Source organism: Cetorhinus maximus, chromosome 31 (genome assembly GCF_964194155.1).
Source record: "Cetorhinus maximus chromosome 31, sCetMax3.hap1.1, whole genome shotgun sequence".
Classification (NCBI taxonomy): Eukaryota; Metazoa; Chordata; class Chondrichthyes; order Lamniformes; family Cetorhinidae; genus Cetorhinus; species Cetorhinus maximus.
This window is the reverse complement of record NC_135909.1, coordinates 19,571,552-19,643,640: the sequence shown is the minus strand read 5'-3', so window position 1 is coordinate 19,643,640 and position 72,089 is coordinate 19,571,552. Positions and strand designations below refer to the sequence as shown.

Below are 72,089 nucleotides of genomic sequence, written 5' to 3'. Positions count from 1 at the left end.
TTTATCAGCCAATAAAATATAAACCAATCGGCACTTCCAATTCCTGTTACCTGGCTCTCCGATTGGTAGAAGATTTGGATTAAGAATGGACTGACCAATCAGAGCTTGAGCCTGACTAAAGTTTCTCAAAACATTCGCAATGATTATTTATGGAGGTCAAACTGATGGAATCTGTATCTTCCACCTCACCTGTACTTGAGTCCTAAAATAGACTTTTTTCCAACAGGCAAATAATTGCCGGAACCAGAATAAATATGGTGTTTCCTCCAGCCAAGCTAGAATGAAGATTCCCGCCAGCTCCTCCCACACAGTCCGTACATTATCACTGACAGAGCGCAGAGACACAGACAGGACATCAATTTCACAGTCTCAGACAGCAGAAATAGTTCCAGAGTCACACTTTCCATCCATCAATCAAACAGTGCAGGAGAGATAGACGTTGTTCCCATGTTACCTCGACTCAGTACCATAGACGGGTAGTCCACATTCTCACCCACGATCCAGTTTGCACCAGGCCAATCCCATAATATTACATCCTCAGCTACAAACTAAATGTCCAATAAAACTGATGCATGTTTCCAGTTTCAAGCTTACAGGCTTAACCTTAATAATGTACACTGAGATTCATGTTAAGCACCGGTCCAATATTTGCACACATCATTAGTTTATAAATTGCAGTATTAATTCCCACAGGTTGTCCTGACACATACGTTAGATGCAAATCCAAACCTCAAGTGCATTATCAGTTTGAGATATTCTGAAAGTAAGTATAACCTGAGATCCAAACTCAGATTCTATTTAAAACTCACCCTGATTATGAAACTGAGATACAATATTAATTTGATGAGTATGAATTGCGCTATAAACTACATGCTAATTCTCAATCCTCACACAGTGTCAAATTAAAGATACTTTACCAATTCAGGACTGAGCTCCATTTTGCATTTGTGTGGAAATTCTGACTCAGAATCAGACACAATTGCCACATATCGAATCGTTTCGTACAAACTGGAGTTACATTGGCGGACCACTCCAGGATCAGATTGAAGGATACATTATCTTTCACAATTGTGTTCACAGTGACAAAGATTTAATACTCAGCCAAAGCTGACACACATTGTTTGCTTTAAACCTACCATATCAGTGGCCTTTTTTTCTGCTGGAAATATATGTGGAATGAATCCAAACTTATAATTAGTCCCAGAGACTGAAGGTTATATAATGAATCCCACACTCACACAGAAGCAGAGAATAATTCTCAGGCACATTTTCAGTGCCAGATGCTGAAAGATACAGGCTGTTCACTGCACTCACTCACAATAGCTGAATCTGAGTGATACTAAAGAAATATGACACACCAATTGTACCACTGAGAGATTTAGAAAGAGTCCAAGCATCACATAGAGTAACAGATGCTGACGGATACAAATGGAAGACCACACACTAACACACACACTGTAAATTCTACTTTCACATACACTACCAATGATTGAAAAACACCAACTGAACCACACAATTGTTTATAATACCAAAGTTTGACAGACGTGATACAGAATGAATCTCATGCTCACTAACGGAACCAAGTGATGAAAGAAACATATGATTCCCTCACTTACTTTACAATATCACAGATGCAGAGTGTTATTGACAGATCTGTATTGAATCTGACGCTCAGACGTTACGAGAGTCTGACATGTATGTAACAGATACAGAGTGGATACTACACTCAAAGTCCTGACTTGGAAATATATCGCTGTTCCTTCACTGTCACTGGGTCAAAATCCTGGAACTCCCTTCTGAATACTACTGAGTATGTACCTACACCACATGCACTGCAGTGGTTCAAGAAGGTAGCTCACCACCACCTTCTCAAGGGCAACTAAGGATGGACAATAACTGCTGGCCCAGCCAGCGAACCCAACATCCCACGAATTAATAAAAAAAAGGGCACCAAAGACTTCAGATTCAGAATAATTTCCACGTTCACATACAGAAGTACTGATTGATAGAGTTAAACACACACATACACACACACACCTTTAAGAGATTCAGAATGAGTCCCAAACGCATTTGCATTACCAGAAAGTGACTGAGAACAAAACACTTGCACACCTGCAGTTCTACTGGCCGGCTCAAAAAGTGTCCAGACACTCATACAATACTCAGAAAATGCAATATGCAGTCTGACTATGACACAGGTATATTGTACCAGAGAATGAGAGACACAGAATTACTCCAACACTAACTTTCAGCACCAGATGCTGACTGATAGAGCAAAACCCTTCCACATACAGTTCCACTGACAGTTTCAGAATGTAACCCACCTCTCTCAGTATCAGAAAATACTGATACAGATAGGAATGGAATATAACACAAATATACTGTCCAAGAGAGTGACTGTTACAGAATGAATCCAAACATATTGGTAGTTCCAATGACAATGTCTCCACACTCACATACAGTAACCAAGACTGACAGCTTCAGAATGTCTTTCAGTTTCACACAGTACCAGTGAGTGACATAGACATTGAATCCCACGTTCACAAAATGGGCCACAAAAGGGCAGTGAAGAATGTATCTCACTCTCAAATACAAAACAGCGGTCTGACGGTTTCAGCACAACATTATAACTTCTGCTTGGTAAAACAAAATATTATGAAATGTCATCTCCACCGTTAGTAATTCCAAAACCTCCCTTCGCCGTCCAATAAAATGTGAACGGTTCTTGTCTGTTCTGTCGCTCTCTGAGTGTGCTGACATCTACTGGCCAGAGCTGAGAAGTGCAACAGAGCTGAACTTTTTTTTAAATTCAATGGATATGAGATTCGCTGGCTCGGCCATCATATTTATACAACCGGGAACACGTTTGTACTGCAGGGAAGCATTTTACACAACAACAAAGAACATTTCTCAACACCAGAGAACACAATTCCACAGCAGGAACTATATTCTAAACATGTGAAACACTTTAACACCATAATGGAACAGTTGACATTAAAGACAAAGCAGCAGAGTGGCGCAGCGGAAGCGTGCTGGGCCCATAACCCAGAGGTCGATGGATCGAAACCATCCTCTGCTATTTACATTCTTATTAATGCCCAAAGGGAACATTTTCTGTTGCCCACAATCATGTCTGTTATTTCATCAGTTTCTTCTTTCCAGTGCAAAAATTAATGGATTCAAGCTGTAAATGCTGCAAACACATCCCAGCCAATGCTTTCCCCTTTCCCTCAGCCCATCCCTCCCAAAGAACCTCCTATTCACTATCTCTGTATGATTACCTGAATAGAAAAAAAAATCTTCTTGGATGGAAACAATATCGTCAAGGTCATATTTTTTAAAGTTAATTCACGGGATGTCGGCTTCGCTGGCTGGGCCGGAATTTTTTGCCCATCCCGAGTTGCCCTTGAGAAGGTGGTGGTGGGCTGATTTCTTGAATCTTGCGTTCCGTGTGGTGTAGGTACACCCACAGTGCTGTTAGGAAGGAAGTTCCAGGATTTTGACCCAGCGACAGTGAAGGAACGGCGATATATTTACAAGTCAGGATGATGAGTGACTCGAAGGGGAACTTAGCCGCAGGTTTTCCGAACTATAGGACACCCTGCAGTAATTCGTCATCTTTATTTGAACAGCAGCGTCCTCCCTGTGACATGAACCACCGAGAAGGACAAAACTATCAGTATAGCGGAGACAGCATCGCACCAAATACACAGTTCATCATTATCTGGACAGAAATTGTCATTCCTTCTTAATCACTGGTTTAATTTATGGAATACCGTCCCCATTATTAATAACATTAACCATAAGAATAAGTAACCATAATTATCATAAAAAATTCATTCCTTCGGGTTTGCATTAGGTACAGATTACACTAAATTATTATTATTTGAGTGCCTATGATTGTTTCGTGTCTTGTTTTACCTGTTAATAGCTGATTGGAATTTAACGTGCTCAGATTACCACTCATTCCGTCCTTATTGGCCTTACTTGAGGTGATAACCAGCATGTATGTGACCTTTCTGCTCGAACTGAATGTCTGTCTCTAACATATTGCGGTCCCTCATTGCCAGATGCTCATTCACTACCATATTGTTAAGTCATACTAAATTCCAGTGAGTCTAGATCCAACCTGATCAACCCTTCCTCATTAGAAAACCCCCTCAGTCAAGGGAATATCCCAGTCACCTTTCTCGGGAAATGTCTTCAATGCAAGTATGTCCATCCTTCAGTAATCAGACCAAATCAGCACCCATTATTCTAGGTGTGGTCTCGCCAATGCCCTGAACAGTTGCAGCAAGGCTTCTCCGCTTTTCTATTCCAGTCCCCTTGCAATTAAGAACAACATTCCGCATGCCCTCCTAAGTATTTGATGCACCTGCATGCTAACTTTTTTTCAATGATTCTTTTGCAGCGTCACCCATTTCCATCTGTACTGCAGCATTCTGCAATGTCATCTAAACATTTTTTCTAATTCTTGTACAAGGATCCCTCTGTACCACAGGATTCTGCAGTCTCTCTCCATCTCAGTAATATTCCTCTCTCCTATGCTTCTTGCAGAAGTGGGCAACCTGACATTTTACTACATTGTACTACATCTGCCATTTTATCCCCACTTACTTGAACATCTACATATCTATGCAAACTCTCTGTATCCACCTTACAACTTGCTTTGATTCCTATTTCTGCATCATCAACAATTTTTGCTACCATGCAGTGGGTACCATCATCCAAATTATTAACATCGATCGTAAATGGTAGAGGCCTTAACACTGAACTCTGTATCTGTCCACTAGTTATAGTTTGCCAACCTGAAAATGACCCATTTATCCTGACTCTCTCTTTCCTGTTAGTTAGCCCGTTCTCAATCCATGCTAATATATGAACCCTAACAACATATACTCTTTTCTTGTGTAGTGACATTTTATGTGGCACCTTATAGAATGTCTTTTGGAATACAACTGGCTCCCCGTTATTATCCCTGCTGCTTACATTCTGAAGGAACTCTAAAACAATAATCTAACAAGATTTCCCTGTCTATATCCCCTTCTTAGACTTTTTGAATTACCCTCACCATTTGCCTTCCCACCTAGTTTTGTGTCATCCGCAAACTTGGCCATAGTACATTAATTTCCCTCATCCAAGCCATTATATATATATATATATATGTGTGTGTGTGTGTATGTATATAAATATATTTATATATATATATATATATTATATATATATAATTAATATATTATGTATTGTCTGGAATTCGTGTGGCATGAATGTTTCTTCCACTTGTCTCCTCAGCTTGGCTATTGTCCAGGTCTTTCTGAATTTGGCCATGAACTGCTTCAGTATCCGAGGAGTCGTGAATGGTGTCGAACCTTGTGCAATCATCAGGTTTCTGACCTTATTTTGGAAGGATGGTCATTGATGAAGCAGCTGAAGATTGTTGGCCCGAGGACACTCCCCTGAGGAACTCCTGCAATGATGTCCTGGAGCTGAGATGATTGACCTCCAGCAACCACAAACATCTTCCTCTGTCGTAGGTATGACTCCAAGCAGCAGAGAGTTTTCCCCATGATTCCCATTGACTCCAGTTATTACACTCGCACTTACTGTTATACTTACCCTGATTGATTTTTAAAAATAATTCTCATCTCCTAGTTTCAATCAATGTCCTAATTTAGAAAGAGAAAAACAGAGAAATCGGCACAAACTAACCAGTTACCTCCTTTCCTGTGAGTTAAAGCATTGAATATTTTGAACTTGGCCGGTTTGCTACAGCCCCTTCCTCTCAGCCCTTTATCTCTCGCCACTCTCACTCTTCTCTCCATCTCTCTCCCTCGCAGCTGCTCCCGAGCAGCTCTGCTGCTTTTCTTTCTCCACCCTCCGGTCTCACTCAGCTCTCACTCTCGGCTCCTCCGGCATAGTCCCAAGTTTCTCACTGTTTAGGAAATTCCTGGATCTTCTTTTTGTTCAAGGTAGATGACCTCACTCTTCCCAATGTTGACCACCACCGGCCACAGTTTTATTCACTCACTGAATCTGTCAATGACCCTTTGAAACTTGCTGCTCCCATATACGCTACTAACCATGTCACCTAACCTAGTGTTATCAGCAAACTTGAATATAGGCTGGAAGTTATTAAAATTTACAATAAAACAGAAAATGCTGTAAAAGCTCAGCAGCCCTGGCAGCATCTGTGTAGAGAGAAACAGAGTTAACGTTTGAGTCCGTATGACTCTTCTTCAGAGCTCGCCACTACTTTACCCTTTTTGTCCCTTATTCAAATTTGTATCCATGCTGTCGCTGTCCCTTTAATCCCAGCTGCTGGAATTTTACCAACAGGTTCATTATGTGGGACTCTTTTAATCCCTTTGGAAGTCCAGACACACATCATCATCCTCGCTTCCCTGGGCAATCTTCTCTGACACGTCACCAAAGAGCTTTATTAAGTATTTCAGTGCTGGTTTTCTGTTAACCAATCTGTGCTGGTTATCCTTTATCAACTCATGTTCTACCGAGTGACAATTAATTTTGTTCTGGATTATTGTCTTTAAACGTTTCCCCACCACCAGCATGAGACTAACTGCTCTGTAGTTACTGGGTTTATCCCTCTCCATTTTAAACACGGATGTAACATGAACAATCTGCAGTTGTTTGGCTTCACTCCCATATCCAAGGAGGATTGAAAGATTGTGGCTCGAGTTTCCGCTATTTCCACCCTTCATTCCCTCAGTAATCCAAGGTGTATCCGATGTGGATCGAGCAGCTTTTCTACTGTGAGCGGTGCCAGCCTTGTGATAGCTTCCACTTCATCTATTTTCATCCTATCCAATTTCCCCACCAATGACATTAGCAGCATCCGCTTGTTTTGTGATGACAGGTTTAGTGCAAAGTTTACGAGGCAAATACCAGGGATGGGCCGGTTGTCTTTCAGGTGAGGTTGAACAGTTTAGGCTTGTATCGCCTGGAGTTCAGGAGAGTAAGAGGCAACTAGATTCAAACCTTTAAGATCCTGACGGTCTTGACAGGGTGAAGGTGGAGAGCATGTTTCCTCTTCTAGCAGAATCTGGAACTAGGGGTCACTGTTTAGAAATAAAGGGTCGCTCATTTCAGACAGAGTTAAGGATTTCTTTTCTATCCGAGGGTCGAGCGTCTTTGGAGCTCTCTTCCTCAAAAGCTGGTGGAAGCAAAGTCTTTGAATATTTCAAAGGCAGAGCTAGATAGATTCTTGATTAACAAGGGGGCGGGGGGATGAACGGTTATTGGGGGGAGGCAGGAATGTGAGGTTGAGGTTACAATCAGATCAGGCAGGGTCTTATTGAATGGCGGAGCAGGTTCGAGGGGCTGAGTGGCCTACTCCTGCTGCTAATTAGTTTGTTTGTATGTTCTCACTTAGTACGTCAGCCATGCCCTCTCCCCGCACAGGATCTCCAAATCAGCCCCACTTTCAGTGACTGCCCTTATGCTGGTAAAAAAATCTTCTGTGTTTTCGGTTGTTACCTGCAAATCTTTTCTCATTCGCTCTCTCTTCTGATCTAATTTCTTTTTTCCATTTCCCCTCTGCACTTTCTGTATTCTGCTTGGTTCTGTAATGTATTATGAATCTGACGATTATCATCAATCTTATTTGGAGAACCCACAGAGCACAGGATGTGTAGGCAACAGCTCTCAGCTGTCCCAACATTTCACTGAAATGAGTTGTCTATTTAATTAAAGTTCTGGTTATTTAGAGAGTTCCACTCCTTCCCTCTTGTACTTTTGTTGCAGTATCTCGGTTAAAATTACACAGCAGCTCCTTCCCCCTCTGCACTTAACCCTCATTTGCAAAAAATTGAAATTTTTAAGCCTGCACTCTGAAATTTACTCTCTCTGTGTTTGAGCTCACAGATCTCTTGAGTTCTTGTTTGTAATTTAATTGTTCCACGTAATTTACCTGAAATTTAGGTTTGATTTTGAATATGAATTCATTTGCATTGTAATTCCAGTTTAATTGAATTCAATATATCAACAAACTGGAAGTTTGCTCCTAGGTTCTATGTTTTCAAAGGAAAATCTAGAAGTGACTTATTTGTTCTGCAATAACGTGCCTCGGTTCAATAAATCCTGTTCGAAACAGAATGCTTTATCCAGACAATACATCTACTTGATGAGCTGATGGTGAACGGAGCTCTCAGCTTTTACTCACTGATCTTCACAAGAGTTGATTCAGTTTTGATGCTGACTTGTTCGCTGGTGTCGATTTACTCAGACTCTTCACCTGATTTCTGTGCTGTCCAATGAAGCTTTCTCAGCAGAGTTCTCAATAATAACTTGACTTTTCCTCATAGGATTTCAAACTTGATGGTTTTTGAACTATTTATCAAATGATTTAGTTTTGTAAATGTCACAGTCGCTCTCATCATCAGGCAGAAAGTTTAACTGCTGTGTTTTCAAGCATCCGACAGCTTTATTTGAGATGTCATGGAGACAGGATTTTGGGTTTGGATCCAGTCACAAATCTGGCTGTGATGCCTTGTGGCTCCAGCTGTCATGTGACCTGCCAGGGGATGACATCATAATTGCCCCAGTAATGTAGCTGTGGATCGGGCGGTTTTTTAAACTCTTTCACTGGGATTGACTTGGTCACACTCGCCTTTGAAAAACAAAGGTCTTTCTTCAAATCCCAGAACGGAATTTTCTTGTAACAAGGAAGGCTGACACTCCAGTACTAAGGGAGGAGTTGTCCTTCAGAAGAGACGTTAAAACAAAGCACCGTCCAGCCTCTCATTTTATTGTAAGTGACCGGATGGTGCTACAGCAGCAAACACACGAGCAGTGGAGTTATCCCCGTCCCGAGTACTGGCTGATATCTATCCATCAATCAACAGCCCGAAGTATGATCACATTGATGTTTGTGGGAGTTTCCTCTGTGCAAATTAGCTGCCCCTTTCTGACAGAAAGTGTATGTTCCTTTTCCCTTAACCAGTTTCGGTTTTGCTCAATTAGACATGAAATCTGACTTAAAACTCAACTCGGGTGGCACTCAAAATCACAACAAATGAATCATTAATAAAGGATAGAGGGTCTAATTGATCAGAATGTGTGAGGGGCTAATGTTTTCTGTATGAAGAACTGATTTCATTAAGTCACTAACCTCAGTGTCCCAGCTCAATGTCACCCTGAGCAACAACTGGAAGCAGGTTTTTGAAGAGATGATTAAATTGGGCCCTGATGTTGATGAAGGTTCCCCCGCGCTATTGAAAGGAGCGCGGGTAATTCTCCCACTGTCTTGACCAACTTTCCTGACTCAATAACACCACCAGAAACTGCTGCACACAAAGAACTAACTGAAGGATCAAAGTTTAAAGTGGAAAACCAAACCCCTTCCCGGCTTCACACAGGAACACATCGCCCTTCAAAAAACTTTCTTCATCAGATCCAATATCTGATCATTGCGAGACAGGCACCTCCTCCTGCCTGAATTCATTATGTGCAAGAATTGGATTTATTTTGTTTCATCAGCTCATAAAAGTATGCATGAGCCGGGAAACTTTCATGATTTCCTGTGTTTCAATGAGAAATTATCAGCTGAAATTTTTAAAAAGACACAGAAAATGCTTGTATCATGGAGCAGGTTTGTCCATCACAGGATTAATACAAACTCACTTCCCGTCCAATCAGTGAGGGATGTCGACACTGAGAGAATATGAACAGAGAGGGAAACAACTGGATTCTAATTCCGCCCCGCTGAAAAAAATACGACAGAATTGGGTTAACAGACAGACGTTTCAGGATTTAAATTCCCAAATATTGATCAAAGGATTGGCAGCATGTAAAATCTAGGAAATGCAGGTTGGAGAGGATAATTTAATTATCTGCAGTATTTACTCGGGGTTGAGTTGTGTGCGGAATTCTAGTTCAGGACTGGAGACTGTCAATATTGAGAGAATAATGGCATCAACAAAGGCTAACACCTCGTTTCAGTTCCCTCCAGATTTCGTTTTTTCTTTATGAAGAGGGGGTGGAGGAATTAACTTCATGAGGCAATATGTACACACTGGATCATAATTTGAAAACCTGCTCGGTCCAGGATTATGGAAATCGGAATATACAAACAGAAGTAAAGTATTCTTCCCTCATGCCTGTTCTGCCATTTAATGAACTCATGACTGGTCTGTATTTTAGCTCCGTCTATCCCTCTTTGTTTTGTAATTCTTAAAGTTCTTACCAAACAAAAGCCAACAGTTTCAGTTTGGAAATTGTTGATTGACTCCCAGCTTTAACGCTTGATTGAGGGAGAGAATTAATTATTTCCACCACCCTTTGTGTGAAGAAGTTACCCCTGAAAGGCTTCGATCTAATTTGAAGCTTATGTCCCCTTCTTCTGGTCTTCCCCCACCAGAGGTAATAGTTCCTCCCGATCTACCCTGTTAAATCATTTAATCATCATGTATATCTCAGTTAGGTCGCCCCTTAATCTTCGATATTCAAGGCATTACGAGACCAGTCTTTGAAATCCGTCATCATTTGAGTCTGGTATCACTCTGGTGAAATTCAGCTGCTCCCACTCGAAGGCTATCCTTCCTGAAGTGTGTTGTCCGGAACTGAACACAGTGATGTAAATGGGATCTAAACAGAGTTTTATAAAGCTGTAGCATGAGCTCCAATCCTTTGTATTCTACTAGCATTGTTACAGTATTTTTACCTTCCTGTCCACTAGCTTTTAATGATGTCTGTACATAGCTTCCTGCTCCTCCACATTTTCCCACATCTCACCACAAAAATAAACAATCCGCTCTATCCTTCATAGGATTAATTAGACAGCCCATCACTTTAAAGTTCATTTGCTAAAACTTGCTCACTCATTGAACTCATCAAGCAAATTTCAACATAAATGTGTTCCCCATGGATTATGTTATGTTTCTGCTCCATCGTCATTAACTTTTTCCATTGCCTCCTTTCATGAATCCTGTCTGATAATCATTCGAGTATAATTTGGGTGAGGAACTGTAATTGTCAGTCTCAGTTTTGATGAAGTCTGAACAAATCCGTGATCTCCAGTGAGATATTGACAAACAACGGATTTCAGTTCTATTTCATTCAAAATGTAACAAAACAGGAAGCAACAATTAATTAATAATATCCACAAACTAACAACTAGGATTGGATTGGAACCAAATTTATGCAAAACACAATAGATTAGCAATCCAGCACCTTAAACTCTCAGTCACCTGGTCACCTGTCTGAGTTTTAGAACACAGTCTCACACCATTTTTCCATCCATGAGAAGTTGGTAAGAAGGTTCTGAATGAGCAGCCTGGTGCGCAATGTTGGAAATGCAGTTGAAACTGTAAGTGAAAGGAATTTCTATCACATCAGGTCAGGGACTGTTTGGAATGGACCAATGTGAAACATTTCCTGACAAATTAAATTATGACAATAGAAAAGCTTGCAGAGTGTATGTACTCTTCATTGGTTGTCAAACATTCTGTCAATTGGTAAACCGTATTGTATAAGAAAGAATATATTTGGGATGATTTTAAATACCTAGACTAAATCTCCCCTTAACGTTCCCTGTGATAAGAAGAACACTGGCAGTTTTTTCCCAGTCCATCCACATGTGGTATCCTTCACCGCTCATACCATTCCAGTAAATCTCCACTGTACGCTCTCCAAGGTCTTGCTGTTCTTCCCAAAACTATTCCCTAGCCCTCACCAGGATCTTATAATCATTATTATAATGGCATATGCCTCCAATTCTTAAATCACATCTACCCACATAATTCTTGTTAACTAACATATGATGCATTATAGATGAGGATAGGCTTCCATCAATGTTAATTTCCTTAAAGGCGTCGAAAAATGGATTTTCAATCTCTATTAAAAGAATATTGTGAAATTCAGCAATCAGTCATGGACACCCCGCTTCCTTCATTCCACTTATTGCTATTTTTATTTCTGATGATCCGACTTCTTTATCACAAAGGTTTCCCTCTTCTACTGTAAATCCTCTTCAACAAAAGTGCTCATTTTCTCCATCCACAATTTACAACTGCCTTCTTTTATATTTAACTCTTGTTTAAAAAGAGGTACTGGACGGACTGGCTGAACTTTATGTTGGTAAGTCGCAAGGACTTAATGGGATGCAGCTGACGATGCTGAGAGATGTAATAGTGGAAACTGTGAAGTTCCTGGCCAGACCCTTCAGAATTCTATTTGTTTTTGTAATGGACAGCAACAAACCACTTATTTATCCCAGGACACAATATTGAGTTAACGTGAATCGGTGCTGAGCAGGTTCTAACGTCCCGCGTCTCCAATTCTTTTTTCCTTCAATGACCGGTCCTTGATGTAAGCTTTTTGCTTCACAACTCTTGTTTATTACGGGAAACAAAGATGAAATGAATTTAATCGGTGCAGAGCAGATTCCAACGCCCGACATGTCAGTTTTGATGTAAGTTTTTTCCTCTAAAAATGAGACCCCACCTCCTGGGAACACAGCAGCAATACTTCCAGGATCTGATTTACAACCTTGAAACTCAGTGAAAGGCTTTCACCCTCCCCTCGGGCTCTGACCGCCGCTCTACCCCCAACATTCCGCTTGGATAAGCAGACAAAACAACTTCCTTCCCAGCAGTCCCCCAGCACAGACTGGATAATGTCCCAAGCTCGTATCCCGCTAATCTCACATTGCTCCACCGACTTACAGCAGGTATGATCAGCAAGTTTGCAAATGACAAGCAAATTGGTGGTGTGGTAAACAGCGCGGAGGGAAGCTTTAGACCACAGGATAACACAGGCGGACTGGCCAGATGGGCAGAACACTGGTAAGTGGAACCTAATCCTGAAAAGTGTGATGTGAAGCATTTTTTGAGGACTAACAAGGCAAGGGATCACACGATGTTTGACAGGACTTTATGAAGCACAAAGGATCAGAGGGACATTGTTGTGCATTTCCAATATCTTTGAAGGCAGTAGGACAGGTCGATGAGGTGGTTAAGAGGGCAGATGGGTTACTTGCCTTTATTAGTCGAGGCATTGACGATACGAGCAGAGAGGTTATGTTGGAACTGTATAAAATGCTAGTTAAGCCACAGCTGGAGTACAGTGCGCAGTTCTGCTCGCCATAATATAGGAAGGATGTGATTGCACCAGAAAGGGTGCAGAGGAGACTCACCAGGATGTTGCTTAGGCTGGAGCCTTTCAGCTATGAAGAAAGAGTGGATCGGATAGGGTTGTTTTCCTGAGAGCAGAGGAGGCTGAGGGGGCGACCTGGTTGGGGTGCACAAAGTTATGAGGGGCAAAGATTGGGCAGTTAGGAGGAAGTTCTTCCTTTCTTTGTGAGATCAATGCCAGGGGGCATATATTTAAGGTATGGGACAAGTGGTACAGAGGCGATTTGAGGATTTTTGTTTCATCCAGAGTGTGGAGGGCATCTGGAACTCACTGCCTAAAAGGATGGTAGAGGCGGGAACCCTCACGGCATTTGAGAAGCACTTAGATGAACACTTGAAACGACGTAGCATACAGGACAAAAACAAAATACTGTGGATGCTGGAAATCCGAAAGGAAACCAAAAATACCTGGAAAAACTCAGCAGGTCTGATAGCATCAGCAGAGATGAATAGAGTGGACGTTTCGAGTCCGAATGACTCTTCAACAGAACTAAGTAAATAGAGAAATGAGGTGAAATATCAGCTGGTAGAGGGGGGTGGGACAGGTGGAGTTGGATAGGGGGCCAGTGATAGGTGGAGGCAAAGAAGAGATTGCCAAAGATGCGATAGACAAAAGGACAAAGGGGTGTTGACGGCGGTGATATTATCTAAGGAATGTGCTAATGGGGGCATAAAGGGCAGCAAGCAGGCTAGTGGCAGATGGCCCTAGTAGGGGTGGGGTGGGGGAAGGGATCTAAATGGGCTAAAATATGGAGATAAAACAAAAGATTGAAATAAATTTTAAAATAGGTGGAAAAAGAAAGATTTATAAATTATTAGTAAAAGTGGGATCGGAAACGGGGTGGGGATGGAGGAGAGAGTTCATGATCTGAAATTGTTGAAATCAATATTCAGTCCGGAAGGCTGTAAAGTGCTTAGTCGGAAGATGAGGTGCTGTTCCTCCAGTTTGCGTTGAGCTTCACTGTGGCAGTCCAAGGACGGACATGTGGGCATGAGAACAGGGTGGAGTGTTGAAATGGCAAGCGACAGGGAGGTCTGGGTCATGCTTGCCGGCAGAACGAAGGTGTTCTGCCAAGCGGTGGCCCAGTCTGCGTTTGGTCACTCCAATATACAGGAGACTGTATTAGGAGCAGCGAATGCAGTAGACTAAATTGAGGGAAGTTAAAGTGAAGCGCTGCTTCACTTGAAAGGAGTGTTTGGGCCCTTAGACGGTGAGAAGGGGGGAATTAAAGAGGCAGATGTTGCACCTTCTGTGGTTGCATGGGAAGGTGCCGTGATGTGAGGGTAGAGGTGTCGGGGGTAATGGAGGAGAGGACCAGGGTGTCCCGGAGGGAACAATTCCTACGGAATGCCGCCAGGGGGGTTGAAGGGAAGATGTGTTTGGTGGTGGCATCATGCTGGAGTTGGGGTAAATGACGGAGGATGATCCTTTGAAGGCGGAGGCTGGTGGGGTGATAAGTGTGGACAAGGGGGACCCTATCATGGTTCTGGGAGGGAGTGGAATGTGCAAGGGCGGATGTGTAGGAGATAGGCCGGAGAGGGTTGAGGACCCCGTCAACCACCATGGGTGGAAAACCTCGGTTAACGAAGAAGAAAGACATGTTAGAGGAACTGTTTTTGAAAGTGGCATCATCAGAACAGATGCGACCGAGGCGAAGGAACTGAGAGACTGGGATGGAGTCCTTACAGTAAGCGGGGTGTGAGGAGCTGTAGTCGAGGTAGCTGTGGGAGTCGGTAGGCTTGTAATGAATATTGGTGGACAGTCTATCACCAGAAATTGAAACTGAGGGGTCAAGAAAGGGAAGGAAAGTGTCAGTGATGGACCATGCGAAAATGATGGAGGGGTGGAAATTGGAAGCAAAATTAAAACATTTTTCCAGGTCCAGACGAGGTCATGAAGCGGCACCGACGCAGTCATCGATGTACCGGAGAAAGGGCAAGTGCTGGAGAATGGGATTGTAGTAGATAGGGGATTGATGACCGACACGGACACGATGGGCCGAAGGGCATCTTTCCGTGCTGTTAAACTCTATAACTCCATGACTGTGGTTTAAATGAGAAACTGGTTCGTTAATGCCTGTTGGCGATGGTAACTCAAGTCCCTGTTCGATTTCTCTCCGAACCACTGAGCAGAATCATCAGATTCCCAGGGCAACTCCTCCAAAACACATTGAGAATTGTTCGAACGCAGTCAGTTTGCTCAGCCCTCAGGCAGACTCCAACCTGTCCATAAGCAGCCAGTTGGTAATAGTGACATGCAGCATGACACTGCCTCTCAGAACTGCCCTGTCACCTCTCCAGACTGTTTCTGGGAGACACCTTTAAACAATAACATGATGAGGCCGATGTGACCCTACACCACTGGATGTCAAGACCAACACCATCACCACGCGGCTCTCACAGTTGTAATGATCAGCTCCTGTTGCAGTTTTCGATCAGACAGTGGAGGCTTATCCCGGGTTCCCTGTCAGGTTACATGCTGCTTCAGAATGTTTTCCAACTGGACACATAGGGTGAGCGACAGTGAGAATATTGGAGGGTCGGGGGTAGATTCCTCACTTGTCAGGCTGGAGTTTCGCGTCCAATTCCAGACAATCCCCTTACTCGGTCTGAATCTAATTCCGGTCTCTTGATGATTCGCGCTTTTCCTTGTTCCACTATTGGAGGCCGGGCCTTCAGCTGTCAGAACCATCAGCTCTTCAATTCTTTCCCTAAACCTCCCTGCCCTCCTTTCTCCTTTAACGATCTCTTTAAAATCTACCTCTTTGATGAAGTGTTTGGCCACCTGGTCTAATATATGGCTCGGTATCAAATGCTGCTTGTTACCTCTCCTGGAAAGCTCCTTGGTCGGGTTTACGACTGCACGGTGTTGAAATAGCCTGAATGTGGATAAACACACATTCTACTTCAATCTTAAAGTGTTCCCTGCATTTTCCTGATGTCGCCTATGTCGACAAAACAGTAATGAGTTGCACAAAATGATGAATGATTTTGATAGACTAAATAAGGAGAACATTTTTCTTAACCCAGTGACAGAAGGGTCAGTAACCACAAGACCTAGTTTTAAGGTAAATAGCCACTTGGTGGCACAGAACTTGAATGTTTCTGATAAAAAACAGGAGACATGCTGTCGAAGTTTTTTATCTTGCACTTATCAGGACAGACACACGAACGCCAAATTTCAAAGGGAACAACATTGAAAACTATGTGATAAACAGGGTGCTGATTGGCTGGCATGTGGAATCTGAATGGTTAAGGCGTTGCCATAGACAATGCACCAAGAAACAGTTAATCCAAAGCTTTTGTTTTAATTCCAAAAAAAGGCAAGTCAACTCTGATTGGTCAAACATATCAACATGCGAGTTTACGAAATAGGAGCAGAAGTCGGCCATTCAGCCCCGGAAACCTGCTCCGTCATTCAATAAGATCATGGCTGCTCTGCGTGTGTTTCGATTTTCACATTCCCATCTACCTCCAACAACCTTTGATTCTCTTACCTAACATGAAAATTTGTACCTTTGCCTTAAAAAATTTCAGTGATCCCGCCTCTACCGCTTTCTGAGACAGGGAATTCCAAAGTCACACAACCGTCTTAGAGAAAACAAATTCTCCTAATCTCTGTCCTAAAATGGCGAGCCCTAATTTTAAAACAGTGCCTCCTAGTTCTGGACTCACCCACAAGAGTGAATATCATTTCCACGTCCACCTTTTCAAGACCATCCAGGGTCTTATATGCTTCAACCAAGTCACCCCTCAATCTCCTTAACTCCAGTGGAAACAAGCCCAGTCTGTACAGCATTTCCTCATAAGCAGCCCGCTCATTGCAGTTATGAATCCAGTCAACCTCCTCTGTACCACCTCCAACCCATTTACCTGCTTCCTTAAATAAGACTAAAACTGCACACAGTGTTCGAGATGTGCTCTCATCAATACCATTTATAATTGAAGCATAACATTGTTACTTTTATGTTCAATTCCTCTCGTAACAAAGGGTAGCATTCCACGAGCCTTCACAATTATTTGCTGTACCTGCATTAACTTTCTGTGAATCGATAACTAGAACACCTAGATCCTTCGGCACATCGGCATTCTGCAGGCGTACCCCGTTAAATAATACTCCGCTTTTTTAAATCTTTGTGCCAAACCGAAAAACTTCACCATCTGCCAAATGTTTGCCCATTCATTCAACCTATCTATATCCGTCTACAATCTTCTTATGTCCTCTTCGCAACTTACCTATGTTTGTTTCTTCTGCAATTTTAACTACTATGCCTTGCCTACCCTCATCTAAGTCATTGATATAAATTGTAAAAAGTTGAGACCCCAGCACAAACCCCTGCGCGACCCCATTCGTCACATCCTGCCAAACAGAAAAAAATGTCCCATTTATGTCTACTCTTTGTTTTCTGCCAGCTGCCAATTTTCTACCCGCGCTAATCTGAACAGTGACGGTCGGCTTGAGGTAGACAGTAGCAGAGAACTCATTTAGCGGATTTCTCAAATAGCACATCGAGGAAAGGGAGCTGGTTACACTGATCATTTTCAAATGTGAATATGAGCGCGGGATGGAACACGTTAATGTCTGCAAGGAAATTCTTACTTACAGCTACATGTTGGTTGTTAATTCCCTCTGAACGAGATTGCGGAACCACATAAAGGCCCATTTTCTCCTCAGTGAAACTCTTGGAATACAATGTAAATGCGGTCAAATAAAAACCAAGCTGCGGGGTTACCAGCTCTGTCAGTTCTTTCAGATAATATTACAACAGAACTCATCAGCCTGCAACCTGAACCCACAAGCATGGGGTTGCCTGAATTGCTGTTTTGGGATAATTTCAGAGTCAGATTACATAGGCAAACATTTATAAAGCCTGTGTTTATTTTCCCCACATGTGCAGTGTGGATAAATTCTAAGCAATAACGACCCGGATTCTCAAACCTGCTCCCGATTTCAGTAAATCCCACCTTCTAGAGCACAGCTCTTCATTGTTTTCCTTACACAGCCCACATATTGGACCAAAAGCCACAAACAATGATGTTTGGCTGGGGGTTGAACCCTTCACTTCTCGCAAACCAATTCAACAAAAATCCCTAATTAAGGATCGCACTTCTAGACCAAAGAGCCAGCGGAGATGACCCGCTTCAATGAATATAGATGTTGATTGCCATCAAAGTGCTTCAGTCACCCATTTACATTGTTATAGTGAAAAGACAGCAATGAACAATTCCAGCTCAGCTCCGGCTGTAATACGGGGAGTGAAACACTTTGCTGCTCCACAATTTTAGTCCTGCCCAGATGTCCTGATTGTTAATTTCCCCTGAACCGGATTGCTGAAACACAAATACTAGAAAACAGCTCAAATATCGAAAAAAAAAATCAAACTATGCCATTCTGTATGTTCGTTCAGGCAAAATTGCAAGTGACTGCATTGGGCATCGTGCCTGCCTCCGCAAGGAGGGAGTTGCTGCATTTGGTGCAGTGGGATGAATTCAGGGTCCCATGACACGAGGAGGCTTTGCGTTCATTTTCTTCCCGTCCGCTGAAGTGAAGTATTCTCTGCAATGAACTTCCAGGGTGTTTAAATGTCGATCTGATTTCCGCAATTAGAATTTGAAAAAAGCAGGGCTCGTCCGGGATTTGAACCCGGGACCTCTCGCAAGTTCACACGATGAAGATCCCTAAGCGAGAATCATACCCCTAGACCAACGAGCCAGCCGGTAACGTGCCCCCGATGCAACTAAGGAATCGTTTCAATGCCACCTAGAGTCGACCAAACATCTTTGGACATCGTGATTGGGAAATCAGACATTTTGGCAATTACTCCGCATCTCAGGCAGTAACACGGACAGTGAAACCGATGTTCACGTTTCACATCGATTACTTTTGATCAACAATGGAAAAAGTTACTGTTGTCATTCGTTTTAATCCAGTGAAACGCAGGAAAAAAGCAAAAGCGGTAGCCTATGGTGTATTGGAAATCAGTAAAGATAAAAGGAGAATAAAGTTTGTGCAGTTTGGCCAGAGAGAGGGAAACATAAACTCTTAGATTTACAACAGCGCAGAATGAGGCCCGTCCTGTCCGTGAAAACGGTTCCGACTGTGCAGCCAGATGTGCAATGTTGGAAATGTCGTTTCTGTTTTTGATCTTCACCAGAACAGGCAGTAAGATGTAACATTGATCATCATACAAACCGCGAGAGATTAAATCACAATAAAACACAAAGAGCGATAAATAACCTGAAACAACAAATCTATTGGATTGAAATGTTGAATTTCGATTGATATATCGGAAACAGCCAATTGAATTGGATCTTCGTCGTTTTATAGATCCGGAAGAGAAAAGAGAAACTGATGAAAAATGAAAAAAAAAAATCAAGAAATGAAAAGTAAAACTGCTGCCTTATTATCTGTTTCTTCACTAACCCTTCAATACCGGATAAAACAGAATGGAAATAACTGGATGAATTTAACCAAACGGATCCCGACCTGAAACGTTCACTCTGTTTGTCCCGCCACAAACGCTCCCAGTTCTGCTGTGTGTTTCCAGCTTTTTCTGTGTTTTCTTCAGATTTGCAGCATCTTCATTATTTCGCTTTTGGAATGTATGAGAAACCTCGGTGAACACTCGCCCTTCCCCCTTGCGTCGTGCCCCACTCTCGTTTTAAGTGGCCCAATGCGACCCTAACTCCGTCACCTCCACGCTGACAGATACAAGGTGGTCACGCTCTGGTTCAGTGAGATTAATGCAGAGAGCGGTTTCCAGGTCCAATGCAATCGCAAAAAGAATCGTTGATTGAAGTTGTGGGGGATTGCGGCAACTTTGAATTGTAAATTTGTGCAGCGAATTACTTTATGAGAAGGGACAATTTCAAACAGCCATTCTGAAAACCTTTCTGAAAATAAAATGATTCGGCCCCGTTTTGCTCAACTTCACAAATTAATCCAAATGTTAGTTTCTTCGACAGGGATTTAACCACAGCGCGTTTGTTAGGAGGATATTTTAACTAAATTCTCATGGAATCAGAGCAGAGGAGCTTGATGACTTGATCTGAGGGGCCTTGGAGGTGTATTTGATGTGTTTAGCTCTGAATTTTCCGTCTCTGGGTATGTTACGATTCCGTGAGTTTGCTGTTCTGTGTGGTTGAGAGGGAGGGAAGCAGGAAGATCTGTGAATAAGTTTTCCCTTTAAATATTTCACAGCTCCGCCGTCTACTTTTTTGTATTCGTTCATAGGATGTTGACATCGCTGGATAGGCCAGCATTTTTTGCCCATCCTGAATTGCCCTTGAGAAGATGGGGGTGTGCTGCCTTCTTAATCCGCTACTGTTATGACGCGGCAGATGGTGTGAGCCAAGCGGATCAAATCCACAAAGGAAACTTGATCACTCGGTCACAACGATTTGGCAATTTGTATTTTATTTCAAGGTGCGTGCCCTGAATTCAGTAGTATTATATCTACCAAGACTCTAAAGGTGTTTTCAAAACTAAATTAAACATTTATTAGCAAAATAAAATATTTCAAGTACATACATAGGTCTACAAATTACTGCTACAATAACTTGTAAATCCGCTAATTAACCTGGCTTCCAGATATACCCCCATTAAGGCAGCGTTAAAAAATAGATTTAAACTGATCCAGCCAAGTCAAACATAATACCCTGAACAGTAGAATTCAAAGTGGCTTTTGCAAGCTTAACATTATGAGAATTATTATACTGTTGTGATAGCTACAGTCAGTGTGTTGTAGTTACATCCACAGTGCTGCTTGGGAGGGAATTCCAGGATTTTGACCCAGCAACAGTAAAGGAACCACGGAAAAGTGCTATCTCAGGATAATGTGTGGCTTGGAGGTGAAATTTCAGATGCTGGCCTTCCTATGATTTTGCTGCCCTTGTCCTTCGTGGTGGTCGAGCTGCGCGTTTGGAAGGTGCTGTTGAAGAAGCCTTGGTGAGTTGCTGTAGTGCCTCTTGTACACATTGCTGCCACTGTACGTCAGTGGTGGGAAGAATGCTTGTTTATTGTGGTGAATGAGGTGCCAGTCAAGCGGGTGGCTTTGCCCTGGGTGGTAACTAGCTTCTTGAGTGCTGTTGGAGCTGCACTCATCCAGGCAAGTTGAGAGCATTCCGTCACACTCCCGACTTGTGCCTTCAAGATGGTGGAGCAGCTTTGGGGAGTTAGGAGGTGAGTTACTCAACAGAATTCGCAGCCTCTGACCTCTGATCTTGCAGCCACGGTATTCAAATGGATGGTGCCGTTCGATTCCTGGTCAATGGTAGTCCCCAGTGTATTGATAGTGGGAGATTCTGAGGCAGAACTGCCATTGAATGTCAAGAACTGATGATTAGATTACTTCTTGTCGTGGATGGTCATTTCCTAAAATTAATAGCGCAAATGTTATCTTCCACTTATCAGCCCAAGCCTGAATATTGTCTAGGTATTGCTGTATATGTCCGGACTGCTTCACTATCTGATGAATGAATGGTGCTGAACTTTGCACAACATCCACCAACATCCCCACTTCTAACCTTATGATGGAGGGAAGTTCATTGATGAAGCAACTGAAGATTGTTGGGCCAATGGCATTCCTCTGAAGAACTCCCTCAGTGATGTCCTGCAACTGAGCTGAGTGTCCTACAACAGCCACAACCACCTTCCTTCCTTTTAGGCCTGACTCCCCCTGATGGGGAGTTGTCCAGCTGATTCCCATTGATTTCAGTTTCGCTAGGGCTCCTTGTTGCCACACTGGGTCAAATGCTGCGTTGATGTCAACGGCAGTCACTCTCACCTCACCTCTTGAGTTCAGCTCTTGTGTCCATGTGTGGACAAAGGCTGCAATGATTTCAGTAGCTGAGTGGCCCAGACGGAACCCAAACTGAGAGTCAGTGAGCAGGTTTTTGCTGGGTAAGTGCAGTAAGTGGTGATAGCACGGTCAACGACACTTTTCATCACTTTGTTCATGATGAAGAATAAACTAATGGAGCAGTATTAGGCTGGGTTGGATTTGTCCTGCTTCTTCTGGACAGAACATGCCTCGGAATTTGTGTGCACATTGACGTGTAGATGCCTCTTCTGTCTCTTTACTGAAGCAGCAAGGCTGTAGGGGGAGGGGGGGGGGGGACGGGCGGGATGCGGGGGCAGCTAGTTCTGGAGCTCAAGTCCAGCGATGTCCAACAAATCCAATTGGAGAGTCCAGGCGCAATCGGGCAGCGATTAAAATCACTTTCCGTTAAATTCACCCAGTTTTTTTTACATGTTTTAATTCAGTATTGATTGGCGACCGGATAAACAGAAAACAAGGGAGCAGCTCCATCATTTCTTTTCTTCCTTTCGACATTTTTTCCCTCCGTTCCTCTTTTCTCTCCCGGGTCTATAAAATAACGGGAATTCCAATTTACTTTCCTTTTCCATCGATGGTTCCTCATTTCTAAACGATATTTTACATTCCAATCGAATTGATTTGTTATTTCTCATTGTTTTTCCGCACGTTTTATTTTGTTGAATTCTCTCACGGTCTGGTTGATGATGATGAATGTTCCGTCTAACTGTCTGTTCTGGTGAAGATCAGCAGCACCATCCGCCTCGTCGGCTTGAGGCTGCACCTCGCCAATCATGTGGAATTAAATCAATTCGTACTGTCAGTTGGCATTTTAAAACATATTAAAAGACGCATTACTTCGAAAATGGCTTAATGTTTAAGGCGTCTGTGTGATGGTCATGTTGATGCGATCCAATGATTGGATCTTCCGGTTATTCCGCGATGTTTTATTTACAACGTGACGAAACATGTTGCACATGGACTTGCAGTGTTTCACATCAGCCCATTCATTAAAATCCGTGACCTGATGTGATGGAAATGTAATTTACCGACAGAAACAACATTTTCAACAAGTACCTGGTGATGTAGTTGAAGAGTTGGTGTTAATTTTCCAAAATTCTCTAGATTCGGGGAAGGCTACATTAAGTTGTAAAATACTTAATTTAACACCTGTATTCAAAAAGGCCGGGAGGCAGAAAGCAGGAAACATTTTGCCAGTTCGCTTAACATCCATCGTAGTGAAATTTTTAGAAGCTAATATTAAAAACGTTATAACAGGGCACTTAGATGAATTCAAGGCAATCAGCAGGATCAACATGGTTTTGGGAAAAGGGGAATCATTTTTAACCAGTTTGTTGAATTTCTTTACTGTGAATAAAGGGAAATATTGGATGTACTATATTTAGATTTTCAGATGGCATTTGGGTCATCGGCATTGTGGAGACTAATCGCAGACTGGGTGACCATTTTACGGAACATTGTTGCTCAGTCCGCAAGCATGACCCCGCCTTCCGGTCACTTGCCATTTCAAATCACCATCTTACTCTCAGGCTCACATTTCCGCTGTGGCCTGCTGCAATGCTCCAGTGAAGCCCAATGCAAATGGGAGGAACAGCATCTCATCTACTGGCAAGGCAATTTACAGCCTTCAGGACTTAACATTGAGTTCAAAGACCATGAATTCTAACCACCTCCCCCTACATGGTCATCTGTTACCTGTTCTCATATTTGCCTTCGGAGAGCGCTGACCCTTGTTCTGCTGTTAACACGTTCTGTAATCATACCTTTATGCCCCATATTAGCATTTACTATAGTCTTTAACACTTCCTTTAACACTCCCCTTGTCTTGTGACCATGATATCCTTGTCAAGTCTCTGCTGAGGTCCCCACTATCCCTCACCTTCTGTTTTGCACCATTGCTCCACCCGCTCTCTTCCACAGTATAAAATCCATCACATTTCTACCTCTCTTCAGCTCTGAAGAAGAGTCAAACGGAGCCGAAACTTTTCTCTCTCCACAGATGCTGCCTGGCCTGCTGAGCTTTTGAAGAAGTTTTTATTTCAAGTTTCCAGCACCTGCAGCATTTTAGTTTCATTGTCGTGCACGATTCCTGGATTCCCAGCCATCGGAAATAGTTTCGCTCTCTGATGCTATCGCCTTAACATGACGGAAAATTTGATCAAATTACTCGTTAAATGGACAAAAGGACTTTCTTCAATGAGTGGTTTAAATGTTCCGTGGATTAATTTCTGGAATTTATGGAATAAATACAATCACATATTTATTCATATGGGACCAGTATCGGTTTTACTAGGCCGTGTAATGACCGCGTGGCCTAATGGTTAAGTCTTTTGACTTCGGTGTGCGTAATGCTATCAGAAGATTACAGGTTCGAGTCCTCCTGCGGTCGCTTTATACAGAAATCGATTGGAACTTTCTGAAAACCGTGGTCTTCCTCGTTAGTTGAAGATTCTGCTTCTTTTCCCAAACATTTCAGAGCTCTTTCTCAGAATGCAGTGTCTTGTTATTTTGTACAATCTTTGTATTTTGTTTCCAACTGGAACAAAAGGCTTTGCCTCAACCCATTTCATGGGTTTAATAAAATGCTTTGGAAAAAATTCCAATCTCTCCGTGAAGCGGCTCAAACATAAGCTAAACGCGCTGCTTTGGTGTACAACAGGGCTGGACCACAATGTCACTGTGTTCCTCATCTTGAAGCCTAGATTAATCTCCATGGACAAAAGCAAAATACTGCGGATGCTGGAAATCTGAAACCTTCGGTATGTCCGCAAGCATGACCCAGACCTCCCTGCCGCTTGCTATTTCAACACACCACCCTACTCTCAAGCCCACATGTCGGTCCTTGGCCTGCTGCAATGTTCCAGTGAAGCTCAACGCAAACTGGAGGAACAGCACCTCATCTTCCGATTAAGGCACTCTACAACCTTCCAGACTTAATGTTGCGTTCAACAAATTCAGATCATGAACTCTCTCCTCTATCCCCACCCCCTTTCTGATCCTCCTTTTTCCAAATTTATATTTTTAAAATATATTTTTATTTTCCCACCTAGTTTTAAATTTATTTCGATCAATCGTTTTATCTCCACCTTTTAGCCCATTTGGATACCTTAGCCCCACCCCACCCCCGCTGGGGCTATCTGCCGCTTGTTTATCCTGCTTTCTACCCTTAATGTCACCATTAGCACACTCCTTAGATAATATCAGCACCGTTAACACCACTTTGTCCTTTTGTCTATCACATCTTTGGCAATCTCTTCTTTGCCTCCACCTATCACTGGCCCTCTATCCAGCTCCACCTGTCCCACCCCCCGTCAACCAGCTTATATTTCACCACATTTCTATATTTCTTTAGTTCTGCTGAAGAGTCATTTGGACTCGAGGCGTTAATTGTGTTTCTCTCAGCAGATGCTGTCAGAGTTGTTGAGTTTTTCCAGCTATTTTTATTTTTGTTTCTAATCTCAGTGGACACGTGTTTAAATCCCGTGATGGTAGCTGATGGAATTCAAACTCAATTAGGTAGTAAATATGGAATTGTGATCTCATATTAGTAATGGCGACCATAAAACTATACCCAATTGTTCTCAAAACAAATCTATTTCATCAAAGCGCTTGAGATACAGAAGTCTGCCGCCCTGTCGGTGTCTGGCCCGCATGTAACTCCCCACCCACAGCAATATTATTCCCTTAACTGCTCTCTGAATTAGCCGAGGAAGCCACACAGTTCAAGGGCAAATAGGGAAAAGCAAAAAAATGCTGGCCCTGCAGGCGACGCCCACATCTCATGCAAAGAAGTATAATTAAGAAATAAAGAAATTCCTGGTGGACAGAGACGGAAGGAGTGACAGGTTGGGTCTTTTTTCTCTTATCACGACAAACGTTACGATCCCAGCTGATGTTACTGCTGTGTAAGTCAGATCCAGGGTGGAACCTTATATGGTAGATCGTATACGTTTTTTGCTAAGAAACGTGAAGGATGGTTACTGAACAGAATCATAGGAGTCTGCTGATGAAATTTTAACACAATAATAAAACATTTATTAAGGAAGGAAAGGCAAAGTACGTTACACCGATCCTTCATCCAAACTATACCTTAACTGATATACACAAATTCATAAAGATAACAGAAACTACAAAAATATCTTATGCTCTAACGTTCGCGGCAAGTGTACAGTCCATGTAGCTGAATGAGTGAGCTGCAGTCGGACATACCACACTCCGAAACCAAGTTTCGAGGGATTTCTCATTAATCCCCCAGTTGCTCATCGGACTGTGAGGCAACTGGTCTCAATGAAACTCTGTATTTCTGACAAGGGTTTCCAATCTTCACATTCGAAGATCTCGCTTTGGTATTCTTTCCCAAACGACGCTTTCCCTCAGATACCTTCAAGAAGGATCCACCTCCAGGGTTTCAGCCTCTCTTTCCAAGGTTCTTTTCTCCTGGATCTATCCGCACATTCAAACTTCACCTTCCACACGGACACTATCCGGTATTAGGCCCCGCCAAACAGAACAACATTGCTGCAAAGGTCCATAATAAGGGTCAACCTTTGGCTGTCTACGCAGATTTTCTGGCTTCTTGCAAGTCCCAGCTCGTTCTAAGTCTGCTCCGCGCGGCTCTGACTCTGCTCCTCAATCTTCACTGAACAGGATCTGTTTCAGATTCCTGTCCTCATCCTTCAACTTCCTGAGACCTCTTTCTGTACCAGTCCCTGGTTTGGGACTGCTCCTTTGTTTTGGGACCTACTCCATGTACCTCCTCTCTGTCCAGCTTTTTCTGGCACTTTTTTATCAGAATGGAACTCTCTTCTCAGTCACCTGCGCCCCTTTTCACGCTGTTTTGCTTTTGGACCTTCTTTTACTTCTGCGCAGGCGCAGAAGTAACTTCCAACCTGGAAAAAAGGAAACGAAATGCGCATGTGTGCAAGGCCGTGTCTCGGCCTGAAGTCGAGAAAATGAGCCGACCAGCACATGCGCAATGCCAACAACGTCGCTAAAAGAACAACCTGCGCATGTGTGACCATTTCAGAACTAGACTATGCGACCCCCTGGGAACTGTAGTTCTCAGTCTCCGAGGGCTCGATCTCCATTTTGAAAGATAAATTTTAGCTTGTTCCTTTTTGGGTTCATCACAGGTTTCAGTTCCCTCCAGATTAAGTTTTACTTTCTGAAAAGGGGGTGGAATAATTAACTTTAAGAAGCAACGTGTACAGACTGGGTGATAATTTGAAAACCTGTTCAGTCCAAGATTATGAAAATTGAAACATAGGAACAGAAGTAAACTATTCTTCCCTCATGCCTGCCCTGCCTTTTAATGAACTCACGACTGGCCTGTATTTTAGCTCAATCTATCTCTCTCGTTCTAATTTTAATGTTGTGTACCTTTGGCCTGGCTTCCCCCCAACAGACGTCATGTTCTCTACTTATCTACCCTGTCAAATCATTGAATCATCATAAACATTTCAGGCAGATTACCCCTTAATCTTCGAATTTCAAGGCATTACAAGACTAGGTTTTGCAATCTGTCCTCACCATTTGAGTGTGGCAACACAGCTGCACCCACCTCTCACTCTTCCTCAAGTTTTGTTGTCCAGAATTCATCGCAATGATCTGAATGGGGTCTAAACAGTATCTTACATAACTGTAGAATGAGTTCAATCAGTTGTATTCTATTAGCCATGTTTTTTTTCACCTTCCTGTCCAATAGCTTGTAATGATGTCTGTACATGGCTCGATTACCACGATGTACTGTAATACCCACAGAGGGGTAACAATGATATATGACACTATCCAGTAATAAACCACATTTAAAACCGAGATCCCATCTTCCCCACTCGGAGGGATGTGAACAATCTAACCAGGCTATTTACAGCAAGAGAATAGGAGTTTTACCCAGAGTCCTGGGATCAATAATAATCCCTCATCCAGAATCACTGAAACAGGTTATCCAAATATTGATCAGGTTCCTGCCTGTGGGATCCTGCTGTGCACGTTCAAGCACGAATCTCAATTACCAAGACGCCCCATCAACCCCCTTGCCCAAAATACCCACCCATTGGCTGTGAGGTTTTGGATCTTTCTGCGGTTGCAAAATGTGCTGGCGAAATGCAAGTTCCCCCTGATTCCCGCCCACCCTCTAGCTCCCTCCCTCTTTTCCTCCGTCGCTCTCTTCCTCGTTCTGACAGATGCTGTCCCCCACAACCCCTTCCATTTTCTCTCCCGTTTCTATTCCTCCAGTCGCCAACCCTTCAGTCCCCTCAACCCCGCAATAACCTTCCTTCTCTCTAATCTCATTCCCTTTCCCTGGGATCTGTCCTCTCCCCAGGCTCCCACTGACCCCGGGCTCGGGGACTCTCAGGCCGGCCCGGGCTCTTTAACCGGCTCCATTCACAGGAAAAGTGACTTCAGTTTCCACAAAAACATCCGCTCTCTCTCAAATCCCAAAACTGAAATTCAGGCTGCCCGTTAATGTGAAGAGGCGGGTGTCGGGCTGCGGTTTCCGCTCCTGCTGTTTAATGCAGGTCGCTATAACTGGATGCCGTGAGCAGAAAGAAATTGCTGCTGTTTTTAGACATTTGTTTTAACTGAACTCACTGTCGCTCTGCTTTAAAAGGACGAGTTTGAATCTCCTGACTTATGGATAAAATAAAGTCGGGCGATTATAGCTTACATAACCAACTCTAGCTAACGGAACTAAGCAGCTATATGGACGGAAGCAGCTGCGGATTTAAACCCCATGATGGACACTTTGTGTTTTACTTCTCATACTGGGTAACGGAACAATTGCAAAAACAGTAGATATCCCACATCGCTGAAACATTGTTCCAATGTAAAATGAAAACTGAACCGGAAAATCGGAAGAGATGACTTTCATCATGGTTTTGAAATTCAACATTTCGGTGGAATCCAGACACAATGAACTTTGTGCCCAGACAAAAGCTTCAAGTACAGTGAAGAGCCATGAGCCTGACGTGATTTGAACACGCAACCTTCTGATCTGGAGTCAGACGCGCTACCGTTGCGCCACAAGCCCAGCTGTAAAAAGACAGCTGTTGCTTGTCCTAGATTCACTTCCTTAGACCTTGATCATATTCAGTGCATTGAAAATCAAACAGGGATCATGAAAGGGAACATGATTTTCCCTCCATTCCTCCTGGCCTTCTTTGCTTTCTGTGGATTTACATCACAAGGACGAGTAGCAAGAAAAGCAAAGAACGAGAGAGCAAACGCACAACAATAAGCCGTGGGAGAAGTTTTTTTTCAAATTTCATAAATAGTTTAAATGAGTGAGAAATACTTTGGCAGTTGGATTCACAATGAACCATAATCTGACTGAGGCCACGAATGCACGAGTTTCGTTTCGTTTTGTTTTTAATTGGTGAGATGTTGCCAACTATGGAGGAGCAGAGGCCCAAATTATACAACTGAAAGTTAGCGGACAGGCAGAAAGAAATAACGATGCAGGGTTTCAAGGAATCACATCATCACACAGTGCAGAAGAGACCCTTCAGCACATCGTGTCTACACCGACACGTGAGAAACACATGACCTACCTACCTACCTAATCCCATTTACCAGCACTTGGCCCACAGACGTGAACGTTATGACGTGCCAAGTGCTCATCATGGTACTTTTTAAAGGATGTGAGGCAACCCGCCTCCACCACCCTCCCAGGCAGCGCATTCCAGACCGTCACCACCCTTTGGGTAAAAAGGTTTTTCCTCAAATGCCCCCAAAACTTCCTGCCCCTCATCTTCAACTCATTGCCCCCTCGTGACTCACCCTTCAACTGAGGGGAACAACTGCTACCTATCCACCCTATCCATGCCCCTCAAAATCTTGTACACCTCGATCAGGTCGCCCCTCAGTCTTCTCTTCCCCAACGAAAACAACCTAAGTCTATCCAACCTCTCTTCTTAACTAAAAGGTTTCATCCCAATCAACATCCTGGTGAATCTCCTCTGCACCCCCTCCAATGCAATCACATCCTTCCTATAATGTGGCGACCAGAACTGCTCACAGTACTCCAGCTGTGGCCTCACCAAGGTTCTATACAATTCCAACATGACCTCCCTACTTTTTTAATCTATGCTTCGATTGATAAAAGCAAGTATCCCATATGCCTTTTTCACCACCCCACTAACATGCCCCTCCGCCTTCAAAGATTTATAGACGCACACTCCAAGGCCCCTTTGTTCCTCAGGGCTTCCTATTGTCATGCCGTTCATTGAATACTTCCTTGTCAAATGGCTCCTACCAAAATGTAACACCTCACACTTTTCAGCGTTAAATTCCATCTGCCACTTATCTGCCCATTTGATCATCCCGTATATATCTTCCTGTAGCCTAAGACACTGAACCTCACTGTTAACCACCCGGCCAATCGATGTGTCGTCCGTAAACTTACTAATCCTACCCCCCACATAGTCATCTATGACGTTCATATACATGACGAATAATAGGGGACCCAGCACAGATTTTTGAAAGATCATTAAAGAATTATCCAGCACGGACTCGGTTGTTCACTTCAAAGAAAAAATGAAAATGCTGGAAACACTCAGCCCATCAGGCATTAACTGCGGAGAGAGATTTTTTAAAATGTTAATGTTTCAAGTTTGTGAACTTATCAGAACTTTTGTATTCGGTAAATAACAATTCGATGTCACACATCAACAATTCCCTGTTTGAGCATCAACATCCGGAATACATTCTCGGTCCCGCTCTCTGGAATCCCCCGCTCCATGTTTGGTCCCAAACTGTAAAGAGGTCAGGAGCCTCCTGGTTCCGATGAAAGTAAACTGGCGCCATCAGGTTGGGCAACACAATAAATAATATAGATGAGATCAGAAAGATTTGCATGTCGGAAGTGTGAGATCATCCACTTAAGACCTCGGAAAGATGTATCAGACGATTGTGTATCTGGTGAGAAGCTGGTGACCCTGGAGGAACTGAGAGGCTGAGGTTCCAAATACAGAAATCACCAAGCACAATGAACAATTACCACGTTTTCTAAAGCCTATTTCAGTAACAAGAAGTAATTTATAGTTTTCATCGACTGCAATTTGCACGTCAATTCATGTTAAGTTGAATAAACGGCATCCGGGATCCTGTTTTTTTTTCAGTAGAAGCATCAAGTACAAAAGCAAGGCAGCTGTGCAGAATCTTTAAAAAAAACATTGGTTCGGTCTCAACTGGAATATTGTGCCCAACAATGATTATCAAAATTAAAAAGAATGTGGCGACATTGGAAACATTTACAAGAATGAATTCATTGTTGAGGAACTTGAATGAGATGAATAGATTGGAAAAACAAACCTGCGGCTGTTCTCAGAGAAGAAAATGTTGAGAGGAGTTTAGATGGGGATTTTCAAAATCATAAGAGGTCTGGACAGAGTAATAGAGAGAAACTGTTTCCATTGTCGGGAGGGCCAAGAATCAGGGCACACCGATTTAAGATGATTGGCAAGATATACACAATTGGACCTGGGGAAGAACTTCGTTTAAGACAGCCTGTGGTTAGGATCTGGAATGCTCTACCTGAGAGGCAGATTCGACAATCGCTTCTAGAAGAGATTCTATAATTTTCCGAAGAATGTAATGTAGAGGCTACGGAGGCATTGAATAACTGAGTTTCCCTGCAGAGAACTAGAACAGGGAACAAGGGCCAAATACTCACCCTCTATGCTGCCATCATTTTGTGTCTCTCTAACGCCAGGAATGAAGCCAGGGATATTTTCGTGTAAAGTGATGGTGAGCATTAGTCTATCAAAAGTACTGGGAAGTTCGGAAGGAGAGAGTAACTGATCCTGCATCCCTCACCCTAATACAAGAATGTAAGATTGTGGAAATAGTCAGCAACTCAAGCAACATCTGTGGAGAGAGAAACTGTGTTTTGTGCAGTGATAGTAGGAGCCTCGGCATCCTCAATGTGTGGGTGTAGAAGAGAGCACGTTGGGTTACTGCTGGGTCAGTGACATTTTTTGTAAGAGGCAGCGGAGGGGAAGTTTTGAGAGCTTATCGTACGGGCAGAAGTGATACCGTTTAAAGTGAATGGACAATTTCACAATCAACACTAATGTAGTTGACAGGACAGATCCACTCAGCCGTCAGTAACTTGACAGAGGATGTCATTCTCTAACAGTTATCGTACTCACTTTCACAGGCGAAAGTTTCCCGGATGGAAATGTTCTGCTTCACCCTGTTAAGGGTGAGCAAGCCGTGGGCGACCTCATCCCTCTGTCGAAAGGGTTGCAGTGGCTGCTCCCCTATTCTTAACTGAAGTTAATTTTACTTCACTGAGGAGAAAAATGACCCACGGTGTAGACCATTTCATCATTTCATCTCTTTTAAACGCAGGAATCATGAAATCCTCCAGGCTAAAGATCTGAAATGTAGCTCAGCCATCTATTTGGTGGCTGACAGTAGAAAGCCTTTCCTGTCTAGATCCGCGATTACAGCTGGTTGGAACCTAAAGATTGCTACAATTGCTGGTAGATTATTGTTGGGCGTGAGCATTAAAGTTATGAGACTAGGGCTGGCAGATCGATTTGATGTAGAAATCAGACATGATCTAAATGAAAGGTGGAACTGATTGGAGGAGCTGAATGTCTTCATATTGATTCACTGCAATGAAATGCACCTCAGTGTTCAGGGTGACCAATGTGTATTGGCTGTTCTATTGTGACAACGGATGAAAAGCCAATTGTCCGAAAGTGAGAAGATGCAATTTGATGTTTTTTCACCCTCTTCTGTTTAATAGCAACATTCGGAATATTTCCCCGGTGCCGCTCTCTGTAATCAACCGCTCCGTGTTTGGACCAAAGCTGTAATGAGGACAGGAGCCTCCTGGTTCTTGCGGAAGTAAACTGGCGCCATCAAGTTGGGTGAAGCTGTAGATAATGCAGCTGCGATCAGATAGGTTTCCATGTAGGAAATGTGAAATTGTTCGCTTAAGGCCTAAAGAAGATGCATCAGATTATTTTTGTGTCTGGGTCTGTTCCACTTAGAGAAGGGGATGCTGAGAGGAATGTACTGAGCGGTGATCATCTGAAAGCCTGTTTGCTGCTAGATGAGGAATTTGGGAACATAGGAAGATAAGTACACTTTTCTTCCGTCAATCGTGTTCAACTCATGACTGGTCCCTATTTTCACTTCATCTATCCACTGTGGTTTCATAATCCTTTAATATCTTTCATCTTAATAACAATAAAAACTTGTACCCAGTTTCAGTATCGGAAACTTTCAGCTGATCCTAAGCTTCAGTAGCAATTTTCAGAAGGTTCCACATTTTTACGAAATTTTGTGTGAAGAAGTGTTTCCTGACGTCACCCTTGAACGGCTTTGCTGAAATTGAATGTTATGTCCTCTTGCTTTGAATTCCCCAAAACAGGGAAAATCGTTTCTCTGTATCTAAACTATCAAGTCCCTTAATCACCTCACATGCCTCAATTCGACAACCTGAACAAAACAAAGGCAGGAACCTGGGTTTTATAAATAGAAGCGTCGAGTACAAAAGCAAGGCATCAATGGAGAATCTTTATAAACATTGAAATAGAAAGAGACTGGAGGCGACAGACATGGACACGGCTGGATGAATGGCCTCCTCCTGTACTATAACCATTCTATGATGCTACGATTCCAACCTACCCCAATTCTTTTAGCCTTTTAGAAACATAGAGGAAGGAGTAGGCCATTCGGCCATTCGAACCAGCTCCGCCATTCAATATCGTCATGGCTGATTCTCTATCTCAACGCCACACTCTCACTCTGTCCCCATGCCCCTTGATGCCTTTCGAGTTCAGAAATCCATTTCTTTCATAAACATATTCACTGACGTGGCCTCTGTGGTAGAGAATTCCACAGCTTTACCACCATCTGAGTGAAGACGTTTCTCCTCATCTCAGTCCTAAATGGCCTACCCCATATCATGAGATTCTTACCCCTTGTTCTGGACCTCCTAGCAAGGAGAAATATCAACTATACATCCAGTCTGTCCAGCCCTGTCAGAAATGTTTCTGTTTCAATGAGATCCTCCCTTATTCTTCTAAACTCTAGTGAATACAGGGCTAGTCGGCCCAATTTTTCCTCATATGACAATCCTGCCATCCCTAGAATCAGTCTGGTGAACTTTTGGTGCACTCCCTCTATGGCAATTATATCTTTTCTTCGGTAAGGAGACCAAAACTGCACATAATACTCCAGGAGCGGCCTCACCAAGGCCCTGCACTGCTGCAGCAAGACATCCTTTCTACTGTGCTCAAGAGACCTTGCAATGAAGGCCAATATACCATGTGCTTTCTTAATTGCTTGCTGGATCTGCGTGCTTGTTTTCAGTGTTTGGTGTACAAGGCCACCCAGGTCCATTTGAACATCAACATTTGCCAATGTATCAACATTGAAATAAAACTCTGCCATTGTGTTTATCCTACCAAAGTGGATAACTTCAACACTTTTCCACCTTATGCTGCATCTACCATGTATTTTGTCACTTACTCAACTTCCATAAATCGCCTTAAAGCCTCTTAGCATCCTCCTCACCACTCACATTTCGACGAAGTTCATTGTCAGATAACATGGAAATATTACATTTGATTCCCTCATCCAAGTCAATGAAATATATTGTGAAAAAGTGGGACCCAAGCACTGATCCCTGTGGTACCCTACTTGTCACTGTCTGCCATTCCGAAAAATACCCATTTGTTCCTACTCTCTGTTTCCTGTCTGCCAACCAATTCTCAATCCACACCAAAATATCACCCCAATCCCATGTGCTTAAATTTTGCACACAGACCTCTTAATTGCACACGAAGTGGTTGATAAAAGCGAGGACGAAGGTGGGATTCGAACCCACGCGTGCAAAGCACAATGGATTAGCAGTCCATCGCCTTAACCTCTCGGCCACCTCGTCACGCAGCTTCGACTTATTAAACCTCCTTCTATGCTTTTTGCATTCATTATCCGTTGGAATAAATGATCATCTTTCGTACAGGTCCTGAATATTCGGCCAGGTGTCTAAAGATGGAAATGTATTTTCTGTCAATAAAATGCATTTCCACCACATCAGATCAGATGCTGTTGTAAATGAGCTGATGTGAATCGTTTAAACACTTCAACATGATATCCAACATGTTTCTCCACAGTGTGAAAACCCACCGCGGAAAGACCGGAACATACAAGCATTTGGCAGCAAGAAGAAACCCTTCCCAGCTCACTGCCAGTGCCCGATCACAGCTAAAGTGTGGGAAATGAAAATAAATCTTTGAAGATCCCAGCTCTGCTTGGCCTTTCAGTCAAGATTTTCACTGAGTTCAATCAGCCTCCCACCTGAATCCAGAAGTAGACAGTTCCCTTATTTGATGCATTCGGATAATTTCAGAGTCCCATAACACGGAGAAACGTTATTTAAACCCTGTGTTCATTTTCTTCACGTGTGTTGAGGTGATGCATTCTCTGCAATGACTTTCCGGGTGTTCAAACTTGGTCCTGATTTCCGGAACTGCCACCACCACAAGCGCGAAAAAATACTGCATTAAAATGCTTGCTGGGCTCGTCCTGGAGATGAAAGCGGGACCTCTTGCATTCGAACTCATTGAAAAGCCCAAAGCGAGAATCGAAGCCCAAGAACAACGAGCCACCTGCACGATAAACTGCTCTCAATGGATCCTTCCATTGCCACCCACAGTGTATCAACCAAAAGCGAATTCCTGTTAATGCTGGAAATCTTTTAGAATGTATTGGAACCGCCGGGGACGACTCCAACCAGTGGAGAGTTTCCCGCCTCATTTCTATTGACTTCAGTTTTGCGAGTCTTCCTTGATGCCACACTCGGTCAAAAGCTTCTTTGGACTCAAGTGCAATCACTTGTACCTCAGGTATTAAGTTCAGCTGCTTTCTCCATGTTAGGACCAAGGCTGCAATGAGTTCAGGAGCTGAGTAACCCTGGCAGATACCAAACTGAGCTTCAGTGAGCAGGTTATTGCTGATTAAGTGCCACTTGGTCGCGCTGTCGAAGAAATTTCCACCCCGTTTCTTGATGAACGAGAGGAGACTGATCGGGCGGTTTTCGCCGGTTGGGTTTTCCTGTTTTTTGTGGACAAGACAGACCTGAGCAATTTCCCACATTGCCGGGTAGATGCCAGTCTTGTAGCTGCACTGGAACAGCTTGGCGAGGTGCGAGGTTATTTCTGGATCACAGGTTTTCAGTGCTGCTGCAGGAATGGTGTCAGGGCCCAAAGCCTTTGCAGTTACTCGTGCCTTCAGCCATTTCTTGATTTCACTTGGAGTGAATGGAGCTGGCTGAAGACTGACATCTGTGATGCATTTCCCCAACTTTGCACAAAAGCAGAACTGAGGGAATCACAAACGTGGCTCCATGAAACTGATCAGCTAAGCGGTGAAAGGCGACTGTGTTTATCACAAACGGGTCCCATTAAATTCAGAAACAGGTTTGCTGCAAAAGTAGCCATGACCATGTGCGATGCACACACAGGTTTCTGATCTGCAATTAGATGTGCTCCCGCTGTGACGCTTACATACCCGTGAGTTGAGAAGGTTTTGGCGCTATCTGGTTGAGGTAATTGAGTTGATTAATAGGTCTTAATGCGGAGAAACAATTTCCTCTGGTGGGGGAATACAGAACAAATGTATATAATCTTAAACTTAGAATTAAGACATTTAGCGGTGACGTCAGGAAACAATTCACTCAAAGGATGAAGAAGGATGTTTGTAGGACAATCCCTGTGTACCGATTTGCCGAGAGCTTATGGCAATAAACTGATGGTTAGTTGGGCTATGGACCCCCTCTTTCTCAAGAAAAACATCGAAATCTGGAGGGAACGGAAACGAGGTGATGGCTGTCCTTTGTCATTATGCGGTTATGTTCTCTAATATAAGCGGAGGACAGTCGGTGACTGTAAAACTGGTATCCTTAGGTCGCTGTTTAAATTCTCGCTCGAAGCATTGCTTCTATCAGCTGAAATAGCTCAGTTGGTAGAGCGTTAAACTGAAAATCTAAAGGTCACTGTTTCAATTCCGGGTTTCGGCAAAGAGTTGCAAGATGACTCTCCTGAGCATCTCCGGTTTTGTGTTTCCCGGTCGCTTAGTGAGGGTGCCTGTCTCTTTTGGGGAGACGCAGTCCCATTTCTGAGGGCAGCGGATACTTGCCCTCCCCGCTTGCGCGTGTCCAGCTCTGTGCCCGCTGGTCCACGTTACTGGAATAAAGATCGGTTTAACTTCTAAAAAAATTTGAAAAAGCGCTGGTCAACTCATCCCCCATTAAACTATCGCAACTAACCTACAAATCTCAGATGCAGCAGCATATGCGTGCTTGGCCCAAAAGTCGATGGATCGAACCCATTCTCTGCTACTTATATTGGCACAGCAATAATTCCTCCCTAGGAAGAAGCATACAAAAGGGAGGACGAGGCATCCATGGCTGAAAAGGGAAGTCGGACAGCATAAGAGTTATAAGAGAAGCATACAATGCGGCGAAGAGCAGTGGGAAACCAAGGGATTGGGAGGCCTCCAAAGACCAACGGAGGACAGCTAAAAAAGAAATAAGGAGTGATAAGAGTAAACATGAGGGGAAACTAGCCAGTAATATAATAGAAGATTGCAAGAGATTTTTTTTTAGATATATAAAGGGTAAGAAAGAGGCAAAGGCGGATATTGGGCCGCTGGAAAATGACGCTGGAGAAGTAGTAGTGGGGAACAGAGAAATGGCGGAGGAACTGAATAGGTACTTTGCGTCAGTCTTCACGGTGGAAGACACGAGTAATATCCCCAAAGTTCAAGAGAGTCGAGGGGCAGAGCTGAGTATGGTGGCCATTACCAAGGAGAAGGTGCTAGGAAAACTGAAAGGTCTGAAGGTGGATAAATCACCTGGACCAGATGGATTACACCCCAGAATTCTGAAGGAGATAGCTGAAGAGATAGTGGAGGCGTTAGTGGTGATCTTTCAGGAATCACTGGAGGCAGGGAGGGTCACAGAGGACTGGAAAATCTCTAATGTACCCCCCCTCCCCCGCCCCGTTTAAGAAGGGAGTGAGGCAAAAGACGGGTAATTACAGGCCGATTAGCCTGACCTCGGTCGTTGGTAAGATTTTAGAGTCCGTTATTAAGGATGAGATTTCAGAATACTTGGAAGTGCATGGTAAAATAGGGCAGAGTCAGCATGGTTTCATCAAGGGGAGGTCATGTCTGACAAATCTGTTAGAATTCTTTGAGGAGGTAACGATTAGGTTAGACACAGGAGAGCCAATGGATGTTGTCTACTTGGACTTCCAGAAGGCCTTTGACAAGATGCTGCACAGGAGGCTGCTCAGTAAGATAAGAGCTCATGGTGTTAGAGGCAAGGTACTAGCATGGATAGAAGATTGGCTGTCTGGCAGGAGTCAGAGAGTGGGGATAAGGGGGCCCTTCTCAGGATGGCGGCTGGTGACTAGTGGAGCTCTGCAGGGGTCAGTGTTGGGACCACAACATTTCACTTTATACATGAATGATTTAGATGAAGTAACTGAGGGCAGTCTGGCTAAGTTTGCAGATGATACAAAGATAGGTGGAGGGACAGGTAGTATTGAGAAGGCTAGGAGGCTGCAGAAGGATTTAGACAGGTTAGGAGAATGGGCAAAGAAGTGGCAGATGGAATATAACGTGGGGAAGTGTGATGTCATGCACTTTGGTAGGAAGAATAGAGGCATAGATTATTTTCTAAATGGGAAGAGAATTCAGAAATCTGGAGTGCAAAGGGACTTGGAAGTCCTAGACCAGGTTTCTCTTAAGGTTAACTTGCAGGTTGAGTCGGTAATTAGGAAGGAAAATGCAATGTTGGCATTTATTTCGAGAGGACAGGAATATAAAAGAGGGGATGTGCTGCTGAGGCTTTATGAGGCTCTGGTCAGACCACATTTAGAATATTGTGAGCAATTTTGGGCCCCGTATCTCAGGAAAGTTGTGCTGGCCCTGGAGAGGGTCCAGAGAGGTTCACGAGAACGATCCCAGGAATGAAAGGCTTAACATATGAGGAACGTTTGAGGACTCTGGGTCTATACTCGATGGAGTTTAGAAGGATGAGCGGGGATCTGGTTGAAACTTACAGATTACTGAAAGGCCTGGATAGAGTGGACGTGGGGAAGATGTTTCCATTAGTAGGAGAGACTAGGACCCGAGGGCACAGCCTCAGAGAAAAGGGACCACCTTTTAGAACAGAGATGAGGAGAAACTTCTTTAGCCAGAGAGTGGTGAATCTATGGAATTCATTGCCACAGAAGGCTGTGTAGACAGGTCATTGAGTGTATTTAAGACCGATATAGATAGGTTCTTGATTGGTAAGGGGATCAAAGGTTACGGGGAGAAGGCGGGAGAATGAGGTTGAGAGACTTATCAGCGATGATTGAATGGTGGAGCAGACTCCATGGGCCAAATGGCCTAATTTGTGCTCCTATGTCTTATGGTCTTATATGTTCCCAGCTGCTGATTCGTTGATCAACCATTGGGAATGTAAATCCTGAAAATCCGCCGATTGATTCATTTCATTGGTGCTTTGGTTAACATTAATCGAGGGTAGTGGAATTGTAATCTATCATTTCCCTCTGGTTTATTCTGCTTTATTCGTGTTCGTATCTGTCAGTGATGAGATCGAGAAGTGAGCTCACTGCAGTCATGCGGCGGGCGGATCTTATGAGTATGAGAAATATTTACCCTTTCCTTTTAAATTCAGATCAGAATGTATCACTGAAACACAGAAAATGCTGTTTTATCTGCTCGAAGGAGGCTTTAATGACTCACTGAAAAGATATAATTTGACCTTTCAGTAAGCTCTTTGTCTGCAGCAGTTTCTGGTGGTTTTCCTCAGTCACAGAATCACACAGAATCACACAGTGTAGAAGAGGCCCTTCAGCCCATCACGTCTGCACCGACACTTGAGAAACACCTGACCTACCTACCTAATCCCATTTACCAGCACTTAGCCCATAGCCTTGAATGTTGTGACGTGCCAAGTGTTCATCCAGGTACTTTGTAAAGGATGTGAGGCAACCCGCCTCCACCTCCCTCCCAGGAAGTGAATTCCAGACCGTCACCACCCTCTCGGTAAAAAGGTTTTTCCTCACGTACCCCCTAAACCTCCTGCCCCTCACATTGAACTTATGCCCCCTTGTGACTAAACCTTCAACTAAAGGGAACAGCTGCTCCCTATCCACTCTGTCCATGCCCCTCATTATCTTGAACACCTCTAACAGGTCGCCCCTCAGTATTCTCTGCTCCAAGGCAAACAACCCAAGTCTATCCAACCTCTCTTCCTAACTGAAATGTTTCATCCCAGGCAACATCCTGGTCAATCTCCTGTGCACCCCCTCCAGTGCAATCACATCCTTCCTATAATGTGGTGAACAGAACTGCACACAGTACTCCAGCTGTGGCCTCAATAAGGTTCTATACAACTCCAACATGACCTCCCTAATTTTGTAATCTATGCCTCGATTGATATAGGCAAGTGTCCCAAATGCCTTTCTCACCACCCCACTAACCTGCCCCTCTGCCTACAGAGATCTATGGAAACATCAGCCAAGGTTCCTTTGTTCCTCAGAACCTCCTAGTGTCATGCCATTGATTCAATACCTCTTTGTCAACTTACTCCTTCCGAAGTGTATCACCTCACACTTTTCAGGGTTAAATCCCATCTGCCACTTATCTGCCCATTTGACCATCCCGTCTATATCTTCCTGTAGCCTAAGCCACTCAGCCTCACTGTTAACCACCCGGCCAATCTTTGTGTCATCCGCAAACTTACTAATCCAGGATGTAACTCTCCAATTGGATACTTCAGGTCGCTCATATCTTACACTCTGAACACCTTCGTGTGAGGAACAGGTCGGGTGGGAATTGGGTCTTTGTTGATTTGAGCAAACAGAGCAATGCAGCAATGAGAAGCTCCTCACCCCCCGGCGGCTTGGGGAAGGATGGCACTCAGATACAGGAACGTGACAGGTGCTGAAAAATGGAAAATCACATCGACTGTTTTAAAGCAGTGACGATGAATGTGGAACTCAGAACCATTTGTACAGAATGCAATGGATTTAGTGGCCGAGCAGATGCGACAGAAGCGTCAGGATGGCCGAGCGGTCTAAGGCGCTGCGTTCAGGTCGCAGTCTCCTCTGCAGGCGTGGGTTCGAATCCCACTCCTGACACTAATTTTCCTTCAGCAACTTCCAAACCCGAGGCCTCCAACACTTGGAAGGAAAAGGGCAGCAGATGCATGAGAACACCACCAGCAGCAAGCTCCCCTCCGAGCCACAAACCATCCTGACTTGGAACTGGATCGCCGTCCCTTCACTGTCGCTGGGGCAAAACCCTGGAACCCCCTCCCTAACAGTACTGTGGGTGTACCTACACCACATGGACTGTAGCGGTTCAAGATGGCAGCTCATCGCCAGCTTCTCAAGGACAATTTCGGTTGGGTAATAAATGCTGGGCGAGCCATCGACGCCCACATCCCGTGAAAGAATAAAACAAAATCTCTTGGTCACCGATACACAGCTCATTTCACTGATCGATTTCAGCAACAGCTCCAAAATTTAATAAAACTCCCCAAAGCGCTTCAAAGGAGATTTATCAAGCAACATTCGACATCGAGTCACATATTTGGACAACTGAACAAAACCTTCGTAAAACTGGAAAATATTAAGGGGGCGTTAAGGGGGAGAGTGAACTGGGGATGTTTCTAGATGGAATTGCAGAACTAAGGGCTCAGACAGCTGAAGACGTGGCCGCTAATGATGAAACAATGAAAAGTGTAAATGAGCAAGAGGACAGAGATAGATTCAGGAAAGAGAAAGGGAGATTTCTGGGAATGGAACTGGAACTCCAGTTCAGCCAATGAGAAATCTCCACCTCAAACACTAATGTTCAGGGCCGCTCATTCCATGTGTCCAGTTGGAAACCTGTCTGAAGGAACATGCAGTGTGACAGAGCGCCTGTGATAATCCTCCATTCCCTGATCTAAAGTTGTAACAGGAGCTGTTCATTACAGCTGTCTAAACCGCGATGGCCTTGATATTCAGTGGTGCAGATTCACATTATCATTTGAAATCTTTCTGAAAGCTGAGCAGACTGACTCTGGTCAGCATCTTTAAAGGTTTTGGTTTTGTCCTGCAATAACCCTCAGTGCAGGAAAGGCAGCTCATTGTCCTTTGGCACAAAAGCAAAATAGTGCGGATGCTGGAAATCTGAAACAACGCCAGAAAATGCTGCAAATGCTCAGCACATCTGGCAGCATCTGTGGAGAGTGAAACAGATTCACGTTTCAGGTCTTTTGGGTGCAAGTTCGCGTCCCGAAATTTAAACTGTTTCACTCTTCACAAATACTACCAGATCTGCGAAGGGTTTCTAGCATTTCCTTGCGGGTAATTGAACATCGTTAGGTTCTGTGGATTAATTGGTTAAAACACCTGCCGAGTAAACAGGAGATCCTGGGTCCAAATCCCAGCAGAACCTGACTTCGTTGGATTTCATCTGGGCAGTTGGGCACTTGCTTTATAACAGGGCCAAACCTGGAATTTAAGGTTAAAATGGTCTCTCCTTTTACAGTGGACTATCTGCAAAGGCTTTAACAATGACAAGTTTTCCTTTCTGTGACTGTCGAAGAAGAGACCTTGTGGAAGTTACCACACACAATGAGAAACTCTCCCCAGTGTGCCGCTACTGGAAGAGCTGGGCTCTATTCTATTTAACAATTGATGCCCAGAACACGAACATCGAGATTTTGAAAAGACAAGGGGAACATCACCGGGTCAGAATTCAAACATCATCCTGGGAAATAAGAGGAAGAGAGATGAAAGCAGATTACTGTATGAACGTTGGAACAAACAGTTTCTGAATCCTGTTTTCCGGGAACTCACTGAATATCTGTGACTAACCTGTTTCCCACTCCGGTTAAAATACTGAATATTCTGCATTTACATCGGGGCGGAAATTTGGTTTATAATTCATTTGTGAACAAAAGTATCAAGTGTTTAGGTGTTGTTAAGCTGGCAGCACGTAACAATTTCAAAGAGTTATCCACATGACCTGGTCAACACGTTCCAATTAACTTTAATCTTTCCCAAAGAGGAATATTAGGTATTACTCCAGGAAAATCCCAAAGCATTTAGGATGGATGCCCTACAAAAAATCAGGACTTTCAAAACACCTTAACCACCCACAATTCCTTCAAATGAAATGTGTTCGCTGTTGTATTGGACCCAGAAACCGCTCTCGGCATTAATCTCAGTGAAGCAGAGTGTGACCGTGTTGTATCTGTCAGTGTGGAGGTGACCAGTTCGGGGTCACTATCGGCCGCTTCCAGCCGAGACTAAGGCACGATGCAAGGGGGAGGTTTTCCCCCGAGATTAGGAAGATATTGTCAGTCGGGAAAAGGGACAAATCAAAAGGAACCAAAGAATAAACCCCAGGGCCCAGATTGGAGAATCTGCAGATTCCCTTTGGGAAAGTGAATGGGAGCAGAATGAAGGGTGAACATTCCCGCTGCCCAGAAGCGGTGAAGACACAGCTCAGTCAGCCCGTCCCCCTCCATTCTCACACTGGAACATTCTCACATGGAAATTGTTTAACCCAGTGAAATAAATCCTTACAGCCGATAATTTATACAACTGATTGAAGGAATGTCGAGCGTGGTTACCGAGTGACGGTCAAAAGTTTAACATTTGTTCCGTTCAACCAAACTGCGATGAAATGTGATTTTTTTTTTCTCATTTTAACAATAATTTGAAGGGTCTGGATAAAAATGTTCAGTGTTTGTGAGAGTGGGGTCTGGGTGAGCAGCTGGTGAGTGCGACAGAGCCAGTGCTGGATGCAGGAAGCTCCCGTCAGTGTGGGTGGGTCTGATGGGGCTGAGTGATTGACAACTGGCGGTTGTTGGTGTTTCCATAAATCATGGAAATTCCCTCCGACAGTTTATTTTCTTCATTTGATTGTAAACAACTCGAAATAAAGGGAATAAGTGCAGGAACTTTTTTGGTCTGCATTTCAGCTGCCATTGACCAGTGGTTAAATTTTCCTCTAAAAATCCACTGGGTTTTTCGACTTTGACATAGGAACATAGAAACTGGGAGCAGGAGTAGGCCATTCGGCCCTTCGAGCCTGCTCCGCCATTCATTATGATCATGGCTGACCATCCAACTCAATAGCCTGCTCCTACTTTCTCCCCATACCCTTTTATACCTTTCGCCCCAAGAGCTATATCTAACTCCTTCTTGAAAGCATGCAATGTTTAATCTCAACTACTTTCTGTGGCAACGAATTCCACAGGCTCACCACTCTCTGGGTGAAGAAATTTCTCCTCATCTCAGTCTCCTCATATGTCAGTCCCGCTATCCCAGGATTCAGTCGAGTAAACCTTCGTTGCACTCCCTCTATAGCAAGTTCATCCTTCCTCAGATAAGGAGACCAAAGCTGCACACAATATTCCAGATGTGGTCTCACCAAGGCCCTGTACAATTGCAGCAACACATCCCTGTTACTGTACTCGAATCCTCTGGATATGAAGACCAACATAACATTTTCCTTCTTTAACACCTGCTGCACCTGCATGGTTACCTTCAGCGACTGGTGTACAAGGACACATAGCTCTTGTTGCACATTCCCCTCTCTCGATTTATAGCCATTCAGATAATAATCTGCCTTCCTGTTTTTGCTACCAAAATGGATAACCTCACATTTATATACATTATACTGCATCTGCCATGCATTTGCCTGCTCAATCAGCTTGTACAAATCACACTGAAACATCTCTGCATCCTCCTCATAGCTCACCCTCCCACCCAGCTTTGTGTCATCTGCAAATGTGGAGATATTACGATTAATTCCCTCATCTAAATCATTAATATATATTGTGAATAACTGGGGTCCCAGCAATGATCCCTGCGGTACCCCACAAGTCACTACATGATATTCGGAAAAAGACCCATTTATTCCTACCCTTTGCTTCCTTTCTGCCAAACTGTTTTCTATCCATCTCAATACACTGCCCCCAATCCCATGTGCTTTAATTTTACACGCCAATCTCTTACGTGGGACTTTGTGGAAAGCCTTCTGAAAGTCCAAATAAACAACATCCACTGGCTCCCCCTCATCAACTCTACTAGTTACATCCTCGAAAGATTCCAGTAGATTTGTCAAACATGATTTCCCTTTCATAAATCCATGCTGACTCTGACCGATTCTGTCATTGTTTTCCACGTGCTCAGCTATTAAATCTTTTAAAATGGACTCTAGAATTTTCCCCACAACCGACATCAGGCTGACTGGTTTATACTTCCCTGTTTTCTCTCTGCCTCTCTTTTTAAATAGTGGGGTTACCTTAGCTACCCTCCAACCTGTAGGAACTTTTCTAGAGTCTATGGAATCTCGGAAGATGACCACCAATGCATCCACAATTTCCAGGGCCACTTCCTTAAGTATTCTGGGATGTAGATGATCAGGCAGTGAGGATTTATCGGCCTTCAATCCCATCAATTTCCCCAACTCCATTTCCCTACTAATACTGATTTCTTTCAGTTCCTCCCTCTCACTAACCCTGTGTTCCACAACATTTCTGGTATGGTATTAGTGTCCTCTTTGGTGAAGACAGAACAAATGTATTTATTTAGTTGGTCAGCCATTTCTTTGTTCCCCATTATAAATTCCTCTGTTTCTGACTGTAAGTGACCCACATTTGTCTTCACCAATCTTTTTCTCTTCACAAACCTACAGAAATGTTTACAGTCGGTTTTTATGTTCCCTGCAAGCTTACACTCGCACTCTGTTTTCCCCTTCTTAATCAATCCCTTGGTCCTCTATTGCTGAATTCTAAACTGCTCCCAATCCTCAGGTCTGTTGTTTCTTTCTGGCCAATTGTATGCCTCTTCCTTGGATCTAATACGATCTCTAATGTCCCTTGTAAGCCATGGTTTGGCCACCTTTCCTGTTTTACTTTCGCGCCAGACAGGAATAAACAATTGTTGCAGTTCACCCATGCGCTCTTTGAATGATTGCCATCGCCTACCCACCATTATCTGTTAAGTAATGTTTCCCAATCCATCATTGCCAAGTCGCACCTCATACCATTGTAGTTTCCTTAATTAAGATTCAGGACCCAAGTCTCAGAATCAACTATGTCACTCTCCATCTTGATGAAGAATTCTATCATATTCTGGTTGCTCATCCCCAAGGGGCCTCGCACAACTAGATTGCCAATTATTCCTTTCTCATTACACAATACCGAGTCGAGGATGGCTGTTCTCTCGTTGGTTCCTCAATGTATTGGTCCAGAAAAACATCCCGTATACACTCCAGGAATTCATCCTCTACGTTCCTGCTCCCAGAGGATCTGTTCAGTATTTTTAATTCTGGTTTATCTTGTATCCTCTATTCCCACGGAATGCTGACACTGAAATTGCTCATATTTCCCACCATTGTACTCTATGAAGCAGGTATTGTCTGCACGGTCTAATGGAGACATGTTCAGAGTGCTGTGCCAGAGGGTTTTATTCAGGTTTTAGGCTCTTTTGGTCCATTAGCAGCAACCAGATGTCTGCAGAGGAACTCGGAATGCCGAGCCCCTCTTCTCAGGATGGACTTAATAAGGAGACAAAATGTTGGTTAAAGAGAGAATAAAAGGCCTGGGGATTAGGGCCGAGATTGTCGGAGCTTGGGGGAATAGCACAAATCAGTGGAGCAATGTAACATTCGCGGAATACGAGCTTGGGAGATTATCCAGTCCGTGCTGGGGGACTGCGGGGAAGGAAGTTGTTTTGTCTGCCCATCCCAGCCGAATGTTGGTTGTGAAGTGACGGTCAGACCCCGAGGGGAGGGTGAAAGTCTTTCACTGAGTTTGAAGGTTGTAAATCAGATCTTGGAGGTATCGCCGCTGTGTTCCCAGGAAGCGGGGGTCTCATTCTTCAAACCAAAAGCTTGCATGGAGGACCGGTTTCTCAGTAAAAAAAAAAAACTGGAGATGTGGGGCGTTAGAATCTGCTCAGCTCTGATTCACGTTAATTCATTTGGTGTCTTGGAATAAACAAGTGGTTTGTAGCTGTCCATTACAGAAAGAAATAGAATTCAGAAGATTCTGGCCAATACCTTCACGATTCCCACTATTACATCCCGCAGAATCTTCATCTGCATCTCATTAAGTCCTAGAGCCTGAGCAACATTAAGCACAGGCAGTCCTTCTGGTACCTCTTCTTTAACAAGGGTTATATGTAAAAGAAGACATTTGCAAATTGTCGATGGAGAAAGTGAGCACTTTTACTGAAGAGCGGTTAAAGGGGAAGAGGCAACCCTTTGTGATAAAGAAGTAGGGTTAGCAGAAATAAAAGTAGCAATAAGTGGAATGATGGGGGCAGGTTGTTATGGACTAATCACAGAATTTCATAGATTTATTTAATAGAGATCGTGAGTCCATTTTTTCCTTGTCTTTGAGGGGTTCAACATTGAAGGAAGCCTATCTTCGTTAAAAATGCATCATAATCTTAGTTTACAAAACAATGTGTGTGGATGGGATTCAAGGAATTAGAGGCATATCACATTATAATGTGAATTATGAGATCCTGGTGAGGGCCAGGGAAAATCTTTGGGAGGAAAGGTAAGGCAGTGGAGGATGCACAGTGGAGATTTACTGCAATGGTATCAGTGGTGAGGGATTCTGTATGTGCATGGGCAAAAAATATCTGGGGGTATTCTTCGTTTCACCGAGAATGTTAAAGGGAGATTTAATACAGGTATTGAATATCAAGCCAGGTATATTTTTTTAAACACATTAAACAATAGTTTTGTTTTCAATTGACAGAATGTTCAACAACCAATGAAGTGTTAATACAATCTGCAGGATTTTGCTATTGTCATAATTTAATTTGTCAGGAAATGTTTCACATTGGTCCATTCCAAACAGTCCCTGACCTGATGTGATAGAAATTCCTTTCACTTACAGAAGCTGCATTTCCAACATTGCGCGCCAGGCTGCTCATTCAGAACCTTCTTACCAAGTTTTCAAGGATGGAAAAATGGTGTGAGACTGTGTTCTAAAACTCAGACAGGTGACTGAGAGGTTAAGGTGATGGAATGCTAAACTGTTTTTTTTAAGCACATATGGGTTCCAATCACATCCTTGTTGTTAGTTTGTGGATATTATTAATTAATTGTTTTGTTCCATTTCATTACATTTTGCAGAAAATAGACCTGGAATCTGATGCTCGTCAATATCTCACTGGAGATCCCGGATTTGTTCAGACTTCATCAAAATTGAGACTGGTAATTACAGGTCTTCAGCAAAATTTTTCTAGAATGATTATAAAATAGGATTCATAAAAGGCAGTGAGATTTTCCGTTCTCTGGGTTTACACTGGCTGAAAGAGCAATGGGAAAAGTTAATGGTGATGGATCAGTAACATAACATTATGCTTGGGGAACACACTTAGTTTGAAATTTTCATGGTAAGTTTAGTGAGTGAGCAAGTTTTAGCAAATGAACTTTAAAGTGAGGGGCCGTCCAATTAAACCTGTGAAAAATAGAGCAGGTTGTTTAATTTTGTGGTGAGATGCTCAAAACTGTGGAGGAGCAGAGAGCCATTCACAGATATCATTAAAAGCCAGTGGACAGGAAGGTAAAAAAAAATGTAACAAGGCTAATAGACTATAAAGGGTTGGAGCTCATGCTCCAGTTATATAAAATCTGTTTAGAGCCCATTTAGATCACTGCGTTCAGTTCTGGACATCACACCTCAGGAAGGTTAGATTGCCCTTGGTGTGGGAACAGCAGAGTTTCACCACAGTAATACCAGACTCAAATTGATGAGGAGAGATTGCAAAGACTAGCCTTGCAATGCTTTGAATCTCGAATTACACCTGGGCAGGACAGGGACTGATGTCCTAGGAGGAATATTTACTAGAGTGGTTGGGGAGAGTTTAAACTAAAATGGCAGGGGGATGGGAACCTATGCAAGGAGTCAGAAAACGGGGAATAACGGACAAGAACAAAAGACAGAAAGGGGAATATGAAAACTGATCGGCAGAGAAAGCAAGAGCAAGAATCAAACAGGGCCTCAGTGAAAAATAGTGGGAACGGGACAAGTAATGTTAAAAAGACAAGCCTTAAGGCTTCGTGCCTTAACGCGGGGAGCATTCACAATAAAGTGGATGCATTAACCGCGCAAATAGATCTAAACAGGTATGATTTAGTCGGGATTATGGAGACATGGCTGCAGGGTGACCAGGGATGGGAACTGAACATCCAAGGGTATTCAGTATTTAGGAAGGACAGACAAAAAGGAAAGGGCGATGGAGTTGCATTGCTGGTTAAAGAGGAAATTAACACAATAGTGAGGAAAGATATTAGCTCCGATGATGTGGAACCTGTATGGGTAGAGCTGAGAAACGATAAGGGGCAAAAAATGTTAGTGGGGGTTGTATATAGACCCAAACTGTAGTGGTGACTTTGGGAATAGCATTAAACAAGAAATTAGAGATGCATGCAATAAAGGCACATCTGCAATTATGGGTGACTTTAATCTGCATATAGATTGGGCAAATCAAATTAGTAACAATACCATAGAGGAATTATTCCTGGAGTGTATACGGAATGGTTTCCTTAAAGAAGACGTTGAGGAACCAACTAGAGAACAGGGCATCCTAGACTGGGTATTGTGTAATGAGAAAGGAATAATTGGCAATCTAGTTGTGCGACGCCCTTTGGGGATGAGCAACCATAATATGATAGAATTCTTCATCAAGTTGGAGAGTGATGTAGTTGATTCTGAGGCTAGGGCCCTGACTCTTAATAAAGGAAACTGTCATGGTATGAGGTGCGAGTTGGCTATGATGGATTGGGAAACGTTACTTAAAGGGATGGTATTGGATAGGCAATGACAAACATTGAAAAAGTGTATGGGTGAACTGCAACAATTGTTTATGACTGTCTGGTGCAAAAGGAAAACAGGAAAGGTGGCCAAACCAAGGCTTACAAGGGAAATTAGCGATAGTATGAAATACAAGGAAGAGGTATACAAATTAGGTAGAAAAAACAACAGGCCTGAGGATTGGAAGCAGTTTAGAATTCAGCAAAGGAAGACGAAGGGATTGATTAAGAAAGGGAAAATCGAGTACGGGAGTAAGCCTGCGGGGAACATGAAAACTGAATGTAAATTTTCTATAGGCATGTGAAGATAAAAAGATTGGTAAAGACAAATGTAGGTCCCTTACAGACAGAAACAGAGGCATTTATAATGGGGAACAAAGAAATGGTTGTGCAACAAAATTCATACTTCTGACTGTTCTGTCTTCACAAAGGAAGACACAAATAAAATACCAGAAATGTTGGGGAACACAGGGTTTAGTGAGAGGGAGGAACTGAAAGAAATCAGTATTAGTAGGGAAATGGAGTTGGGGAAATTGATGGGATTGAAGGCCGATAAATCCTCACTGCCTGATCATCTACATCCCAGAGTACTTAAGGAAGTGTCCCTAGAAATAATGGATGCATTGGTGGTCATCTTCTGAGATTATATAGGCTCTAGAACAGTTCCTACAGATTGGAGGGTAGCTAAGGTAACCCCACTAACTAAAAAGGGAGGTAGAGAGAAAACAGGGAATTATACACCGGTCAGCCTGATGTTGATAGTGGGGGAAATTCTAGAGTCCATTATAAAGGATTTATTAGCTGAGCACTTGGAAAACAGTGGGAGAAACAGAGTGAGTCAGCATGGTTTTACGAAAGGGAAATCTTGCTTGACAAATCTACTGGAATTTTTTGAGGATGTAACAAGTAGAGTTGATGAGGGGGAGCCAGTGGATGTGGTTTATTTGGACTTTCAGAAGGCTTTCAACAAAGTCCCACATAAGAGATTAGCGTGTAAAATTAAAGCGCATGGGATTGGGGGTAGTGTATTGAGATGGATTGAAAACTGGTTGGCAGACAGGAAAAAAAGGGTAGGAATAAATGGGTGTTTTTCCGAAAGGCAGGCAGTGACTAGTGTGGTACCGCAGGGATCAGTGCTGGGACCTCAGCTATTGACAATATATATTAATGATTTAGATGAGGGAACTAAATGTAGTTTCTCCAAATCTGCAGATGAGACAAAGGTGAGTGGGAGGGTGAGCTGTGAGGAGTATGCAGAGATGCTTCAGTGTGATTTGGGCAAGCTGGCTGAGTGGGCAAATGCATGGCAGATGCAGTATAATGTGGATAAATGTGAGGTTATCCACTTTGGTAGCAGAAACAGGAAGGAAGATTATCATCTGGATGGCTGTAAATTGAGAGAGGGGAATGTGCAACGAGACCTGGGTGTCCCTGTACACCAGTCGTTGAAGGCAAGCATGCATGTGCAGCAGGCGGAAAAGAAGGGAAATGGTATGTTGGTCTTCATAGGGAGAGGATTTGAGTACAGGAGCAGAGATGTCTTGCTGCAATTAAACTCGGCCTTGGTGAGACGACACCTGGAATATTGTGTGCAGTTTTGGTCTGCTTATCTGAGGAAGGAAGTTATTGCTTTAGAGGGAGTGTAGCGAAGGTTTACCAGACTGATTCCTGGGATGGTGGGACTGACATATGACGAGGGATCGAGTCGGTTAGCATTATATTCGCTGGAGCTCAGAAGAATGAGGGGGGATCTCATAGAAACATATAAAATTCTAACAGGACTAGACAGGGTAGATGCAGAAAGGATGTTCCCGATGGTGGGGGAGTCCAGAACCAGGGGTCACAGTCTGAGGAAACGGGGTAGACCATTTAGGACTGAGATGAGGAGGAATTTCTTCACCCAAAGAGTGGTGAGCCTGTGGAATTCGCTACCACAGAAAGTACTTGAGGCTAAAACATTCTATGTTTTCAAGGAGTTAGACATAGCCCTTGGGGCAAAAGGGATCAACGGATATGGGGAGAAAGTGGGAGCAAGCTATTGAGTTGGATGATCAGCCATGATCATAATGAATGGCAGAGCAGGCTCGAAGGGCCGAATGGCCTACTCCTGCTCCTTGCTTCTATGTATGGTCAGTAAGTTCACAGATGACAGGAAAATTGGTGGCGTTGTAAATAATGAAGAGGAAGCCTTAGATTACGGACAATATCGATGGGCTGGTAAGGCGGGCAGAGCAGTGGCAGGAGGAATTTAATCGTGAGTTGAGGTGATGCATTTTGGGAGGGCTAACACAGCAAGGGAATACACAATGAATAGTCGGACCCTAGGGAGCACAGAGGATCAGAGGGACCTTGGTTTAAATGTCCCTGAAGGTAGCAGCACCAGTAGATAAGGTAGTTAAGAAGGAATATGGGATACGTGCCTTTATTAGCCGAGGCATAGAATATAAGTGCAGGGAGGTTGTGTTGGAGCTGTATAAAATGCTAGTTAGGCAACAACTGGAGTCCTGTGTGCAGTTCTGGTTATCACACTATAGGAAGGATGTGATTGCACTGGAGATGGTGCAGAGATTCACCAGGATAAAAACAAAAAACTGCGGATGATGGAAATCCAAAACAAAAACAGAATTACCTGGAAAAACTCAGCAGGTCTGGCAGCATCGGTGGAGAAGAAAAGAGTTGACCTTTCGAGTCCTCATGACGCTTCAACAGAACTGAGTAATATTAGGAGGGGGGTGAAATATAAGCTGGTTTAAGGTGGGGTGGGGGGTGGGTGGAGAGAAGTGGGCGGTGGTTGTAGGGACAAGCAAGCACCTTGAGTGTCTTGCCATCCATTCTTAATTAGCACATTCGTTTAGATAATATGACCACCTTCAACACCTCTTTGCTCTTTTGTCTTTGACATCTTTTGATTATCTGCTCCTATCACTGCTTGCTTGTCCCTACAACCACACCCCGCCCCCCAACTTCTCTCCCCCCAACCCCCGCAGCACCCCCCCCACCCACCCCCCCCCCCGACCTTAAACAAGGTTATATTTCACCCCTCTCCTAATATTACTCAGTTCTGTTGAAGGGTCATGAGGACTCGAAACGTCAACTCTTTTCTTCCCCGCCGATGCTGCCAGACCTGCTGAGATTTTCCAGGTAATTCTGTTCTTGTTTTGGATTTCCAGCATCCGAAGTTTTTTGTTTTTATCTCTGTGTTGAATTGACCGCCACTCCTCTTCAAGAAATGCCTACCTTGAAGAAGTACTGCTCCTCTCTCCGACAGGATTTCCGTATCTCTCTTTTGCCTTGTTCACCTTCATTGCTTTCCATTTCTCTCCTGGTGTTTGACAAGGTGTTTACTAAAACCCACTTTCACAGCCATATTTCCTTTCTCAGTGACTGTCTCCGTCTCTGACTTACCCCACGTGGATTTCAATTGAAATTCCATCCCTCTTGTTTCGAACCCACCCAGGATTATAGGTATCTCCGGGACATAAAACGTTTCTCGGACTGCTGTTCCCGTCGCTTTCTGAGATCCACACTCAGTGCCATGCGCCACCATATGAACAAACTCGAACTCTCCCTCCAGCAGCACCGCCGCACCCTTTTTCAAAGCTGCGCGTGCCCCCAGTTTCATTTTATTCTTCGTCTCATCCGACGCCATAACAAGAAACTTTTTCTGTTTCTCTCAAGTGCTAAGGAACGCAAGCTCCAACAACTCATTGACACCAACACCCATCTAGGACCCTCCACCCCTGCCTGTCCCTCCGTCCCCACCCCATCTTCCAATCCCAGCCCCGGCCGTGTATTCACTATACCCCCTACCCTTCCCCTCTCCGACGCTTAATGTTCAGTGCTCAGCAAAGGACTTATGCCCTCATCTCAATGAATTTCGGGCTCGGCACGATGCTGAACTCATCTTCTGCCGTCTTCGTCTCCGTGCTCACTTCTTTCGGCAGGAGTCCTCTCCCCGTTCAACAGATCCTTTTACCCACCTCCAATTCTGGTTTAACGAGAGCTTTATACAAGACCGGAACATTTTTTTTTACCCCATGAGATGTGAGAGTTGCTGGCTATGCCAACAGGTAATCATGTCCACAAAAAATAAGCAGGACAAATCCAACCCGGCAAGGAACCACACCATTACTGTTCTCCCTATCAAAATAAAGAAATGATGGATGGGGTGTTCGACAGTGGTATCCAGCAGCAGTTACTCAGCAATAACCGGTTCATTGACGATTAGTTTGGAATCCACCAGGGCCATTCAGCTCCTGACTGCACTGCAGCCTTGGCCCAAACATGGGCAAAACTGCTGAACTCAACGGGGGAGGTGACAGCGACTGCCCTTGATATCAAGTCAGCATTTGACAAGGAAGACCATGACACCAGGAAGAACATATTTTCCCACAGAAAACATCCTCACAGAACAGAGAATATCTTTACACTAGAGGAAACAACTTTATCGAACAGAGAAAATTTTTGCACACAGCGGATCATATTTACACAGCCAGGAGCACATTTGCACAACAGGGAAGCATTTTACACAACCACAGTGAGGATGTTTCAACGGCAGAATCACAGTTTCACCACAGAGGGAACAGTTGTACAGCAGGGAGCACAGTTACTCAACAGGAATTACATCTAAAACAGGCCCTATCTTTATGCAACAGGAAATAAATTTTCGTAAATGATCAGTTTCTCCATCGTAATATCTTGCTGGTTTGCTCGGCACCTTTTCCTGTCAGCCATTGTGTTTATCCTGATAGTCCCTTACTACTTTCCTGTGTGTCTTTCTCTGTCTGGTACATTCATGGTAGCGTTAGTGGATTTGCGGAGCTTGGGTGAGCTTCCCAATAGGTGTGTTCTTGTTTAAAAAGTTATGAGGAAGTGAATAGGTGTTTGGCTACCAAACAACGGTAATAGGCAGTAGAAAATTGTTGCTTCGGAGGAGACTGGCGTTGGAGAAGCGTGCTGGCCTCCTAACCCAGTGATCGATGCATTGAAACCATACTCAGTTTATTTAAATTCTCATTAACACCAAAAAAAAACATTTGTCTGCGACACAAAATCATCTCTTAATTTGCTTCATAGTAAATTTACATCAGCTTCTTGCTTCCGGTGAACACTTCAATCTGTAACCAATCTCTCAAATCGTTTTATTTCACACACGGACGCAGCAGAAGCGCTGCAAAAATAAACCAGCCGAGGATTTCCCCTTTCTCTCAGCCCATTTCAGGCCATGGTCCGAACGGCCTTCCCTTGCTCTCTATCACTCTATGATTATCTGAGTAATAAAGAAGAAAACAAATATCTTATATGGATCCGATATAGTGAAGTTTATACATATTAGCTTCAGTATGTCCAATCTACAGGACACCCTGCAGTAATTCCCATGCTTATTTGGACAGCAGCGTCCTCCCTGAGACATGGACCATGAGAAGGACAAGATTATCAGCATAGCGGAAACAACATCACGTCAAAGACACAGATAATCATTATTTTTACAGATATGATTGTTCATTCTTAATCACGTATTTAAAATATGGGATTCCATCCCCAATATCTCCATGAACTGGGAAGGTTTCGTTCCATCAGGTTTGCATTAGAGGCACATTGTACAAAACACTTCAGTGAGTGTCTCTGGTCAATGAAATGATGATGCACGGAGTTCTCAGCTTTTACTCATTGATCTTCACAAGAGTTGATCCAGTTTTGACGTTGACTTTTCCTCTGGTGTCGATTTACTCGAATTCCTCACCTGATTTCTCTGCTGTCCAATGAAGCTCACTCAGCAGAGTTTTCAATAGTAATTTGATTTTTCCTCACAGAACTTCAATCACCATGTTTTTGAACAATTTGTTTAAAAATATGCTCACAGCCGGCTTCCAGGAGCAGCAATGTGATAAAGACAATATAATCTGTTATCAAGTGATTTTAATTGAGGGATCAATGTGGGCTCCGACAACATGGAACAAACTCACGCGTGGGAAGCACAATGGATGAGCAGCCTTAAATTCAGACAGTCATGGAGTGATGCGCGACATTATCCTGACGCCACCTCCTCTGTAAACCTGGACTCGGAACGATTACATCAGTGATTTCAGACATGCCTTCTGAAAAAGCACCGCGTTCACGAAGAACCAGTTAATAAACGGACGACGAAGGTGGGATTCGAACCCACGCGTGCAAAGCACAATGGATTAGCAGTCCATCGCCTTAACCTCTCGGCCACCTCGTCACGTGCAATCTCCTTATTAAACCTCCTCCTGTACTGTTTTACATCCATGAACTGTTGAACTAAATGATCCTGCTTGTTTCAGGTCCTGAATAACCATCCAGGTGTCTCATGTAGTTTGTCAATAAAATACATTTCCATCACATCAGGTCGAAACTGTTGTAAATCGACTAATGTGAATCACTTCAACACTTCAACATGACATCCAACATGTTTCTAGACAGTGTGAAAACCCACCGCGGAAAGACCGAAACATACATTCATCTGGAAGAATAAAGAAACTCCTTCCGACTCACTGCAAGTACCGGAACACAACTGAAATGTGGTTTGTCACTCAAGACTGTAACTGACAGCAATCAGCCTCCGACTGAACCCACAAGGAGAGAGTTGCCGTATTCGATGCATTAGGAGAAATTTTGCGTTGGTTTTCTGTGTTGTGATTTATTCTCCGCAATGATTTCCCGGATGTTCAAACCAGGTCCTGATTTCCCCAACTGGCACCGCCTCGAGCACACGAATTAATGTATTAAAATGCCGGCTGGGCTCGTCCGGGAATTGAACCCGGGACCTCTCGCATATTAATTCACCACAAATCCCAAAGCGAGAATCATACCCCTGGACCAACGAGCCAGCTGCCACAGTAAGCTATTCAACATATCCTTTCATTGCCACCCACAGGAAATTAACAAAATGCGAAATACTGTGGATGCTGGAAATCTTTTGGAATGTATTAGAAATCCCGGGGCCGACACCAACCAGTGGAGAGTTTCCCTCCTTGTATAAATTGACTTCAGTTTTGTTGGGTTTCTCAATGCCACACTCTGCCAAATGCTTCTGTATAGGCAACTGTGGTCACTTGCAACTCACGCCTTGAGTTCAGCTCTTTTGTCCATATTAAAACCAAGGCCGCAATAAGGTCGGGAGCTGAGTGACCCTGGCGGAAACCAAACTGAGCTACAGTGAGCAGGTGATTGGTGAGTTAGCGCCACTTGATCGCACTGCCGAAGACACAGCAATGTGGTTGACCCTTAACTGCCCTCTGAAATGGCCTACCAAGCCTCTCAGTTGTAACAAACCGCTACAAAGCCACAAAAAAGGAATCCAACCGGACGGACCACGTGTCTTCGACCTCGGCACCGTCAATCTCAGCCCTGACCACCCTGCAAAGTCCCCCTTACTAACATCTGGGGGCTAGTGCCAAAATTGGGAGAGCTGCCTCACAGACTAGGCAAGCAACAGCCTGAAATATTCATCCTCACAGATAATGTCCCAGGCTCCACCATCACTATCCACCCAGGATATGCCCTATCCCACCGGTAGGACAGGCCCAGCAGAGGAGGCGGCACAGTGGTAATGCAGTAGGGTGGCAGTAGCCCTGGGAGTCCTCAACATCACCTCCAGACGTGATTAATTTTCATGGCATCAGGTCAAACATGGGCAACGAAATCTGCTGATTTACACGTACCGCCCTCCCTCAACTGATGAACCAGTGCTCCTGCATGTTGAACACCACTTGGAGGAAGCACTGAGGGTGGCAAGGTCACAGAATGGCCTCCGGGTGGAGGAATTCAATGTGCATCACCAAAAGTGGCTCGGTAGCACCACTGCTGACCCAGCTGGACGAGTCCTAAATGACATCGCTGCGAGACTGGGTCTGTGGCAGGTGCTGAGTGAACCAAAAGAGGGAAAATCATACTTGAGCTCATCCTCACCAATCTGCTTGCCGCAGATGCATTTGTCCACGACAGAATCAGTAGAAGTGACTATAGCACAGAAGTTGTGGAGACGAAGTCCCGCCTTCACATTGAGGACAGACTCCATCGTGTTGTGTGGCACTGCCACCATGCTAAATGGGATAGGTTTTGAACATATTTAGCAACACAAGACCGGACATCCATGAAGCCCTGTGGGCCATCAGCAGGAGCAGAACTGTACTCGAACACAAACTGTAAACTCATGGGCTGGCATATTCCCCACTATATCATTACCATCAAGCCAGTTGATCAACCATTGTTCAATGAAGAGTGAAGAGGACATTTCAGGAGCTGCACCAGCCTGACCTGATAATGAGCTGTCAACCTGGTGAAGCTATGACACAGGACTACTTGCATGCCAAACAGCATCTGCAGCAAGTGATAGACAGAGCTAAGCGATCACACAACCAACAGACAGACCTAAAATCCGCAGTCCTGCTGCATCCAGTCGGGAATGGTGATGGACAATTAAACAATTCACTGGAGGAAGAGACGCCACAAATATCCCCATCCACAATAATGGAGGACCTCAGCACATCAGCACAAATGGTAAGCATTTGCTACAAGAAGTGCCGAGTGGATGATCCATCTCAGCCTCCTCCAGAGGTCCCCAGCATCACAGATGCCAATCTTCAGCCAATTCGATTCACTCCACGTGATATCAAGAAACAGCTGATGGCACTGAGTAGTGCAAAGGCTATGGGCCCTGACAATATTCTGGAAATAGGACTGAAGACTTGTGCCCCAGAACTTGTCACGCCCCGAGCCAAGCTTTTCCAGTACAGATACATCGCTGGCATCTACCCAGCTATGTGGAAAATTGCCCAGGTATTTCCTGTACACAGAAAGCAGGCCAAATCCAACCCGGCCAATTACCTCCCAATCAGTCTACTCTCGATCATCAGTAATGTAATGGAAGGGGTCATCAATAGTTCTATCAAGCGGCACTTGCTTAACAATAACCTGCTCACTGATGCACAGTTTGGGCTCCGCTAGGGCCACTCAGCTCCTGATCTCCTTACAGCCTTGGTTCACATATAGGCAAAAGAGCAGAACTCCCGAGGAGAGGTGGGAGTGAGTGCCCTTAACATCAAAGCCGGATTTGCCTGAGTGTGGCACCAAGGAGCGCTAGGAAAACTGGAGTCAGTGGGATCAGGTAGAAAACTCCGTTAGTTTATAGTCATGCCTAAGGCGTTCAGTCATCTCAGCTCCAGGATATCACTGCAGGAGTTCCTCAGGGTAATGTGCTCGCCCCAACCTTCTTCGACTGCTTCATCAACGACCTTTCTTCCATCAAAAGGTCAGAGGTGGGGATGTTCGCTTATAATTTCACAATGTTCAGCACCATTCGTGACTCCTCAGATACTGAAGCAGTCCATATCCAAATGCAGCAAGACCTGGACAATATCCAAGCTTGGGCTGAAAAATGACAAGTAACATTTGCGCCGCAAAAGTGCCAGGCAATGGCCATCTCCAACAAGAAAGAAGCTAACCACTGGCCCTTGACGTTTAATGGCGTTACCACCACTTAATCGCTCACTCTCAACATCCTGAGGGTTACTGATTACCAAAAACTGAACTGGACTAGCTTTATAAACACTGTCGTTAAAAGGGCAGGTCAGAGGCGAGGGATTGTGCGACGAGTAACTCACCTCCTGACTCTCCAAAGCTTGTCCAGAATCTATAAGGCACAAGTCAGGAGTGTGATGGAATGGTCACCAATTGCCTGGTGGAGTGCAGCACCCGCAACACTCAGGAAGCTTGGCATCATCCAGGAGAAAGCACCACATCCATAAACATTCACTCCCTCCACCACCGACGCACAGTCGAGGAGTGTGAAGCATCTACAAGATGTATACAGGAATTCACCAAGCCTCCTTAAACAACACTTTCCAAACCCACGACCACTACCGTCGAGAAGGGCAACGGAAGCAGCTACATGGGAACATCACCACCTGGGAGTTGCCCTCCAAGTCACACGCCATCTTGAATTCGAAATATATCGCCTTTCCTTCACTGTCGCTCGGTCAAAATCCTGGGACCCCCTTCCCAGCAGCACTGTGGGTGAACCTACACCACATGGACTGCAGCGGCTCAAGAAAGCCGCTGACCACCACCTTCTCAAAGGAAACTAGGGATGGGCAATAAATGCTGGCCCAGCCAGCGAAGTGCACATCCTGTGAATGAATAAAAGTTTTCCTGTCACCTTCAATCATTTATGAACATGCCCACAATTTCCCCCTGCTCTTGCACGCCCTTTGGGTGCACACGCTTTATTTTATGTTGCCTCTTTGCTTTCTTCCGACCACAATTAATCTTTTCACATTACCCTGGAAAAGGAAATCAACTGCAAAAGCGCTGGTTAGTCCACATCTGGAATTTTGTATACTGTTCTAGTCGCCACCTTACAGGAAGGACATAATTACACTGTAGAGAGCACTGAGAGGATTTACAAAAATACTTCCAAAGCTAGAAAATTGCAGCTACGAGGAAGGATTGGATAGGCTAAGGTTGTTTTCCTGAGAACAGAGGAGGCTAAGGGGTGACCTAATTGAGGTGTACAAAATGATGAGCGGCCTAGATAGGGTGGACAGTAAATTCTTGTTTCCCCTCACTGAGGGGTTAATTGTCAGGGAGCGGAGATTTAAGGTCGTTTTTGGAAGGATTAGAGGGGAGACGAGGAAAAGCTTTTTCATGCAACGGGTGGCGAGCATTTGGATTTCACTGCCTGAACCGGTGGTTGAGGCTGAAACGCTCAACTCATTTAAAATGTACTTAGATCTGCATCTGGAGCGCTGTAACCTGCAAGGCTCCGGGTCAGGTGCTGTGAAGAGGGTTTAAAATGAGCGGCTAGTTTCTTCTTCATCTTTTTTCTATCCAGCACAGACATGTTGGGCTGAATCACCTCTTTCTGCGCCGTCACTTTTGTAGGGTTATGTGGTTCTCTCTGCCGCTTAACCGCCCATTCCACCAACCTGCCCATGTCGTTTTGAAGTTCTACTGAATTTCTATAGCTCTTTACGCAAGCACAGGACGTCCAAAAACATTTTACGGACGATGAGCACTTTTGAAATGTCGTCACTGTTCAAATTGCTGAAATTTTGAACCGTCTGTTCGTCAATGTCAGAAATTCCCATATTGGGATATGGTAAGTAACATTGGTGTAGATCTGTGGCGCAACCGATAGCGTTTTGGACTTGCAGTCGGTATAAACAGAGACATTTAAAGGTTGTGGATTCGAATGCTTTAGATAAGCATTGAAGAAAGTCAGCAAGAGGTTTATCAATATTCTCACAAAAGGGAAACTGCCGTCCCGAACTTCCTTCTATACAGGTCACTCCCCACTTTCCCATCTGAACCACTGAACAGGTGAAATCTCAACACCGTCTCAGGACAAAACAAAAACCTTTGAAAGATGCTGACCAGAGTCAGTCTGCCCAGCCCTCAGTATGATTTAAAATGGGACATATACAGCCACCGCGGAAACTGCTTCCCATTACTGCTCAGGCATCTTTCCAGACTGTTCCTGACAGACAGCTCGAAACAAGGATGATGCGAATCTGCACCACTGAATACCAAGACCAACACGGTTATCACAGCTGTAATGAACAGCTCCTGTTACAGCTTTAGATCAGACAGTGGAGGATTATCACAGGCGCTCTGTCAGACTGCATGTTCCTACAGACAGGTTTCCAACTGGATACATGGAATGAGCGGCTGTGTGAACATTAGTGGTTCAGGGGGGATTTCTCACTGGCCGGACTGGAGTTCCAGTTCCATTCGAAGACATTTCTCTTTCTGAATCCATCTCTGTCCTCTTGCTCATTAACACTTTGCATTGTTTCATCATTGGCGGCCACGTTTTCAGCTGTCTGAGCCTTTAGCCCTGCAATTCCTTCTAGAAACATCCCCACTTCACTCTCCCCCTTAATACCCTCTTAAAATCTATCAGTTTTACTAAGGTTTTGTTCATTTGGCCAAATATCTGACTCGATGTCGAATGTTGCTTGATCAAGCTCCTTTGAAGCGCTTTGGGGAGTTTTGTTAAATCACGGCGCTGCTGCTGGAATGGCTCGAATTTGGAGAAATTCACATACAGCTTCAATCTTCTTAAAGATTCACCTTTATTCCCTCCACTTGCTTTGCATCGAAAAAACATCTCCTATGAGGTGTTCAAAATGATGACCAGTTTACTAGAGTAAATAAGGAGAAAGTGTTTCCACTGACAGGAGGGTCGCTAACCAGAGGACACAGTTTGAAGCTGATTGGGAAAAGAACCAGGAGCGGGATGAGTAGAATGTATTTTACACAGTGAGCTCATTGTGAAATGGAAGCTACCTGGGACGGTGATGGAAGCAGATTAATTATTACCTTTCAAAAGATAGTTGGAGAGAAAAAAAAACTTGAAGGAAGGGAATACTGGACAATGGGAACAGATCCCGGATCTAGGAGTAATTATATCGCTCAACCAAAGAACCAACGCAGGCGGAATGAGCTCCTTCTGTCCTTTATCATTCTATGATTTATGGATTAGAAATCAGTCCTACATTCTGTAGAGCAGGAAGGGTGTGAGAAGCCGGCATGGGAATTGATCCCCTGGGCACAGAATGGAATCGGTATAATTCTGTATTTTGTCAGGGATTCGAAACTGTGTAAATATGACTCTGTCTGTTTAAAAGTGGCTTGTTACCAATTCCAGATAATTGACGCTTTGCTTAAAAGGGATGTGTTATCAGTCAATGAAAAGGCTTATAATATAAAAACGGAAAATGCTGATAATACTCAGCAGCAACTGTGGAGAGAAAAGGAATTAATGTTTCAGGTTGGTGGCCCTTCATCTGAACTGAGGGAATATAGGAATGTAATAGGCTTGGAGCAAGGGACCAGTCCGGGCTTTTGGAAGAGGTTGAACAAAAGCGCAGGTTTGTAATGGTTTGGGGGCCCGGAGAGATTAAATTACAAAAGGTTTCACGGCGCCAAAGCCAAAGGACTGGAACAGGCAAAAAACAAAATGTGGCTCCAAATGAGGTGGGAATGGCTAAAGATCAGCCGCCCAATTGCAAAGTGAAGGAATTAAATAAGAAACAAAAAATAAAATGATAAACCTGAAAGAAACACATGAAATAAGAGGGAGGCTGAGTTTATAATTTAAAAATATTGAACTCGACGTTGAGGCCAGAAATATGCAGGGTGAGGTGTTCTTCCTCGAACTTATGTTATTCTTCACTGGAACACTGCAGCAGACCAAGGACAGAAAGGTCAGAGTGGGAGCAAGGTGGAGAATTGAAATGACAAGTGACAGGAAGCTCAGAGTCAGGCTTGCGGATTGAACGGAGATTCCTCAAAGCGCTCACCCACCTGAAGCAGATGAGAACATATTGCGGCAGCAAATGCAGCACATTAAACTGAAAGAAGAACAAGTGCATCACTGTTTCACTTGGAAGGAGTATTTGAAGCCTTGGATAGGAAGTTGTCATTAAAAGGGGAGGGGATATTAACTGAGTCAAGGATTTCACACTGAGAGAGAAGGAAATGATGATCTCACCGGCCTGAAATGCTAGTTCTATATTTCTCTCCACTGATGCTGTATAATTGTTGTGTATTTCCAGCACTTTCTGATTGTTACTATTTCTGATTTTCAGCATTCGCGGTATGTTGCTTTTGTATCCAGTTTACTTTATGAGCTGTTTTCAGGGGATCCGGTTGCCTCGAGTCTGGCTCGGCCGACCGAAACTCCCCTTGAGAAGCTGGCAGTGAGCTGCCTTCTTGAAATGCTGCAGCCCATATGGTGTAAGTAGGTCCACAGCGCTGTTAGGAAGGGAGTTCCAGGATTTGAGAGGGCGATACAGTTCCAAGTCAGGATGGTGTGTAGCTCGGAGGGGAGCTTGCTGCTGTTCTCATGCATCTGCTGCCTTTTTCCTTCCAGGTGGTGGAGATCTCGGGTTTGGCAGGTGCTGAAGGAAAATATAATGTCAGGAGTGGGATTCGAACCCACGCCTCCAAAGGAGACTGCGACCTTAACGCAGCGCCTTAGACCGCTCGGCCATCCTGACTATGCCGTTCTGTTCTGCATAAATGGTTTTGAATTTCACATTCATCGCCACTGCTTTCAAAAACTTGATGTGATATTCCTTTTTTCAGCACCTATCAGGTTCCTGTATCTGAGTCCCATCCTTCCCCAATCCGCCGGGGGCTGAGGAGCTTCTCATTGCTGCATTGCTCTGTTTGCTCAAATCAACAAAGACCCAATTCCCGCCCGACCCATTCCTCACACGAATGTGATGAGAGTGTAAGATCTGAGCGACGTGAATTGTCCATTTGGAGAGTTACATCCTGGCGACAGGAATATCTCTCCACAGCTGCTTTCGGACCTGCTGAATATTTCCAGCATTTCCTGTTTCTGATTTTGTGCCTTCATTACAGGAGATCTTTTTACTAACAACCCAAAGCTTGTCTCTCGGGGCAGCTCCAGGCACCGCTTTCCTGTGACCTTTAAAGTCGGCTGTTTTCACACTCATCACTCTGCGCCATGGCTTTCAACCCCCGCGCAACTCACCCCATCCCGACCCTCATTCCCGCCCCCAGCCCCATCCACGCTCCCGCCCCTCACCCTCACCCTCACTCCCACCCCTCACCCCCATCCCCACTCCTGCCCCTCACTCCCATCCCCACTCCCGCCCCCCACCCCATCCCCACTCCCGCCCCTCACCCCCGTCCCCACTCCCGCCCCCCACCCCATCTCCACTCCCGCCCCTCACCCCCATCCCCACTCCCGACCCCCACCCCGATCTTCACTCCCGCCCATCATCCTCATCCCTACTCCCGCCCCCCACCCCCATCCCTACTCCCGCCTGCTCAGGTCTCAGGTTTTATTCGTAATTCGCAAAGGCCCGGGGATCACAGAGTCTGTGAGGGAATATAAGGTGTTGATCCACATTCACATACAGGGAACTGTGACTCACTTAAGATGGACGGAAGTTGGTGTCCCTTCCAGATCCACTAGGAGGTCTAGTTACTGGAGCTGGGGGAATTTTTGCCATTTCTATCCCACAGGGAGTGGCGCCTCCCCGTTTGTCCCGCTGGGATGGTGATGGCTAAAGTGAGTGGCCGAGAAAGCGGGCGGTCCCCATGTCCCTCTTGGGCTTGTTTTCCCTCATCCAGCTGTGAGGGGGTGGGGGGTTGAGTTTGTGGGGTGGGGGCGGGATCTTGCTGGTTTGCGCACCTTTTCCTGTCTGTCACTGTGTGTGTCCTGATCGTCTCTACTGCTTTTCTGTGTGTCTGTCTTTGTCTGTTGCATTCGGAGTGGTGTGAAGTGTAATTGCGCAGCCAGGGTGAGCTTCCCAACACGTGTGCTCTTGATTAAAAATTAGTAAGAAGTGAATATTTGTTTGGCTACCGTAAAGTATTCAGCGGCAGGAAGGAATTACGGCTCCGTCGCAGGGCGGTGCAGCGAAGCCCACAGCACAGAGGCCGATGAATCCAAACCATCTTCTGCTCTTTTTGTTCTTATTCACACCAAAATAACCAGCGGTCTGTGACCGAAAAACATACCTGGCTTTGTCTGTACAGTGAATTTGTATCAGCTTCTTACTTCCAGTAAACACTTCAATCTGCAACCAACCTCTCAAATCGTTTTTATTCACACTCGGACAGAAGTAGTAAATGCTACAAAAATATACCAGCCCAGTATTTCCTCTTTCTCTCAGCCCGTTTCAGGCCATGGTCCGAATGGCCTTTCCTTGTTCTCAATCACCCCAAGATGATCTGAATCGAAAAAAATAACAAAACAAATCTCTTAGGCGGAAACATTGTTGCGGAGATTATACATATTAGCTGCAGTATGTCCGATCTACAGGACACCCTGCATTAACTCCTATGCGTATTTGGACAGCAGCGTCCTCCCTGATACATGTATCATCGAGAAGGACAAGATTATCAGTATAACGGGAAAAGCATCACGTCAAAGACACAGATAATCATTATTTGGAGTTTATTCATTCTTGCTCACTTATTAAATATACGGAGCTCCATTCCCAATATCACCATGAACTGGTAAGGCTTCGTTCCTTCAGGTTTGCATTAGAGACACATTGTACAAAACACTCTGTGAGTGTCTCTGGTTAATGATCTGATGATGCGCGGAACTCTCAGCTTTTACTCATTGATCTTCGCAAGAGTTGATCCAGTCTTGACGGTGACATGTTCTCTGGTGTCGATTTACTCGAATTCCTCACCTGATTTCTCTGCTGCCCAATGAAGTTCACACAGCAGAATTTTCAATAATAGCTTGACTTTTCCTAACAGGAATTCAGTCATCATATTTTTGAACAATTTTTCAAAGGATTTGCACACGGTCAGCTTCCAAGAACAGCAATGTGATGAAGGCAATATGATCTGTTTTGAAGTGATATTAATTGAGGGACAAATTCTGGCTCCGACATCATGGAATAACTCCCCCGCCCATCTCCGAAATTGTGCCTTCGTGTATTTTACGTGAGAAAGCAGATGGCAGCTCAGTTCAACATATCGTCTAAAAGCTGGCACCAGTAACAGCAAAGAATTCACTAGAGCGTGAGCCTGAATTTGTGGTCAGGATTCGGGAATGAGTTTTGAACTCACAACTTCCTCATCGTAAAAACCAAGGGAGCAGCTGACTGAATCATAGGTCACTGCAAAAGGTAAAAAGACAGAAGAGATTACACTCTGTAAGGAGAGCAGAAGTAGATTGTTAATTGAAGAGGTGTCACAGACAATGAGAGATAGACACCCACAATTGAAAGAGACGGATTTTTTTATCACGGAAGGGATAGAGAGTGCAGCAGGAATTTCGATTCCCAGTGTAGATAACAGAAAACGTTAACTTTGGGTCAAATATTGGACCTGATAAGGGGTCAGAGGCTGACTGACCTTAATGATAACAACTGTATCAGTCGGAGTCACACAGGGAGGGAGTGATCATTTCTGATTCCCACTTGTCTCCCAGGAATGAAGCAGACAGCATTACAACATTGAGAAGCTCAGAGTAACAAAAAAGGGAAACTCTTCAACCGAGGCTCCCTGGGAAAAATAAAACAACATCCGCTGTGATGTGTGAGTATTTTTGGTGCCTATATTATATCTCCACTGCCTGGAAGATGTTATATTTCATTATCACAGTTCACGTGAATTAGTAAAGATAGAACCAGGACTTCTTCAGTGCTTCCAACTGCTTGGAATTCTAGAAGAGGCAAATATGTTTCACAAATTGTGTAATGCCCCACAGAGTGGCAATAAAGATACATGACTATTTCACTCATAAACCACAATTTAAACCGAAACCCCATTTCCCCTATCGGACGGATGTGAACAATCCGACCAGACTATTTACAACAAGAGAAGCGGAGTCTTACCCGGAGTCCTGGGATCAATACTAATCCCTCAAACAGGGTCTCTGAACCAGATTATATAGTCATTGATCAGGTTGCTGCGGTGGGATGTTGTTGTGCACTTTCAAACAGCAATCTCACTTACCAAGACACAGCTCTGCTCCCGCACCATTGGCCGTGAGGTTTTAGGTCTTCCTGAGGTTGTAAAATGTGGTGGAAAAATTCAAGTTCCTCCCTCCCACCCGCCCGCTGGCCTCTCTTCCTCCATCTCCGCCCTTCTCTAACTCCCTCCCTCTCATCCTCGCTGTCTCCCTCCCTATCTCCCTCCCCGGCTCTCCCTCCCCCTCCCCGCATCACCCCGTCCCGCCCCACCCCGCCCGCACCCCCTCTCTCTTTCAAATCTAATTTCCTGTCTCTCGGGTCTGTTTTATCCCCAGGCTACCCGATGACCCCGCCCTCTGGGACTCTCAGGCCGGCCCGAGCTCTTTATCCGGCTCCATTCACAGGAAAAGTGACTTCAGTTCCCACAATTACATCTGTGCTCTCTGTACCCCTCTACCCACAAAACTCAAATTCAGGTCAATGCTAACATGAAGACTGCGGGCTGCGGTTTCCGCTCCTGCTGTGTGAAACAATTCGCTATATGTGTGTACTGTGAGCAGAAAGAAATTGCTGTACTTTGTAAACATTTCTTACTGAACTCACTGTCATTCTGCTTTAACAGGACTAGTTTGAATCTCTTGATATATTAGCAAAATGCTTAATGAACTGCATTTGAAATTTAACCGTATCAGAAATTGCACTAATATTCAGTTGGTCTGTACTCCACTGGACTGATGAAAGATCAACTCCTGTGTCCAATCAGTAATATATGCAGCCACCGAGAAAGAGGTTTAACAGAGAGGGAAAAGCCCGGTTGATTGGATTTGGTTATTGTTAACAAAACCATCATAGGACTGATTTTTCAGGATTAGTATTCCCCAAAACTGATGGAAGAATTTGGGGAAATATAGAGAATGCATGGGGTGACAGGATTCTCTGTGTATCAACAGCAGTTACTGGTAACTGACCGGTGGATGGGGTACTAGTATTCAACAGGAAATCGTTAATCGTGAGAGGAAAATGTTCTCAATAAAGGAATGAGCCTCGTTTCAGTTCCCTTCAGGATTCGTTTTTCGTTATGAAGATTGGGAGGAGAAATTAACTTTGACTGTTAAGAAAAAATAGAGTGGGTGATGATTTGTTTGGTTCAGGATTAGGAAGATGTGAATATAGGAACGGACGGAGACTGTTCTCCACTCAATCCTGTTCAGCTCATGACTGGTCTGTATTTGAACTTTATCCATCCACCGTGTTTTTATAAACCTTAAAATAATTGCGAAACAAACAAACAATCAAAAAATATCAGATGCAGTTCCTAAATGTTCGAATTGACGCCCAGGTTCAAAACCACTTTGCGGGAGAGGGTTGCAGATTTGCACGGTCCTTTGTGTGAAGAAACCTTCCTGATATCACCCTAGATCGGTTTAGCTCAAATTTTAAATTAGGCCCTATTGTCTTGTAGAAATGGAGATCGGAAACTCAGCCCCTATTGTTTGCTCTCTCTCAGCACCATTCCCCTGAATTTTTCTGCTCTCTGTAACTCTTGTTGGCCCTTAAGCTCCCTCCAGGAGCTGGTTAGTTCCAGAAATTAAATCACAACTCGGTCCCTTCATTTAAACCAATGACTGCTTCTTTAAGGAAGTTCTTCATCCCGATTTATCGAGTAATTTGATGGAACATACGAACAAAGAGCAGGGATTGGCCAGGAAGTTTTCCGAAGTTGTAGGTATGGGGTCAGACTGAGAAACAATGCTTGACGATCGGGAATACAGGATGACGAGGCCGCGACAGATTGAGACAGATTAGACAGTGAGAAACAGTTTCTATTGGTGCAAGGCACCGGTTTTAAACGAACCAATGGGGACATGAGGATTCATCTTCCCTGGTGAGTGGTGAGGGTCTGGAATGCACTGTCTGAGAAATGTGGTAGAGGCAAAATAAAATCGGGGCTTTCATAGTGGAACTGGACAGCCACCTGAAGATAATAGTTTACATGGCTACGGAGACAGGGCTGGGGACTGGGATAGCTGAGTTTCTGCTGAAGCATCTCAGGAGAGACAGAGGGCCGAATAGTCCCCTTCTCTGTTGTAGCTATTCTATGTGTCTGTGTGTGAGGTTCATTCAGGACCACTTTGTCTCTGGAACAGAGTTTGAATGTGTAATTCATTCTCCATCTGTCGGTCTCTGTGGATTAATTCTTTATCACTTTGTCCCCGGGACAGGATTTGTTTTCGGGATTAATCGGGGATCTGTCAGTTTCTGGTGATGTGTCTGTGTGTATGATTCATTCTGTATCATTCTGTCCATTGAATACTGTGAGAGTGTGCGATTCAATAAGTATCAGTCAGTCACTGATGCCAGGCCTGAGTTAATGAGTCATTCTGGAGCTCTCTGTCTTTTGCTCGCAGTTTGAGTGTGGGATTCATTACGTATATGTCAGTCCCTGAGATACTTTGCAAATCTGGATTCATTCAAACCAGAATATACCTCACTGAAACTGGGCCATTTGTTCTAACAGGTAAACTGCCCGACAAGATCCTCCACCTAGAATACTTCATGTAACATTTTCTGTTTATCCCTGAAATTCATTCTCCCTCCTATACTTATCTAGACTTCCCTTAAATGCAGTTTATCTAATCGTCTCAGTAGCTCCAGGCGATAGTTGGCCTGTAACTGCTGCCGATTCAATGGGAATAAATTAATTAATCATGTATCCTAAATTGTATTTCATATTTGCGTTTCTATGTCTGCCCCATCACATCACAAATTCCTCACATTGACCTGTTTCCGCGACACCGACAATGTGAATTTCTACAGCACATTCTGATACAGTGAAGTTGACAGATCAGAGACAACAGAGGAGACTTGTTCATATTATTCGGGAAGGGACAGTTGTAGAAATACTATGGACAGACAAGACCTCTTCTTATATGTATTATGTAACAAGCAGTGGTTATCGTCTGTCCCTCGATACGAGGATGACAACCACTCAGGGCAGTGAGTTTCTGCCATGGGTCTTCATGAGAGTGAACAGGCCGATTCTCGGCCCACAGACCTTTGGACACATGGGGACAGGATGTCCCACGAGGTAGTGAGATCCAGAGAGCAGGATCTGCTTCCTGTTACTTCTTTTAGCCGTCGTTCTGCCTCATCATTAAGACCTGGGGACTCACAGCGCGCTGCAGCTTGGGGGACAGGTTTTGGTCATTTTGAATGATGAGAAGCAAGTTCCTCGCAGTCATTAATATGAATGCTGCAGCGTTTGAATTAACGTTTCAGAGTGTCTTTGGAGCATTTTCTTTGTCCTCCCCTGGAATGTTGTCCATTTGAGAGTTGAGAAAACAGGACTTGGCGGATGCGACGCTTTTCGATTATCCGGACACAGTGTGCAGTCCATCCAAGTTAATTTTTCAGGAACAGAAACAAAAATACCTGGAAAAGCTCAGCAGGTCTGACAGCATCGGCGGAGGGGAATACAGTTAACGTTTCGAGTCCGAATGACTCTTCATCAGTTGCACCTCTGTATTGTTAGTCCAGTGACAGCAGATTCAGCTAATGATCGAGCCGCTTCATGGGAAGATTGGAATTCACCCAAAGCATTTTATTAAACCGACTGATGCACAGCTTTTGTTCCAGTTGGACACATCAATCATTTAACGAACCTGATCAGAAAAACAAAATTAATTAGAAATTAATGCACAAATTAACAAGAGCAGACATTTTGAGAAAGAGCCCTGCCATGTTAAGAAGGAAACGCAGAACCTTCAGTTGACGTGTGAGACCGCGGTTTTCAGGAAGTTAAACAGATTTCTGTATAAAACGACCACGACAGGACTCGAACCTGCAATCTTCTGATAACCTCTTCAAACACCACCGAAGTCAGACGCCTTATCCTTTTGGCCACGCGGTCAGGTAATAGGATACTAGATCTGATGCTAGTGCCATGTAAATAAATATCGTGGTTGTATATTTTTCAGTTTGATTTTTGGATGATCCGCTGAATCCCAGATCCATGGCCTCAGGGTCTGAGTTTGACTCCGTGTCTTTCGTTGGAAAATAAGGATTGGGAGATCGGGAACTCAGTTCCTATTGTCCGCACCCTCTCCTCATCATTCTCCTGCAGTGTTTTGAATCTCTCTCATTCTCTGCCTCGTGGCCTCCCCTCAACCGCTGCTAAATTCCAGAAAATAAACCACAGAACAGCCCCTTCATATAAACCACGAACAAAGGAAGCCGTTCTTCCCGAATTAATGAGCAATTTGATCGCGGTTTGCGACATGTTAAGGCGATAGTGTCAGAGAGAGAAACTTCTGCGCTGGTGGGAATTTCGGAATTGGGGGAGGGGGAGGGGTGTGGGGGCGTTGGGGTTCAGTCAAAAAACAAGACGTTTCCGGAGTGAAATTAGGAAACATCTCTCTCAGCAAAGGGTCCTGGAATTTCAGAGATCCCATCGGGAGTCAGCGCTTTAATTTTAAATCTCAGTTTGATAGACTTGTGTTCATCAAATATATGATGGATAAGCGAGAAAATGGGTATTTATCTGTCCCGGTTTATTTGATCCTTGAAACATTATTGAAGACATTGAGTTATGCATTCACTGTAATCGAACCCAGGTTTCTTTGATGAAAAATAAGAATTCTACCCCTGAATCACCAATCCGCCCATCATGCTGAAATCAATTTATTTCCCTAACTACAAGATCACTGCACTAAAACAGAAAGCAAACTGAAAGTAACCTGAAGAAAATAAAATAATTTAGGGACTGTGATGCTGTTACAGAA

At 44.1% G+C, this 72,089-nt stretch overlaps 10 non-coding genes across 10 annotated transcripts; 3 read left to right on the top strand and 7 right to left on the bottom strand.

Moving 5' to 3' along the window:
* The first annotated feature begins 3,007 nt into the window (after positions 1-3,007).
* Positions 3,008-3,079, top strand: trnam-cau (transfer RNA methionine (anticodon CAU)). Its single transcript has one exon. It is a non-coding gene; the product is annotated as a tRNA-Met (tRNA).
* Positions 3,080-18,771: 15,692 nt separating this feature from the next.
* On the bottom strand, positions 18,772-18,861 carry trnap-agg (transfer RNA proline (anticodon AGG)). Its single transcript is given in 2 exon segments — positions 18,772-18,807; positions 18,826-18,861. It is a non-coding gene; the product is annotated as a tRNA-Pro (tRNA).
* A 10,082-nt stretch (positions 18,862-28,943) lies between these two features.
* On the bottom strand, positions 28,944-29,015 carry trnaw-cca (transfer RNA tryptophan (anticodon CCA)). Its single transcript has one exon. It is a non-coding gene; the product is annotated as a tRNA-Trp (tRNA).
* A 5,792-nt stretch (positions 29,016-34,807) lies between these two features.
* trnas-gcu (transfer RNA serine (anticodon GCU)) lies at positions 34,808-34,889 on the bottom strand. The gene has a single exon. It is a non-coding gene; the product is annotated as a tRNA-Ser (tRNA).
* Positions 34,890-36,952: 2,063 nt separating this feature from the next.
* Positions 36,953-37,025, top strand: trnaf-gaa (transfer RNA phenylalanine (anticodon GAA)). Its single transcript has one exon. It is a non-coding gene; the product is annotated as a tRNA-Phe (tRNA).
* Positions 37,026-41,083: 4,058 nt separating this feature from the next.
* trnal-cag (transfer RNA leucine (anticodon CAG)) lies at positions 41,084-41,166 on the top strand. Its single transcript has one exon. It is a non-coding gene; the product is annotated as a tRNA-Leu (tRNA).
* A 14,842-nt stretch (positions 41,167-56,008) lies between these two features.
* Positions 56,009-56,090, bottom strand: trnas-gcu (transfer RNA serine (anticodon GCU)). Its single transcript has one exon. It is a non-coding gene; the product is annotated as a tRNA-Ser (tRNA).
* A 537-nt stretch (positions 56,091-56,627) lies between these two features.
* trnap-ugg (transfer RNA proline (anticodon UGG)) lies at positions 56,628-56,717 on the bottom strand. Its single transcript is given in 2 exon segments — positions 56,628-56,663; positions 56,682-56,717. It is a non-coding gene; the product is annotated as a tRNA-Pro (tRNA).
* A 7,094-nt stretch (positions 56,718-63,811) lies between these two features.
* trnal-aag (transfer RNA leucine (anticodon AAG)) lies at positions 63,812-63,894 on the bottom strand. Its single transcript has one exon. It is a non-coding gene; the product is annotated as a tRNA-Leu (tRNA).
* Positions 63,895-71,128: 7,234 nt separating this feature from the next.
* Positions 71,129-71,218, bottom strand: trnar-ucg (transfer RNA arginine (anticodon UCG)). The gene is given in 2 exon segments: positions 71,129-71,164; positions 71,182-71,218. It is a non-coding gene; the product is annotated as a tRNA-Arg (tRNA).
* Positions 71,219-72,089: the final 871 nt, after the last annotated feature.